The following is a 71051-nucleotide window of genomic DNA, read 5'->3' on the forward strand; positions in this document are numbered from 1 at the left end:
TGCTGGGACTTCCCTTTTGTGTGTTGCCACACATCATGACCTTTCCTCCAAGGTTATCAGTGGCTGTCCTGCTTATCCCAACATATCTCTAATGTAGGTTAGGTAGACACTAGGTCAGTCACTTATAAGGTGACTTGCCCAGGATTGTCCAATTATCTTCATGGCTCAACAGAAATTTCAACCCACACCTCCCTGGTCCACATCCTATATTCTTTCCACACCAGCTCTCACCAGTGAGAAAAGAATGGAAGTATTCACACCTCTCTAAAATGCATTAACCATTAATTCACTGGTCTTTGGTCAATGTTGCTTAGACAAACCAGAGTGATATGCAACTAAGCGAGACTCAGAGCAGAGTCACTGAAAGGGGTGAACATGACAGTTAGGTCCATTAATTTCAGCTGATCTACTCCAAGTAAAGTTTAACAGAATGCCACCCATAGTGATTGTCCTCAAATCTCTATCTCCACTTCTGGCTCCCAAAACTTGCTTGCTCTACCAAGCCACACTCCGGTCCTGCTGGTGACTTGGGTTTTGTAACCACAGTAAAACTTGCTGTGTAGGCAGGAGATGTATGTGTCATGCTGAGCAACAAACCAACTAACAAGGTAGACCTACAAAGAGGACTCAGAAAATACTGCTCCTTTTAGATAAATCAAACAAGTACTCTTTCATGAATTCCTGAGCTACCAAATGACTCAGCTTCACAAGGGGAGCTTGCAATTATCCTTGTTCACTAGACTATCCCAAGATCCAGCAACCAAAGACTCCTCTTTTCATCCCCTGCAGTTAAGCCCTCCATGTGAAACCCAGAGTCCCTTGTAAACCCAGAACAGAGCAAATACTACACACTCCCAATTAGACAACAACTTTGGCACAGAGAAAACAATAAAGCAAGATGCTAAGAACACCGTCTGTGAGTGCATGTGCATGTTTTTTGGCTATGCAGTGCAGTGTCAATGGAGGAGGAGGGAGACAATGTCACTCTATGGAAGTGACATCTTTGGAGCCAAGACAATAAGTCTTATATAGAAAAGGTCTGGGGGACAACATAAAATGGAACATGATGCAGTGGAGTCTGCAGAATAGTCATAAAGGAGTGTAGTAACATGGTGCTGACAGCAAAGGAGAAAGCACAGGGTCACTTCAGTAATGTACATTTCTGTTTCTAAGGATGCAGCCTAAACTCATTTTGAGCATCCTTTGGGATCTGCTGTCTGAGATGACCAGTAGCTGCTGGGGCCTGTGTGGTGACTCTAAAGCAGCGAAGAACTAGGATACCCTGTCTGGAGTAATAGTGATTTGGATGGTACAGTAGTGCTTACCAGAGGTGACGTGGTTGTGGGAGGGAGGCAGGTTCAAGACCTGTTACAATTTCTGCAACAGGGACCCTGTTTCCAGCATCCTAGAGTTCAGCAAGAAAGGGGAGCTTTTAAGGAACTTAGAAATCCTCACACCCTTTGTATAGAAGGGAGTCAATTGGCCCAAGAGGATGTGAGTCAGTCACTGGGGACTGGCTCCTAGGGTCACCCTAGGCCAGGGGTCAGCAACATTTTTCAACCGTGGGCAGGTCCACCGTCCCACAGACCATGTGGTGGGCCGGACTATATTTTGAAAAAAATATATGAACGAATTCCTATGCCCCACAAATAACCCAGAGATGCATTTTAAATAAAAGCACACATTCTACTCATGTAAAAACGCACTGGTTCCTGTACTGTCCATGGACCAGATTGAGAAGGTGATTGGGCCACATCCAGCCCCTGGGCCCTAGGTTGCAGACCCCTGCCCTAGAGAGATAGCGTGTGGGGAAAATATTTGAGTCATTTTGTTTGGTCCAAAGCTAAACATTTAGGAATAGTGAAAACCCAAGGTACTTCAGTGTCAGAATTGAGCTCAGGCCCTTACACTACAAAAACCTAAAGCAGTATAAAAGGTAAAGGTAAAGGGACCCTTAACCATTAGGTCCAGTCACGGACGACTCTGGGGTTGCAGTATACATATGATCATATAGACATCACTTTCCCCTTAAAATAACTGTGGATTGCCTGAAGATCATCGATGCTGTGCGTAGGAATGTAGTAGCATCGAGAGCCCACAAACATTTGGTCCACTATCTCAGTCCACACAATAAGAAGCCAACGAGGTGCAGCCCCTCTGCGGCGGGCGAGGCTCTCCAAAGCAGCCGGGGGGGGGGAGGGCGCGCGCAAGAGGGACTCCTCCGAGGTGAGGTGCTAAGGGGTCGCTTTCGCCCCAGAGGCCACTGGGGTGGGGAGGACACCGAAGGACGGGGCTCTGAAGACGCCCGCGAAAGGGAGGCCCTCGCTCGGCTCGGGGCGCCCCGAGAGGATGCTGGAAGCTGGTTGGGGAGGGGGAAGGTGCTCGCTCGGAGATTCCCTGACTTGGCGGCGGAGCTGCAGCCCGAGCCGAGCGGGCGGAGGCGGAGGAGGGGAGCGGAGCCAGGCAGCGCGCCTCCCTCTCCCGCCTCCCCGAGCCCGCGGCGCCCGGCAGCGGCTCCTGCAGCATGTTGGGCAGGGTGCGCTCCGCGATGGCGCAACTCGTCGGGGGCCTGGGGGGCGGAGGAAGCCCCTCGAGCCCGCCGCCCGCCTCGGCCTCCTCCGGCTCGGCGGCGCCAGCGCCTCCGCCCCCTCCGCCGCCCGCTGCCCCCGGGCCCAGCTCCGCCGCCGCCGCCCGGGAACCGCCCCGAAGCAGCTTCTCCAGACCGGCTTTCCTACAGCTCACGCCCGAGGAGCTTCTGCGGGCGGATGACCACACGGGCCGCGCCGTCCAGAGCCCCCGGGAGAGCCGCCGCCGCCTGCCTTGGAGCACCGGCTACGCCGAGTAGGAGAGGGCGAGCGAGAGGGAAGGGCAGGCGGGGAGAGGGCTGCTTCGCGGGACCGCTGGGAAGCATATCCCACCCAGAGATTACTATTTTTAAGTGGGGGTGCGTGCTTGTGGGTCTTGTAGATTTGTATGTCTGTCTCTCCCTCTCCGCCCTCCCCAATCTTGGGCGTGTAGCGGGTGGTAAAGTGTCTCCGAGCATGTTCAGACAACTTTGGGATTTAAAGATAAGGGCTTTCAGAGCCAAGGCGAGCTTACGGTCTATGGATGGTTCGCAAAGCGAGCCTCCAGCTACAGGGGCAGTCTACCACTGAGTACCTGTTGGTGAGCGCATGTTTTTTCTACCACAGTAGGGGCGCACGTGGTGCTTGCGGGCTTCCCGCATGCATCAAGATGGTCCTTGTGGAATACGGATCCAGCACCAGAGCCCCTCCTATAATCTAACCTTTAACGTCGAGGTAGATTCCAGCCTTTCTTAATCATTCTAGCCATAGCTCCCTTAGTATGAGGGTGTCGAGAAGGGAGGGTGTATTCACGTGTAGATGAGGTAACGCGATGAGACTCGGGCTCTGGCCTTTCCAATCCGCTGATCAATTGATCCTCAAACGCGAGCAACCTCACCCCACATCCCCCACCCTTGCGCCGTAGGTCTTCGCGCAGCTGCGCCGCTCACCCTCTTGCAAGTTAGCCTGGCGCGCCCCGCTCTCCGAGGAGTTGTGAGCTCAGGCGCGCGGTCAGGTGGAGAAGCCCCGTCGCGGAGCCAGTCAGCTGTCCAAGATGCTTAACTCACCTAGGACGGTCTGAAGATGCTCTGCGGCCGCTCATGGAGAAGGCGGGGCGGGGCTTTGGGGCTGGGAGTAGTTCTTTAAGCTAACCAAGCCTAGCAGGGTGCTCTGTGTCCGGTTTCGCAGAGGACAGTCTTCGTTTGGTGGGCAGTGAAGAAGAGAAGGAAGATACAGAGGAGAAGGGAGGGTGTTTGAAGTTGCCCATCACCAGGAGAGTAGACAGAGCAGGCATACAGGTTAGCTCCTCGCAATCTTCCCTGCTGTGCTTAAATTGTAGCAATTATTTTTAAAGTTTGCGTTTAGTCATATGCAACAACACATGCAAATTTTATGCAGTTTTTATCCAGTATGTTTCTTCTTTTTGGGTGATGTGCAGTAGGGAAAACGTGGAACACTGCCTGTGTATCTATTTTCCGCTTCTGCTGTTAAAGGCATATTGAGACTGTTACCTGTTTACATGCAACCTGATCCTTATGAGGAAGTGAGCTCAGCTGTGTACAGCAGAGCTTTCCAAACTGTGTGTCGCGACACATTAGTGTGTTGGCTGCAGTGTGTAAGTGTTGCACAAATTCTCCCACGCTCCTCCCAGGGCTGGAAAGGTGTTAGTTTCACCCCCGGCTTGCTAGTCAAACTGATTAACTGTGTTGTGAAATGATGCATGTTTAAAAAGTGTGTCGCCAACATGAAAAGTTTGGAAAGCTCTGGTGCACAGTGACATTTTTATGTTCTAGGAACTGTTCATAGGCTTGCTGTGGGAGAATCTGTCTCTCTTGAATGATTTACCTTAGGTGCAGCTGAGAGTCCCAGGAAAGGCTTGAGTTCTTTGCCGCCTTCTTTAAAGGTATGGTGGGCAGGTGTTGGATTAGTTGCTGGGAGAGGTCAGTGATGCTATCAGACTGAGTCTCCTAACCTTGTTTTCTTCAGAAAGTTTGTAAATGATCATTTTTTGCAACAACACCCACCCACCCAAATTTGTCATTACAAATGGACAGCTCCTGTCTTTTTCTTCAGCTTTGTTCATAATACTGTAAATACAATATGGGACAATATAGAGAAGATTAGTATAGCTTGTGAGGGAGGATGATCTTCGAATTCATGAAATATTCCAGATTTTGTCATATACAAAATGATTAAACACTGAAAATCAGGATCTCTCAGGGTCAAGCCAGCATGAGTTTAAAAATAAAACTCTCCATGTTCCACAGTCCCCATCGAATTACCATCCCCACTTTGCTGCTGTTAAAGGAAAAAGAGACATTTTAAATGCAGTCTTGCATTTAATGTTAACCCACTTTTGGCTCTCATGCACACCCACACAAGCAGTTCTCTTGTCCTTGCAGTTGGAAGAAAAAGCTTGAAAATATGGCTAAATGTATTTTTGGAGAGAATCCAGAACATACAAAAATAGCAAACTACTTTAACAGAAAATACACCCTCTGATGTCTGGGGCTTGTGTGGGTGAATTTTAAATTTTTATTCTCACTAAGATCACCACCCATTATTCTGAACAGGTTCCTGTGGATAGGAATTCAGCAGCTAAAGCTTTTATGGGGTATAGCGAGATGCAGTGTTTGGGGAAATTGGCATCTAGCTGGTGAAATACAGGAGTTTGGACAGACAAAGGTGCTCATGCCTGTTTTAGCTGGGTCTCTTTAAAAAACACCATATAATTCATCAGGTCTATATTACAAAACACTGAAACTGCATAAAAGAGAGCGTTTATTCCTTCCCTTTTTATTCTGTTTTTATTCATATGTACATTTCACATATCTACATAAAATTATAGTTTCGGTTTCCAGTAAGTTAAACGTTCCACTTTTCGTAAAAGTGGATGACTCCTTGCCGCTCTGTCCCTGACCTTAGCTGGCCTTTGTTTGGCAGGAAAACACATCTTAGTTATAAGAAGGTTACTAGGGCTCAGCCCTGAGATAATGATACAGGTTCTAAAAATAATTATCTAGATAGGGGGGGTGCCCTTTGCTGATCTGGTTTTCTTTTCTTTCTGATCTTTTTATTTAGGGAAGGAGAGACCTTGACCATTGTTGTCAATTGAACACTTGGATCTGTTTCCTCTGGAGAAGCTCCATTAAAATTACTGGTTACTCTCAAAGTTGCAGGTTGTGTTTATGCAGTGAATATTTACTTAGATAAATGCTGCTGAATTCAGTAGGGCTTATTCTCAACTAAGCATACATAGGATCTCAGCCTGAGGCGTAAGTGCACTTAACTGGAAGGCCGGATTGAAATCTGCTTCAAAATAAAAGTGTTTAAAACAGGGGTATTTGGCTGTAAATGGAAAAATATATTTGTAGCTGTGTGGAAACTGGGCGTTACTGTTTGCAGGATTTGAAACTTCCTAGATGAAAGTGGTATATAGATATAATAAATAACAACAACAACAACAACAACAACCATCTTCTAACAGTTGCACATACAGTGGTACCTCGGGTTAAAAACTTAATTCGTTCTGGAGGTCCGTTCTTAACCTGAAACTGTTCTTAACCTGAAGCACCACTTTAGCTAATGGGGCCTCCTGCTGCCGCCGCACCACCGGAGCACGATTTCTGTTCTCATCCTGAAGCAAAGTTCTTAACCCGAGGTACTATTTCTGGGTTAGCGGAGTCTGTAACCTGAAGCGTCTGTAACCTGAAGCGTATGTAACCTGAGGTACCACTGTAACTGTTGTACATCGCTTTGAGATGCCTCATGAGAAGCAATTCAGAAATAAAATAAATAAGAAGTAAACAAATAACCAGGACTGACTCAAGGCATTTTGCTGCTTGAGGCGGAGGGCAAGGTGGCACATCCCTCCATTCTATGCCCAAAACTGACCAGACTTCAACACTGGCAATGGGATAATGTTTTATAATGTCACACTGTTTTAATGTTGTTAGCCGCCCTGAGCCCGGCTTCGGCTGGGGAGGGCGGGATATAAATAAAATTTATTATTATTTATTATTATTATTCCTCCAGGGCACTTGAGGGCAGCAGGCTTGTTTAGGATGTGTGTGATAGGCCCAGGGAACATTTTGGTCTAATGTCAAACAGTGAGGAATAGCCAGAGTGTTCTGGAGGAATAGCTGGGTGTGGGAAGGCTGCCATTGCCGCCCACAGCACCTGCCATCTGGGATTAGTGCCTCTCTCTGCACATCACTGTCCAATGGTGCCATGGCCCTGCTCAAAATGAGCCACCATAATCCACTAATGCATGTTTGTTTTACGTACTTCCATCATGCATTGCTGGAGAATGTAGAAAGTTAAGGTTCTTTTAAGGGTAGAAATGTACCAAAGGACCACTTCATAGGTAACAAATTGTAAGAAACACAAATCTGGGTTTGATTCCCTCTTTCTTAAGAATCTTACCCATATAATGAACATGTTTGTTGCAGTTATGCTTTGTAGTTGCACATTTCTTTGTAATGTCTGAAGCTGTGAAAGCTGAGATAAAACTCAACACACTTGGGTGACATTATTTCTGAGGAGGAGTCTAGGTGTGCCATGTAAGCTGCAGTCTTAACTATGACTACTCAGAAGTACGTCCCATTGAATGCAGTAGGAGCTACTGGCAGGTTAGTGAGGTCAGGATTGCGGCTGTAGTCTTTATGGGATAACAGTAAGTTGAATCACATGATATGTACCAAATCACAGCACTGTCACATTTCAAGCAGCTTCTGCAGCAGTTTTTCTTGCCCTGGGATCAGGGAGAAATTTGATTCAGTTCGCAATTGGAGGACTTGCTTACGTAATTCCCGCTTTCCAAAACAAGACATAAACTGAAACACTCCTCTTTTGAAATTCGCACTTCTCCAAATTTTACTCTGTAAGTTTGTCAGCCAAGTAACGTGTACAAAAATATATATGCTAGTGCAACGTGTGCATAGAAATACATATATTAGTGAAAAATAACATACAAAAATGCATCATATTAGGAGAAACAGTTTTGCAAGATTTGATGTATTTGCCCATCCCTGCCCTTGACAGTGGCAAACAACAGGGAACCCCAGGGAAAGCTTTTCACAGCTTGGAAGTGATCTATCTCCATCTTCAGGAGTTCGCTGTCTTGCAGTGGGGCCTGTATCAGCTGGCCCTGCTCCTGCCATTGTGTTCCTGCCCCCCAACTCTCATTGAGGGAAGCTATCCAAATTCATGCAGTATCTCCGTGGACTGGTATCCTAATCACCTCACTGGTAGATAATTCCCCAATGTGTGGAGGCATGATGGTGGGGGCAAAGCCAGCCAGGATAGGCCCACTCTCCCCCTTACATAATTGAAAATAACTATTTTTGCCTGATGATTACAGCAGATCTGCAGGCCAGTTGAAAAGTTGACAACCCCACTAGTTGTATGTCATGGACAAGCAGATATATGACAAGTGAGCTGGATTTAGCCTGCAGGCAAAGAACACACCACCAGGATCTGTATGGTGATTCCTGGAGCAGGTTCTGTGTGCTCCACTTCCTTCTCATTTTCTGAGGTACTATATATCTTCCAACTCTTCTTTCTGCTTCCTGCCTTTTCAGAAAAGCTTCAGGAGAAGGAGGCATTGTCTTAAAATATATTTAAACAGACAGGCTATGGTCTGAAGGCACATGAAACACAGACAGAGCATCTTTGCTAAAACGGGGGACTGAACTATGTGGGACACCATGTATATTAGTTTGATGGCAGGATATAAATGTATGAAATACATGATTTTCTTAATTATTTATTTTTGCTTTCTGTGTGTGGCTGGGTATTTGCAGTTTAAAACGATGATAATCCTCCAGTTTGTTTGTACTTCCAGTTCTTTTATGTGTTTAAAAATACATTGTTGCTTCAGAGGCACGTGGAGGGTTTTGCTAACCACTTGGCTCTCTGGGAAAGTGTACGTGAGAGGAAGTTTGAGAGTTTTAAAGCTCTCAGACTCTGTTCAACCACACTCCTCAAACGTCAACCCATTTTTGCTCTGCAAACAGAATTTCTGCCTGCTCTTGTCCAGGGAACGTTTCCTGTTTCACATTTCTACAACTTCCTCCCACAAAGATGGGTTGTTCTTTTTTTTTTTTTTTTCAACTGACGTCAGTATTGCCCTCATTTCTGTAGCCAGCACAAGGAAAAACTGAGATATACCGCTTAACAACCAATGGGAAAGGTGAGGGATGAGGATGGTTGCCTTTGGTGGCAATCTCTTCTCTTTCACAGAGGGAGTAAACAACCAAGTGCTCTGAATTGATCTAAGGTTTCCAGAGTGCCTGCAGTAATAAAGAGCACTCAGGAAACATCAGCCCCCGATCAGAGCTCTTGGCTGCCTCCTTTTCCCATGGAGGAGGAAAGAAAACTGCTATCAACAGGTTCTGCCCAAATTGTTTCCCTCACTATTATTTTATTTTATATACTGGCCTTCATCAAAAGAGCTCAGGGAGGTTCACAAGGTAAAAATACAAGATAAAAGCACAAATAAGTAGTTGAAACAGAAGCAACAAAACAATAATATGTCCCCCCTCCCACAAACACATTTAAATGGCTGTAGAATTTTAATCAGCCAAAGGCCTGATCAAAGAGGAGTGTTCTTACCTGGCACCTAAAATATATATATAATGGAGGCACCAGACGAACCTCTCTGGGGAGAGTGTTCCAGGAACAGGGAGTCACTGCATAAAAGGCCCATTCTCCAGACTTCATGTGGAGGAGGCACACAAAGAAGGGCCTCAGATGATGAACGCAAAGTCCAGGACAGTATATATGGGGAGAGACGATCCTTCAGGTATTGTGATCCTGAGCCGTCACTAGACTCTGAGCTGTTTTTCTTTCCTCCAAGGACAATGCTGCCACTGATACTGCTACCAACATTTTTAGTGGCAGTGCTGGTGCATGGGCCACTAGAAATAGCGTAGTGGACCTGTTGATGCCCACAGGCCACCAGTTCAACAAGCACTAAAGAAACCAGCGAAGTGGGATAAGTGTACACACCACACAATGCCAGGGCCAGGTCTTAGGCAAGGAGGATTGCCCAGTCAGTAGACAGCATATTGTGCAATGTGTGAAGCTGTGACCACCAAATATGCCCTCTTTCAGATTGTCTTCCACTTTCCTGGAAGAATTGACATGACACTACGTCTTCAGCTTTATAAAAAAGCTCTTCTTTTTCTTCTGTGGTGACTACTTGTAGCTGAGTAAGATTGTCTTCCATGAACACAGTCTTAACAGTGAGTCCATAAGTGACTGTAGAGACCAATTCTGGATCAACACGTCCCTCCACAGTGGGGACACCGGTTTCTGGGCCAGAGTGGGTTTCCCAAACGTGTGTTCCTCTTAGCTCGTTTCTCCTTTTTGCACTGAGTTTGTGCTTCTTCAAAGTCCATGGCACCTTTGGTAAAGGCTGTTCTCCAGTTGGAGCGCTCGCAGGCCAGTGTTTCCCAGTTATCAGTGCTTATGTTACATTTTTTTATATTTGCTTTGAGAGCGCCTTGACGCATGGGAAAAGGAAGTTCACTAATCTAATCAAACACTGCCTGATTGAATCTTTCTTTCTGCCCAGGGTGATAAATGCTGGCAAGAGCCAACACAACGAGGATCAAGCGTGCTGTGAGGCAGTGTATGTGGAAAAGAGACGGGCTGTGAGGAATAACCCAGCCCCCAAGGAAACCTCTGGAGATCTAGAAGGGGTGAGCAACACAATGGTTAGATTTCCTTCTAAATGTTGGCTCTCAGTCCTATATCTACCTTCTCTATCCTGGTTTGAGGAGAGGAGAAAGTGATTCCAGTCACAGCTGATGTATTGATGTTTGGAACTTCAGAAGTTGAGATTTGTTCCATTCTCCCCTGGAGTATTTATTGTCAATGTTGCTGTAAAAGGAATGAGTGGCACATGAATTTTCCTCCATCGCCTTTTACGCACAGATCCTTCCCTCTGTTTCTCATCCTCGACTTGCATTGCAGTAGATCAGGAGTCCAGGAAGAGGATGTCCTCTAAGCCTCTAAATTTGCACACTGTGATTTTAAGTTAACCAGTGGTGCAGAAGGAGCTGAATGTTGCTTCAACAATTAAAGTTTATGGAATCGTGTAGTGTTACTGCCTTGTCTCTTTTGGCTTTTAACATGTGTTTTGTTTCCTTCGTCTCTTCGGGGCAATTCTCTCATATTTGATTTGATTTGTATCTCTCGTTCCCTGCAGGGCACCAAAGGCCTGACTTTTTACTACTGGGGCTTGTTTGATGGGCATGCTGGAAGCGGAGCTGCAGTCATGGCATCCAAGCTGCTTCACTTCCAGATCCGTGACCAACTCCGAGACTTGGTGGACATCTTGCAAGACTCATCCCTTCCTCCAATCTGCCTGGAAGATGGTCCCAGGACAGTTCTAGGAGAACCAAACAGGGTTCCTCTGGCTGAGGAAGATGCTGAGGTCCCAAACAATGCCCTGCCACGCTTCCATATGGAAAAGGCCGTTTCCCATGAGAGTTTGGTGGTGGGAGCTATTGAGAATGCATTCAAGCAGATGGTGAGTGTGCTGGGGAAAAACGGGGGGGGGGGGGTATGCCGGAGAAGAAGGTCTGATTCAATGCTATAAAAACATTTTAAAAGATTTTACTGGCCAGAAGTGGAGTGCAATAGATAGAAAACTGAGTTTGCACGTAGGAGATTCCAGGTAAATAATTCTACGTGACCTTGAAACTGACCAAGTGACCTTGGGTGAATTATTCACTCCCGAATTTTCCTAAATCTCAGATTTAAATTAGAAAAGTATAGCTCTGATACCCAGCTGGAATCATTTGAGGTCACAAATGAAAGAAACCTAAATTAATTGTTGTTGTTGTTGTTTTAAAAAAACATTTTTAATGAGCCCACACAGTGACAGACATGGCATGAAGTACAAGTTGGAGACAGTCCTGGGATCTGGGATGTGTTCCGTTCCTGCCTGGCTGTCCTCCATCCAGAATGTGGATTCACTTCCTTTTGCAGCCAAGATGCTGACAGGGCAACCCATGACTATTTTGGTCTGACAGGGTATTTGCTTACCCAGCTTTCAGATCATGAATCTGCTCTGCTTGGCTGTTCCTCTGCAGCTCAGCTTTGCGAAGTTCAGGCCCCCAGGCTCCATTGCTGCAGCACAGGAAGTAACATAGTCAGAAGCTGCATACACTATAAGCATATAATTTTTTATGGCTTCCCACATGACAAACTGGGTGTAGGTGTGGGGCCTGAGAAGTCGAATAGCAATCCCCAGACCTTCAGTGCACAGAGTAAATGTGCTGTTGCTACTGTTTCACCTCCACTTTTAAAATAAGTTAGCAATAGAAGCATGTAAATCTGCACTATAGAGATAATTTGTCCATCAGTGTTGTCTACATTGTCTGGTAGCAACTTTCCAGGGTTTCAGACGTGGTACATTCCGGGTCCTACCTAGAGATGCCAGGAATTGAACATGGGACCTTCAGCATGAAAAACAGATGTTCTATCAATGAGCTACAGCCCTTTCCCAAATGCCTTTAAAAATATTTACAAGTCTCTCCACCACATTCCTTTCTACCTTGCTGTAATAATTAATCATGTAAACACTATTGTTCCTTTTAATAGTCATTGTAAACAATACCTGCAGGATAGCTCAGTTGGTAGAGTATCAGACTCCTAATCTTAGGGTTATGGGTTCAAGCCCCGTGTAGGGTAAAAGGATTCCTGCATTGCAGGGGATCAGACTAGATGACTCTTGTGGTCCCTTACAATGCTACAGTTCTTTGATTCTAATAACGAGGAAGTGAATAGTGAATAGCCCTACTGAACTGATTGTGTGTGTGTTTGTGTGTGTGTGTGTGTATTCCCTGATCCTATCTTGGAGAAGTGCCCAGTGCATTCTGGGATTGATGTGTGGGCAGAAACTTCCTCAACAATGTTCACACACCATGATATTGTCATCTTGTGATGAGAAACCACCACACACAAACAAATTGCATCACTGGAACAGCACACAGTCCTTTGCAAGATTGCATATTAAAGCCATGCAAACTCAGATAAGGGAGCTACTTCAGGAGAAGATGGATGCACTTTTGCTGAAAAGCAAATATGTTCTGCCGGATTCCTAACTGCCGGTAACCTTGGGAGCAAAGCGAAGGGAAGTTTCTACAGATTTTTGTTGGGTTCATGGAGAAGGAGGAGGAGGAGGAGGACAGGTTTAACCCTCCCTCTTAATGTATTGCAGCCCCAATCTCATTCTTTTTCCTTTCTGTGGCAGCTTTTTTTTTTTTTTTTAAATGAATGTTAATTATTTGCATGCAGTTAAAATCCTCCTAGCTTGGTCTAAATTGGAAGAGGAAGGGAAGGACTAAAGGTCTAAAACAGCTTAGGAAAAATAGGCATTGATTGCCTTTAAAAGCAGATTAGGAGTTAATGTGGTTCCATTAGTAAAATAAGGAATGAGTCTGAGGGTTCTGCTGTTCTCCTTGACCCAAGAGGAAACCAAATGCTGTGAAGCCAATTTCAGAGATTTAGTAAGTTTAAAAGATAACCTCAAGTGAGTAGATCCATACACCAGAGTACAGTGGTGCCTCGCAAGACGAAATTAATCTGTTCCACGAGTCTCTTCGTCTTGCGGTTTTTTCGTCTTGCGAAGCACGGCTATTAGCGGCTTAGCGCTATTAGCGGTTTAGCGGCTATAAGCGGCTTAGCGGCTTAGAAAAAGGGGGGGAAGGGAAAATACTCGCAAGAACTCACAAGACATTTCGTCTTGCGAAGCAAGCCCATAGGGAAATTCGTCTTGCGAAGCACCTCAAAACTCTTTCGTCTAGCGAGTTTTTCGTATTGCGAGGCATTCATCTTGCGGGGCATCACTGTATAGAAATATCAGTATTATTATGTCAAGTATGTATTTATCTGCAAATGCTTCCCCATTCCTACCTAGGTAAGTGGGGATTGGAAAAATGTCTGCATTTTTTAAAGGGAAATGCTTCAATTTATACACGCCCTTTAGAACAGAAGCAATCCATGTCTATTTTGTTCTTGACTGAGGTTTATGCGCTTCCCAAGAAACATGTTGGAAGTGCAGGTACCTATGTGGGAAGTTATTTGCAAGAGCGACAAAGTGGTGAGTGGGTAAATAATGAATCACTCTCTGCTCCTGATCGCTGCTTCCCCCACATGGCTTTTCCACATCTTAAAACAGATCATTGGGCTTCCTACCACTGCATGCATTTACACCTTGTGTAACATTTCGACCCAATTGCAGAAAATCTTGTAAGGAGCAGCTTGTATTGGCAGGGCACTGGGAGCTACCGGAGCTTTGATGTTAAACCATTGAGGCAGCTTGAGTGATTGCTGTACAAGATAATCCTAATTCAGGGATGGAGGACCTGTGCTTGGGTTTTGTTGTTGGACCACATCAGCATGAGCTGCCAAGGCCAGTGGGATTTTGGAGTCCAACAACATCTGGAGAGCCAAAGGTTTCCCCATCTGTTACGTACTGAGTCGAATAGGATCCAAACTGCAGCAGTCTGATTGGTCCTAGAACAATAGGATCCAAAAGGCAGCAGTCTGATTGGTCCTAGAACAATAGGATTCAGAATGCAGCAGTCTGATTGGTCCTAGAACAATGCAGCAGTATGATTGGTTGGCAGGAGCCACCCAATCATGCTCCAGATTGAAGTGAATCCACAACCTGATTGGCTTACAGTAGAATTCCGGAATTAGCCAATCATGTGCAGCCCATTGTGTAAATAATGTATATAAAGCAGATACTTTGAGGGGACATTCATTCATTCCTCCTCACCACCATGAGCTGAATAAAGAGCATGAAATCACTTTGCGACTCTGAGTATATTTCACCATCCCTGTCCACCTTGATGTGTGTGCTTCCTGTCTTGTTGCGCTGCACCTCTCTTCAGAGAACTGCCTTCCACAAGTGAGTCTTTTCTTCTGTCTCCCCAGGACATTCAGATCGAGCAGGAACGGGTGGCTCGGCATGCAGCAGGAGGCTGCTGCGCCCTGGCTGCGGTTTATCTCCTGGGGAAGTTCTACGTGGCCAATGCAGGTGACAGTAGGTAGGAGAGAGACGAGGGTGGGAAAGGCTACTCTGCTGATTGCTGGGTCGTGGCAGCCCAAGCCATGTTACCAGGAGAAGAATAAGATTCCTTGACTGCCTAGTGGGAATGAACCGAAGTCTTTCCCAGTCATAGTTGCGAGTTGGTCATGGAATGGAATGTCCTCATGTAAGCAAGTGAGCTTGGAAAGGTCATATGAGAGCCCAGGAGAAATATGTCTTTCAGGAGTGTTAGAGAGAAAGCCACTTACCCAGCAAAGTCTAAGTAGATCTTGAAATATGTGCCCCTCCATGTGCTTGCCTACGCCCTATGGTGGAGGCAGTAAACCACCAGGGAGGTATACATAGGGTGACACTAGGAAAGGAATAATATTCCCTGGCCTTTACGTAGTCATTATCTGAGTTACCGAACCACTTTGATGCCAAAAGGTGTTTGCACAACCCCCACCAAGCACCTGCATTTTTTTAAAAAAAGATCATTTTGTTTTTCAAAAACTTAGCTTTTTAAAAATCATATATTGCCTGGTTGCTCCTATTAGTACCCAGCTGCTGATACTGTGAGGCCAAAGGTCCCATTTGGACCAGCCCATATCATTTTTTTAAAAAAAGATTGGCCACACCAACTTTTACACTTTGAGCACACCCATTTTCACAAGTTGCCCTCGAAGGATGGACCATGAGTCAATGAAGCCTCAGACTGGAAAAGGCTGTTCATCCTTTCTATGCATAATGGAGGTGGGGGAACAAAACTGGGACTGCCAGCCCGGCGTGTGCTCTGTCTTTTCAGCAGGTATAATAGCATTAGGTAGAGGGCTAACAAGTGTTTCCCCATTTTCCTCCCCACAGATGGAGGCTTTACTGTACAAGGGGAAGGGGGGAAGGGGTGCTGTGTCTTAGGCATGGAAAAATAAATGTTGATGACTTCCAAAAAAATGCTTTTACTGCTTGTCTCTTTACCTTGGCCTTGTAGCAGCAATTTTAAAATAAATCTCTCTTTGATAATCAGGACATTCATCTAGTACTAATGCCAAATATGAAAACAGCTATATTTCAATGAGTAACTGTTTTCTTTATTTTTAACCCAAACTCTTTAGTAAATGTTGAAAATAAATGAAAGTATTTTGAGCGTACCAGCATCTGGCAGATGCTTTTCATAGATTTAAAACAAAAAACTAGTATCTGATATTATTTGGCCAACCCCCCCCCCCAAACAGGATTGTTGAAATCCTGCTCAAAATGCCCTTCTTTCACCTTTGGGTTGCTGACACCCTTGTATCTCAGGTCTTATTGATTTTAGCATGCGAAGAGGGAAAGACAATATTAGAGGAGTCACCTCTCCCCGCCCCCTTTAAGGCCATGCTGTACCTTTTGTTTGGATTTTCTGAGTCTTTTTATAGTCTCCTTTCGATCCTAATCAGTATGAGGAATAGGCTTTAGTGTGCAACAACCATTATGTTATGTAGATTCCATCCTGATGAATGTGGGTGTGTTTTGAAACTGTTTTTGTCAATCTGTGGTCACTTTGGTAGGAAATTAGGTTAGAGAACAGGAAATCAGGAGGTTTGCTGATGGTACCTATAAACTGCAAGGAAGCCATTCTCAAAGTCATAACCAGCTTGGATGTATGGTGTTGGTGTGTGGGAGTGTAATCAGCGAGATATTGTATTGTAATCCAAGTGTGGAGTTCTCTGGGTATATCTACGTTACAAATTTTCATTGGCAGTATACCAGTTTAGTAGAATCCTAAGAATGCAGTTTGGAGAAGGTGATGATTCTCCAATAGAGATTCTTAGCTCTTCTTCCTTACTGAACTGTAGTTTAGGGAGAAAAGTCCCCATCATTCACAGGAAAAGGGTTCCATGAGTAGAATAGGCAGTGAGGCTGCATTTGTGGCCCTACTCCCAACACTGTGAGTATTCCCGGAACCAGCCCCAACATCTAGGCACTGGTGGGAATGTCTGAAGAGGAGGAGCCTATGTGCATAGAGTTCCATCTGCATAGGCTTCCACATGATCTGGAACCACAATTGTGTAGCACCCCCAATTTCATGGAGGCCAATGTGCACACATTTTCCCTTTCAGGGGCATGGAAAAGATACCATACAACATTGGGGCAGCGACAGCAGTAGATAATACATAAAGTAGGCTAAGGAATAGTTGCTAGGCCACTTTTAGACTATAGAGCAGTGTAGATGTCTCCAGTTAATCCATAGTTGATACAGTGTCCATGGTTACAATTGCTGTTAGTGATTCATTTCTAAACGTGGAATACCATTACTTTCTTGGTGTGTCATCTTTGACTTTTTTCTCATCAAATGTCTTTTTGTTGCCTTAAGAACCTTTGGAATATAGATGAATGAAAGTGAAACAAGGATGCCAATTAGAGCAAGGGCTCCCAAACAAGGGGAAATGATTGCAGGTTGTTGTTGTTGTTGTTGTTGTTGAGTTGGCAAGTATTGGTTTTGTTTTCCCCACTGAGTCTTCTGCTTGTTCTGTTCCTCATTCTGATTTCTCTGTCAGTCTTCTTTGTGGTTTTGCATGAAAAACAGAGATGCTACCCTCTGCTCTGTGCATGTTCAAAAAAACCCAAGCAGGAAACAATGAATGGATAAAAAGATAGGAAGGGCAAATTTGTTGGTAATGTGTCTGTGGCACATCCTCTCTATCACTGTTGCAGACAAATGCAAGTTTTTCATCAAACCAGAATAATTATTTAAATATGTCATAGTCCATTCTTTAGTGCAACAGAACCGGGATCCTGATGCAAGACTTAGACAAAATTAGAACTGCCACTTCCAGCAAACCTGGAGGCTTTGGGAGTTAAGCACAGTTGTTGCCTACCATTGCAATTCAGTTGAATTTTGTGTCTTCTTTTGTTCATAAAACCTTTTTTGTTTGAAAACAGCAGCACTTCTCTTGCTCAATGTCAGTATGTTAGCAATCAATAGTGTTGGCTGGAGTGAGAATTGTGCATATTCAAATTTATGTATTGAGCACTTTGTATCTTATGGTTTTGTTGATGGTTACCCATTATGTTGGCCATGCTTCTCTTCTCATTTTCACCCTCCATTCTTTCTGCTCTGTTTTCTAGATTGATTTTTCCTAATGCTCTGCTTCCTTTCATCATGTGTTTGTGTTATCCAATGTCCCACTGTTCAGGGCCGGCCCACCAATGAGACAAGGTGAGGCAACCACCTTGGGCAGCAGGATCCACAGGGGCAGTGGGCCTTGGAGAGCTAAATCAGCCAGGATGCCCCGCCAGGAACCTGCTGGACTTAGGCTATCATGCCAAGAACATCCCAGGCCTTCCAGTCAACTGGGGACTTCCGCCCCGGACTACAGACAAGCTCTGCAGAGCCTGCTGATTGGAGTTGTACTCCAAAATATCTGGAAGGCATCAGGTTCGGGAAGGCTCTAATCCATTTTACAGAGAGGTTTTTTTTGAAGTGGGAGACGAATCCCAAATACCTGTGCCTGCAACTTCCCGTACAGATAGAGAATTACTGGTACCGGGCTGAAATGTGACACTTGTGTTCAGATCTCTTCTCCATGGACCTCACTGAATGGCCTTGTGTAAGACAAGGCCTCTAGATTTAACCTTCCTTGCGAATAAGGAGCCACAGTAATCCTTAGAACACAGCAGGAATGAATTCTGCCTCTTTAGATTGAAAGGGGTGCAGCGAGCTAGAGGATTCTCTCCTCCTCCAATTGTGGTAGCGCAATTGACAGGAGGCTATCAGGGAGACTTTGACTGATAGGTCTCTGAGCTCCATGATGCAATGGCAAGTGCCTCATAAGATGGCATATTGGAAAGAGGAATCTGTGGGAGAGGGAGCCTCTTTAGGCTACTTAATGTGTGACAATGCATTGCATTTATCAACTGCCTAGACCATTTTCTCTTGCCACACTTCATGCTTATTCTTCTCCCCTAACCACCTGCACAGTAATCAACTTTCTGTATAGACAATAAGCATACGCAAAGTGGACCTTAGCTAATACTGCTGCTTCCCTTTGCCCGCGGATGTCCTTTCTGCTTTCCCTTCCTATACTGTCTCTTTCTCTCACATGCTCTCTAATGTCCTCATTCCATGTTTCATTGCAGGGCCATTATCATCCGTAATGGGGAAATCATTCCAATGTCCAGGGAGTTTACTCCAGAAACAGAGAGGCAAAGGCTGCAGTTTTTAGTAAGAATTAACTTTTTTTTTTCCCCTGTCTGATTTATTTTAACCCACTGCCCAACACTTAGCACTATCAACCAAACCCATCCAGGAATAAACGTGAGAAGGTATTTCAGTACGAACAATGTCTTCAAGTGCCCCTAATAGCTCACCAATAAATGCATGTCTAAACCTACATAATTATGTACATGTACATGTACAGCCTAACAAGGGACGCAGGTGGCGCTGTGGGTTAAAGCCTCAGCGCCTAGGACTTGCCGATCGAAAGGTCGGCGGTTCGAATCCCTGCGGCGGGGTGCGCTCCCGCTGCTCGGTCCCAGCGCCTGCCAACCTAGCAGTTCGAAAGCACCTCCAGGTGCAAGTAGATAAATAGGGACCGCTTACCAGCGGGAAGGTAAACGGCGTTTCTGTGTGCGGCTCTGGCTCGCCAGAGCAGCGATGTCACGCTGGCCACGTGACCCGGAAGTGTCTCCGGACAGCGCTGGCCCCTGGCCTCTTAAGTGAGATGGGCGCACAACCCCAGAGTCTGTCAAGACTGGCCCGTACGGGCAAGGGTACCTTTACCTTTACCTTTACAGCCTAACAAACCTCAAAATACTGTTTTGTAGTAACTGAAAATACTATTTTGTAGTACGAAATTATAAATGGAAATTTAATTTGAAAAACAGAATAGCAAAACATCATCCACTCAGGAACCAGTTTTGATAATGGAAGCTATACTGCAGTTATTGATGGAGGCGGGTATTAATTACCCTGCCTTGTGCTGAATATTCAGAACTCCAGTGCTTGGAGGTCAAGGACATTAAAAATAGTGCTAAAAATGAAAAGCAACCTGCATGAACAAGATTGATGTTTTTAACTGATCTGACAATAAACCTTTGGAGGTGGCGGATATTGTAGCTGATAAACATTCAGTCTCTTCCTTCCATATTTCCAGGCTCTCTTAGTGAAGGTACAATAAAGAGAGGACCCAACTAGATGTGGTGTTAATTGCGTCCATCCACATAACGTGTGTGTTTTCCATCCACTGCCATGGTGCTAAAGAAAATGCACCACAAACTGCTCTTTGCATCAGGAGGGAAGCAATGGAGACTTTCCCTCCAGAGCACATAGCAGCTTTGAGGGGCAGTTCCTCTTGGGACCATAGCAGGCAGGTGGTGGCGGTGAGGGTTAAACTCTTCCTGCTCACCGCTTGTGGTCATGCTGCTGCTCAGGCTTCCCTGTGGCTGCTGTTTTACTAATGTGTGTGTGAATTGCATTTATTTAACTAAAGTCATGCCCAGTTTGGTCCAGAGGCTCTGGTGCTGCTGGGCTCCTGCCTTTCTGCTTCCAAAATGCTCTTGAGCACTGCACAATGAAAAGTACCATTTTTTTGCTCTATAAGATGCACTTTTCCCCTCCTAAAAAGTAAGGGGAAATGTGTGTGCATCTTATGGAGTGAATGCAGGCTGCACGGCTATCCCAGAAGCCAGAACAGCGAGAGGAATCACTGTGCAGTGCTCCCTCTTGCTGTTCTAGCTTCTGGCTCAGCCCCTCTGTCCCTTCCCCCACCTCCTGCAAAAGCCCCCAAGAGGAGGGAGAAAAGCCTGCAAGCGCTGTACACACGCTCCACGCGGCTCATGAAAGGGAGCTCTGAGCAGAGCCTGGGATGCATACAGGCTCTGCTCAGTGCTCCCTTTGAAGAATATTTTCTTTCTTGCATTTCCCCTCTAAAAACTAGGTGCGTCTTATGGTCAGGAGCATCTTATGGAGCGAAAAATACGGTAATACAGGCTCTGCTCACTTCCACCCTTTCATTTTGCTCCCCCTGCTGACCCCCCGATTCTAGAGTCAGGCTTGCAAGGTAAGGTTCACCCCACACACACACACACACAGCTCTTTTCCCTAGAAGAGGAAGGAGCTGCCAGGGTTTTGTTAAAAGTATTTGCATATTGTATGAATTCTGCCCTAAGGCATAGGGGAGGAAAGAATCCCTGGGAAGCACAGTGAGAGTGTCCCAAAATGCAAGCAAGCAAGCAGAGGTGCTGCTGGCAATGCTTCCTGGCTCAGAGTGGACCTCCTTGGCAAGACACCAGGTGGAATCTTATCTGCTGTTCTATATCCAAACAGCTTCCATGTCTTGGAAGGGAGGAAATTGCACCGAGTAATGGATCCTCTTCACTGGCTGCGATAAAGAAACTGAGCACTCAGAAAACCAATCTTACACTTCCCCCGTGGGCTTGAGCCGTTTGCTTTGAGCCAAAGCCCTTTTATAGCTTAGCCCTTTTCTGTAAGTAGTGCTAGAGCAACAATCCTTTACACTGTGCCAGTGTGCTCTGAAATGCCCCACTTAAATCATTGCAAGAGGGAAACCTGATGTATATAATCTTCTGTAGTTTTGCTTTTGTACCATAAAAAATAGAATTTGTTCTGCCCATTTCCTCTTTTCTCTGGATTAGTTACACTCAAAATACACAAGGGGGTGAGTAAAGGGAGATTCACTGCATAATTTGCTGCCCGTTTGAGTCCTGGGCCCCATTCTTGCGAGGTTTACCAGGTATGCTGAATGCAGATACTGCCTTCTGAGCTTTTGTTGCTGGCTCTTTGGCTGAGGGTTTGCTTGTTGAGTAATGGCCTCTTTTTAAAGACGTTGGCAAGTCATGGAAATCACAGACCCAGCTCTGAAAATTAAACCCTGATTAGGGCAGCAGTGCCAGGAGGACAAAGAAAGCCCTTTTCCTTTGCAGGATGAAAAGGCAACCAATCTCAAAGCCACCTTTAATTTCCTCTGAATGTATGTGTGGAAGAGAATGAATTGCTGTAGCAGGAGCATCTAACCTGGTATCAAAATGGGATTCTGACATCTCCAGACATAGCATAGGATTCAGTCTGTATAGGATTTAGTCTATCAGGTTTCCCCCCCTGTTTGCACAGAAATAGGATAGATTGTCTAGGGTAATGGAAAATTATTGCCTGTTCAGCCAAACTTTGGTGCTTGCACACTCACTGAGATTGGTGCATTAGCCTCCCTTAAATATCTCTTAAATAATTTCAGCTTCTGTTTTCACTTCTGGATGTTTTTTGTGCCTGGAAGCTTTTTCTGCACAAGACTCAGTCTTGTTAATTCATGCTTCATCTAGCAATTAGGTAGCTGCTTCATAAAACAACTTCAACCAAATCCTTTGCAAGTCACAGAGGTCTAGTTGCTCTCTGCTGAGTGGTTTTTTATTAACCAAATGTGACTTTATAAGGCTTTTCAAAACATTTGTGGCTTGGGGGAGATCATTGTTAATTCTGCCATGAGCAGAAGATGCAAATGTGCCCTCAAGAGTCAACTGTAGTACTGAAAATAAAGTTTTGACTCCAAACAAGATGAGATATTAATCAAGACTGGGCCTTGTGTTTTTTTCTTTATTGTATAATAGCTGCAGGAATGGGGATCCAGATACGATATGTTGGGCAGAGTGGGGATTTAACCCATGGTCCTGATCTAGATTGCCTGCCCCTCGGAGCTGCTATTTGCTCAAGCAGTAAAACTGTCACTATTGCCAATTTCTAGGGCAAATAATTAAGCTGCTTAAAATTGTGGCTGATCTTTCAACGTGGCAGCACCTACACTTTTGAACTCCTTGCCTATTGACCCTCACAATACCGTTTTAGATGCCTACCAGAACTTTTTCATCTCAACAAGCCATCATTTCTGACCACTGGTCCTTTTAGCTAGGGATGATGGGAGTTGTAGTCCCAAAACATCTGGAGGGCCGAGTTTGCCTATGCCTGTCCTAGATGCTCCATCTGTGTGTGAGAGCAGGGATGGATAGGTGTGCGTTGGGGAGGAGGGGATGGCAGGATCTGCACTTTCAGATGTTCCCCAAATTACCTTCTCTGTAAGTGTAAGAGATTCAAGCATACAAACATATATCTGAAGGAAAGCATGTGGAACAAATCATAGAAGGGTTTGTGAATGCTCAGTGCGCCCCCATGAGGGTTCTTTGAGATCTAGGACTTACAGATTTCTGTTTTTGGGTGGAGAAGATCCAGGCAGTGCTCAATGCTGAACTTACTCTTCCTTTCCTCTTCCAGGGCTTTTTGAGGCCTGAGCTGCTGGGGAATGAGTTCACTCACCTCGAGTTCCCTCGAAGAATCCAACATAAGGAAGTGGGGAAAAAGATGCTGTACAGGGACCAAAACATGAATGGCTGGTAACTCTTTTCATCTGATCTAGATTACACTGATTGCCAGAATCAATCAGAAATGCAAGACGAAGGAACTCGGTGTTCTAGTGACAGCTAGTTACATCACCACTGCTCTACTCAGCTGGACTAGAAAAGTCTCTACTTCTCCTTTTTTTCTTTTTGTCGTTTTACTAAAGCTAGAGACCGACAATGAAGGCATTTTTTAAAAAGGGAGTTTATTTTGGTATTATAGAAGAGTATGATGTGCACACTCATATGGCTATTGCTTCTACTAAAGAATTTCTGCAGATTTTTGTATGGCTTAAGTAATCCTGCTTGGTCAAAGATAACAGTGGGAGAAAAGAATATATTTTGTGGGTGTTTGTACAAATGCATGCCTGTACACTCAGGGAAATTACCTAAGTGAAATGGTTCTGACCTGTTTGTTGCTTGTTTGCTTGGCATTGGGAAGAGGATATTCAGTTGTGCTTTTCACAGCAGCCAGAGCTCAGTGGTAGAGCATATGCTTTGCATGCAAAAGGTCCCAGATTTAATCCCCAGCATCGCCTGGTAGGGCTGAGACAGTCTGTTGTCCGAAACCCTGGAGAGCTGTTGCCACGCAATAGCAACAGTACTGAGCTTGATGGACCAGCGGTCTTACTAGGGTAGCTTCCTATTCTAACTTTCATCTGCACTGCAACACATTTTGTGTGGTTTCTTTTTCTAACCAGGGCATATAAAAGGATAGAAGAAGATGACCTGAAGTTTCCACTTGTTTACGGAGAGGGTAAAAAGGTGAGGCACTGAGCGCATTTGAAAATCGTTGGAGAAGTGGAGAGAATTTTCATTAAACGAGCATGAGGATTCGGAGTAGACCTAATAATATAGGTTGAGGTATGCAATATTGGTATCAGAAGCACACTTTGGCTTTGACAGAGACGGCTCATTAGTAAGTCTGCACCGAACAATTTTTGTATGATACCTACCTGCTTGTTCCCCCACTCCATAGGACACAATGTATGTTATGTTTAAAAATTTTAAACCATCTTTCATCCTGATGGGTTCTAGGGTGAATACACAGCAATACAATATAATTCAGTGCCCTATAAAATAAGAGAAAGCATAAAAGCACTTCATACAACACTAAAAACAGAATAGCAACACATAATAAAACTAGAAAGCGAACAAAGCCCATAAAACCAATTTAAAGCAAGGAAACAAGGAATGTCTTGGCCTGGTGCTGAAAAGATTGCGGGAAAGTGTTCTGAAGTCAGGGCACCACCACAGAAATGGCCCTCTCTTTTGTACATGCATAGTTCATCAATTGATGACACCCAGGGAAAAGCTTAATCTGTAGATCTTAATGCATAGCCAGGCTGGTACGGGAGGAGGCATGTGGCATGCTCAAAAATTGAGTCATCTCTTTTAATTGAGATCTGTATTCTACTTTATGGCCAACTGCCTCTGATCCTTCTTTCCATACTTATGAACCTGGGACCTTCTGCATGCAAGGCAAGCCAGAGTGCTAGGACCCTATCTGAGCTGCACAGATGCTCATTATGTTTCTATCCTATTAAGAGACTTCCCCCCTTACTTTTCCTCCTAGGCTCGAATGATGGCAACTATTGGGGTGACACGGGGTTTGGGTGATCATGATCTCAAGGTGTACAGCTCCAACATCCACATCAAACCTTTCCTGTCCTGCACCCCAGAGGTGAGTTCATCAGAGCTAAGAGTCTACTTCCTGGAATTACAGCTGCTCAGTAACAGCATATTTTTATTTTTCATCAAATATTCCAAAACTCAAAGTTGTCAGGGGGATGTTCCTGGAGCTTTTTGATCACCCTTAGCTCTCCAAACCAGGTTTGGCTGCAGGCAAGGTGCTTCTTTCTGTCACACTCCATTCTGATTTGCAGGATTCTCTCTCTCTCTCTCTCTTTCTCTCTCTCTCTCTCTCTCTCACTCACACACACACACACACACACACACACACACACTCCACTCATGTGTCCAGCCTGTACAACACACACAGATCCACACAGGTGGTGCTCCTAATTCAGGCTTGAGCGTTTGGACTGTGGTCTTGTCCACCACCATCAATACAGTAGTCCCTTTAGGACACTGGAGGGAGAGCTCACAAGGGATGAGGTTCTGAGGCATAAATATTCTGGGGCTTTTGCATGTCTGTGTGTGTGTGTGTGTGTGTGTGTGAGAGAGAGAGAGAGAGAGAGAGAGAGAGAGAGAGAGAGAGAGAGCGCATTACAGAAAGGTTTGAAACAGTGGGTAAGATTGGTGTAGCTGCAGAAGACAAGAGCTAGGCTTCAAGACAAAAACAATTTATTTATATGCTGCCCATCTGACTGGGTTGCCCTGGCAACTCTGGGTGGCTTTCAACAAATAAAAACATCAAACATAATAAAACATCAAACATTTAAAACTTCCCTATACAGGGCTGCCTTAAGATGTCTTCTAAAAGCCAGATAGTTGTTTATTTCCTTGATATCTGATGGGAGGGTGTTCCACAGGGCGAGCACCACTACCGAGAAGGCCCTTAGCTTGGTTCCCTGTAACTTCACTTCTCACAATGAGGGAACCACCAGAAGACCCTCGGAGCTGGACCTCAGTGTCCAGGATAATTCTACTGGGTAGCTATAGTGCTGCTGTTCCAAGATTCCTGTGCACGCTTATGAATGAGGTGTCTAAGCGCAGAATTTTTCCTCACCTCTGGGGAGTGACAGGACTCAGAAAGTGCTTCTCCTTGAGGAAAATCACTTGCAGAGCCTCACCACCAGAGCAGTGAGGCTGCATTCCTTACGTTTTTCTGCAGGTTCGCATTTATGACCTCACACAGTATGAGCACTGCCCTGACGATGTGCTGGTGCTGGGCACAGATGGACTCTGGGATGTCACCAATGACCGAGAGGTTGCCAATGTGGTATTTGATGTCCTAATGGGCTATGAGCCCAATGACCCTTGCAGGTGAGTGGGGCAAGGTTTTGCACCTGTGTGCTGAGGAATACTTACACCAGAGTGGTTGAGCAGAGACTTTATTTCCTAAGATTCCGAGGTCCATTGTTTGCTCTCAGTCTGGGGTTGGTTTATTCCGTTACCTCTTTTCTATTCTGGGACATGAATGCTTTTTGTTTTTCTTACCTTCAAGTCCCCTGGTGGTGTTAGGTCTTAGGGGCAAAGTACGTGTTTGTTGTTCATGTGTGTCTGTGTAATGAAGCACCAATTTCTTGGAAATTAAAAGCAGCTTTAAGAGGTTGTAATTTTGAGTAGTAGATGTGGGGAGAAGGAGGGGTTTCTTAACCTTTTAAACTGGCAGCTGTTTTTCCATTCAAAATCCCATTTTTATGCTAGAGGTTCCTGCCCACTCTCTTGCTCAAAATTTCAGCTTCCCAAAATTTGCTTCTTTTTTTAAAGTTGGAACTTCATTACATACATTTGAATATAATCAACCAACCGTTTGCACTTCACTGTTTTTAAACATGGGTGGGGAACCTTTTCTGCCCAATGGGCCAGGTCCTTATATCCCCACCCACTGCCAGGCCAAATCTGAAAGGTGAGTGAGAGTGAATGACTGGCCTAAGATTTCCGAATTAGTTGCACAGTGAATGAAGTGGGATGAGATCATTATTGTGAACACCATTCACACTTAAAAGAAGTACAATTATTATTTTTTGAAATAACTGTGCTCTACCACGTCTCTTGCATTGTGGGTGTGCATTCTGATGGGCTGGTTCTGTTTCCCAGGTACACAATGGTGGCCCAGGAGTTAGTGGTGAGGTCCAGAGGGGTTCTGAAGGAACGTGGCTGGAGGCTGGCCAATGACAAGCTGGGCTCTGGAGATGATATCTCTGTCTTTGTTATTCCCCTTGGTGGTCCAGGAAACTACACCTGAACCTCAGGTCCCAGGGACACAGGGGTCATGATTCTAGACTTTACAAAGAAGAAGAAAAGCCGAGGGAAAGAACCATCTTGCAGCAGAACTGGAGGCTGTAGATTCTCTCTACACCTGGAACATTCATAATGCTGGAGTGTTTCGAAGAGGATTGGGGGTGGGGGAATGTATGACTGCACCTTGGGTCCTTCTCCCACTCTGTCTCAGCTTGCTGGGTTCCAGCTAGGGACACAAAGACATAGCCCCGGTCCACGCTTCTGTTAACGGCAAGAAAGTCAAGGCAGAGCCGTTCCTCTCAGGATTTACACCCATCGGCCCTGGAGACCTGTAGGAAATCTTGCATTCCGAGGGCTGCATTAAATTTGGGCTTTTGATCACATGGAAATGTCCTCTAAATTGGGTAGCAGCACTGGAGGCTCCCTGCAGCGTTTAGCCATTTTGTGTGTTCTTATTCCGCCTGTCCCGTGGTTGCAAAGGGGCAGCTGAATTTTGCTTTGTCAGATGCCAAGGACACCTCACCGTCACAACAGTTATGCCTAATTGCCTAGAACATCCCTTCCCTTCCCATCTTGCTAAAGGGAGAACCAAGCAAGAACAGCTGATTGGTTTGTTACCATTCCCCTGGCTTGCCATAAGGCAGCCCCTGAAGCTTTCACTCCAAACCACTTGTTGCGCAGTACAGGGGGATGCATCCATAAGGGTTTCTTACACTAATTATGGATATTGCTGTAACTCAGCCAAGTTGGTTGGTTCTTCATGAATGCATCTCTAAATGGCAATGAAGGAAAGGTGTGAAAATATTCCTGCTGTAGAAAATGTCCCTGGGGAAAATCAGCTGTGCCTCACTTTCACCAGATGGGGGTGCACTTAGAAGAACAGACAGGAAAAAAATGACTGTGATAAGACATCTCTAGTTGATTTAAACAACTGACCCTTAAATATCAAGATACAGAAATCTATTGCAGCATAGGGAGGTACCCCATCCCAGACTTACTCTACCTCTGAAGCCTGAAGCATTGAGTTCTTTGTTCAATGAATAAGAAGCCTTCAAAATTTGTGATGGGGAAGAAATGGATTCATTATTTTTTTCATGGAACTGTCATTTTCCACTAGCTGTGCTGTGCAAAAGCAAGACCATCCCTGGCCGGGGGAACTTGTACCTTAAATTTGCCCTTGTACTCTATTTAGCTGTGAGTTAACTGAGTTTTAAGAAGAAAATAATTTCAGGCTTCACGAAAATACCTGCCACCTCTTAAGCGCAGACAATATACAGTGGGACTTATTTCTGAGTAGACACGTGCAGGATCATTCTGTTGGGCTGCAGTCCTATGCACAATTACTTAGAAGTAAGCCCTTTGGAACTCAGCAGGACTTCTGAGTAAATGTGCTGTTACACAGTTTCTATTATGTAAAGGCAGATCCTGGAAGGTTGGATCTCTTTGTAGAGTGTGGCATTAGTACCTGAGAAAAGATTAAAGAACCAACTGAAAAACTGCAACTATTAAGTTGCCATCGTTAAGTAAAAGCTGGCTAAGGTTCTTTCTTGCTGGAAAGCATTTTGGTATTGCCTGATTGTCATGCTGTCACTTTGTGGTGATTGTGATGTGTACCAGTGAGAGATGAGTCAAGTGAACGCTTCTCTTGGGAACCAGAGAGGAGGGGTGGGTTTTTAATTCAAGAAGAAAAAGAAGAAAGTTGTATCGAGATCCACACTGTATGCTGAAGAATCATAGGGTTGGAAGAGACCATGAGGATCATCTAATTCAACCCTCAGCAGTGCAGGAAAATGCAGCTGTCTCTTACCAGGACTGAACCTGCAACCTTGGTGCTATCAGTACCACACTATAACCGACTGAGCTATCCAGCTGATATACCCTGCTTCAAGCATTCAACAGATTTGGCAAGGAATGTGTATATTTTGAAAGTATTAGTTGAGTACTAAAGCCCTCTTTACGCAGGTGGCACTGTGGTCTAAACCACTGAGCCTCTTCGCCTTGCTGATCAGAAGGTTGGGGTTCGAATCCCTGTGACTAAGTGAGCTCCCATTGCTCTGTCCCAGCTCCTGCCAACCTAGTAGTTCGAAACCACGCCAGTGCAAGTAGATAAATAGGTACCGCTTTGGTGGGAAGGTAAATGGCATTCCCGTGCACTCTGGCTTCCATCACAGAGTTACGTTGTGCCAGAAGCGGTTTAGTCATGCTGGCCACATGACCTGGAAAGCTGTCTGCAGACAAACGCCAGCTCCCTTGGCCTGAAAGTGAGATGAGCGCTGCACCCCATAGTCGCCTTTGACTAGACTTAACAGTCCAGGGGTCCTTTACCTTACTTCTTTACTTGTGCATAGAGGGCAAGCAAAGTGAATGGGGCTGTGGACCCATGTGTTTGGCTCCAAAACCCCACATTCATTTATTCTCCTATTATTCTTCCACTGCTGTGTTGAGCCCGATATCTACACCTATCTATTTAGATATATCTAAATCTTCTTTGTATGTGGGGGCTTCCCATGGAGTTGGAACTCTTGAGTGCTCAGGGTTCTAAATCATGTGAGGATCCTCCACACAGCAAATAGGTTAGAACAGCGATGTGGCCCTGTAGCCTAACATATCAGCGATGTGTTGTCTCGGCAGCCCAGGACCACCATACATACTGCCCAGGCTTGTGCCGCTAGGAGAGTTTGGTGATGCTACAACTTTGGTGATGCTAAAACAGTGGTTTGGCTTCCCCCTCGGAGGCACACGATTGTCTCTCAAGACAGATGAATACTAACAATGATTTTCTACACAATTCTCTACTGCGTGAAGAGGACCTGCTGATACTCACATACCGAGCTCTCAAATTTAGATAGGTGATCTCTATTACACACCTTTACACATTTTGATTATTGAGTGTACATCTAAGATTTCTTCGGATGTACACCTAAAAATGTGAGATTGAGCACCTAATACATGGAAAAGAGGTGCCTCCTCCAAATGGAGCTAACTGAGTGTACACATGGCAGCAAATTGAGATTTGTTGCTGTGTAATGAATGATGATTCCCTGTCTTCCTTCCCCCATCCCTCCCAACTGCTAAGTGAAAAGAGTTTTCTCAGGTCTTTCTTAAGCTAATCTGATTTTGTGCCAGCTGAAATGTACAAGATGTATATGCCTTTGGCTTCATCCCTGAGTAAATGCAAAGCAACCTATTCTCTTTGGAAAGGTTGCCATGCTACATGGTGGACTACAAGCTGCAAAAAGGAAGCTTGATTGATTTTCTGCCAACTCAAACAATATCCTCCAATCCCAATAAAATTCTGGGTGCAGATGCCATGTTGCAACCATGCTAATGTTATCTTAGTTGCTAATGGGACTGCTAATGCAACCACATTGCTGTCAGGGTTGGGTCAAAGTGTTCATTCAAGCAGCAGTTCTGACTGCAAAAGTGGTAATCTTTAGACTAACCTTCCCCAGCTCTGTGCCTCTCAGGTGTTGGACTACGACTCCTATCATCCCATACCATTTGCTAGGGCTGTTAGGGACTGTAGTCCAACAACATCTGGAGTGCACTAGGTTGGGGGAGGCTGCTCTAAAAACTTCATGGTAGCCAGTCTTGCCATCCTGCCCAACAGAGGGCAGCAGTGTTGTTTTCCCTCCAAATTGTTCTGCCTACAAGTCCTTTCAAAGGCCCTACTGTACTATCCAGTCCACATGTAATGATTAGTGGAAAACATACTGCCTGCAAGGGAGAGCCCTCTTGTTATTCCCCTTCTGCTGTTTCAGTATTTGCCCCAGTGGGTAATGAAGAGTGCATTCCCTCCCTGCAAAGGGGAAATTGCACAGGTGCTAAAGTGCCTGTGTTTCGAATCATATTCCAGAGAGGCCTTGCCAGTTTCACCTGGACAGCAAGTTCCACCTCAAGTCTCTTAAGCCTGAAAATACCTATTGTGAGATGCGGGCGTGAGGCAACTGGCAAGACACCAAACACAGAGGTCTTGAAATGAATCAATTTCTGCATCTGTATAAGTGCCTATGTTGTAGACAGAGATCTGGGTCAGAAAATGACACGGGTATTCTGACTGGGGTGGGTGTGGGGATCACAAGACACAAGCACTATTGTGGAACAACACATAAAGATGCTGTTATACAAATCCATCAGCAACTACTGAGTGCAGTCTGCACTCACTGATGGGATATAAATGAAGGTTGCTGAAAAATGCTGCCACTTGAATCATTGGTTAAATGTCAAAAGCATGAAGAAGGCTCCCCTACATCCTCCCCTGAGGAGTATCTAATGCAACCACACAGCCCCACTCTGAAGGTAAGTGGTGCCAGAGAAGGGGGAACTGCATTTCCCCCAGCAATAATACTGTATATTTATGGTTATATCTGAATGTTAGGTATGATATCCTTCCTGCCTCCCACAGATTCTGGAAGTAAGGTAGCTCTAGAAACATGGGTGCCCTGCAGATGTTTGACTACAGCCTCCATCCTCCTTGATGATGACTGGGGCTGATGGGAGTTGAACCACATCTGGAGAGCACTATGCTGGCTATCCTTGATCTAAAACCTGTGCAACAAATTGGCTACAGCTGTGCATTTGTGCTATAAACTATCATGATTTGTCTGGGGAAATCCTATGAAACATTGCCCTCAAGGGGGCTTTCTAAATTGAGAGCATGCATTGAAATCAATTAATGCTAATGATACTAAATTTAATCTCAAAGTGAGCTGTGATCGATGGCCAGCTGATGAGCTGTTTTTTGTTCCTATAATCTCCTTGGCAGAAGTTTTGCTAGCATCCCCATGGCATTTCAGCACCCAGTGCCAAGACTGTTCTTTCAAAACACTTCAGCTCAACAGAATGCCATGGAATGAGCAATCCAGTTCCACCGAATCCCTTCTGCTTGAAACAATTAGCCCAGATAAGAAAAAACCTATATAGTAGGAGAGTATTTCCATTCAGGGGTTGCGGAGAGCAGCCAAAAATGTTGGTTGCAAAGGCAAACAAACTGCTTGCAAATTTGCTGTGTCCTATCTCTGCTCTTGAAGGCAGCATGCCTCTGAATATCCGTCACTGGAAATCACAAGTGAAGAGTGCGCCGTGGCATTCAGGCTGGGCTTGTGAGTTTCCCATAGGACTCTACTGGCCTTTGGCCTGATCCAGCAGGGCTCTTCTTAAATTATAATTTTGCTAGATGGTAATGCTACACAGGGGAAGAAGGAATGTGACTCTGCCATCCTGTGTTTCAAAATCTGCAAAGGTTACAGTTTTAAATGTGCTTGAAAACCATATTTTTTTCAGAGCTGGAAGCTTGGTCCCATAACTCCCGATGTACAGTGACAAGTTATTACTGTAGTAGCTTCACCGTGAGGCAAAGGCGCTCTGCTCTGCAGTCCCAGGGACTTTTGGTTTTGCTGAAGCCAGAGTTGTCCACACTGTGATGAAGATTAAATATCTGCTGTTACCACCACAACCCCAGAGACCAGGCTTCCTCAGCCTCGGCCCTCCAGATGCTTTTGGCCTACAACTCCCTTGATCCCTAGCTAGCAGCACCAGTGGTCAGGGATGATGGGAACTGTAGTCTCAAGACATCTGGAGGGCCGAGGTTGAGGAAGGTTGCCTGAGACCAAGTGTCCAACCACTATCCACCATTGCCTAGTGGCAATTCTCACTACAGTGAGCTACTACTTGACTTACAAAAATGAATGCCTTGTTCTCCCCTGTTGGGACATCCAAATGTGAAGTATCTCAAAGCATTACTTGCTCTGTTTCAATGCTCATCTTGTCTCTAGATTCTAGAACCAGAAGTGCACACAGCAGCAGTGATGCTAGGAATATCGCAACAGTCCATGCTGTTGCTTTCAGTGAGGAGCTTGCGGCTGAGGCAAAAAAACCTGGATTTACTGTTTTCCTCAGCAACTTGAGGCCCAGTGGCCACAGTCATAGCTGGCATGCAGACCCTAGATGGATGCCTAAGGATGAATGCAGCTTACTTGACTCCAACCGTACAAATAAGTCCCACTGAGCTGAATGGGGCTTATTTCTGAATAGATCAGAATGTATTTCAGCAATTAATGTAAAAGAAAACAAAATATGGGGTACCCTGAGATGTGTGCCTTGCTGTATATATTTGACAAGGGATTTCTAGCACCGTTTCCTCTTTAGAGGAAGAAGCCTCTGGGGTATTTATTTCCACTCCTCATGCCTCAAGAGAAAAGCATGTCATCATTTTTTCCTAAGGCTGGTGAACATAATTGCTTTGCTAAATGTTAATAACAGCAACCTGTGAGAATGGAAATACATAAAATAGTGACTTGGGCGGTTGCCACCTTTTCCCAATATTTCTCCAGTGCTTTTGACAACTGCATGATGGGAGGAAGTCCAATGAATGTAGCTTTACCTATCGCGGCACATCCATGCCAGGGGAAACAACAGCACTGAATTTCAACCTCTCATGCACAGAACACGTGACAGAAAGAAAAGTGGGTCAATGTGAGTTCAAGTCTACAACTAGGACCTGCACTTCATTCAGTTAAAAGTTGTGAACTGGAGCAGAACATATGGGTTGGGAGAAAACCCCAATGAAATGAATGGTCATCTTTCCAAGCAAACCTGACTAGGATCAGGCCACAAGAATATAGGTGCCAAATCAATCATTTTGATGAACCTCTCTCCATTTCAGAAAGCTGCATTTCCATAAAATATATGTTTTACATTGTTTGACATGTAACCCAAATGCAGTAATTTAAAAACAAAAATTCAAAAGAATCATAAGTTTTCAAGAATCTTAAAACAGTCCTCCTGTTCAGTAGCTAGAAAACACCTATGCACGTTTACTCATTGGCAGAGGATTAGCCTAAATGACCTTTGAAGTCCCTTCCATTTTAAGGAGAGCCCACTGAATTCATCAGCACTGCCAAGTAAATGCTTATTAGGCTCTAATCCTGTGCACATTTACCTTGACAGAAACGCTGCTGAACACAGTGGGACTTTGAAGCAAACATGCATAGGATTGGGACTGGGCTGTTAGTTAATAGTTTTTGTTTGTTACTATGCTATGCATTTTTGTGTTTTTATATTGTAAACTGCCTTGTGGTCGGATAAAGAGTGGTATAGAAATTAAACAAACAAGCAAACAATAGTCCTGAGTGCTAGCAAGTTAGAACTGGTAAAGTGGCAAGGCAACATGATGGTAAAGGATGACAGGTCTCCTGTATCTTTTGGAAAGCTGTTTATCTTTTCACTATGTATTTGGACACCTCTTAAGATATCATAACCAATTTTTTTTTTGCAGAATGGTTCCTAGATCAAGAAGCAGCAAAAAGGGGATAGTTTGGAGGCTTGGTATCAGCCATATCCACAGCTCATGCTCTTCTCCAGCTGGAAGGCTGGATGAGTAATTCCCAACTGGTTACAATCAATAGCAAGATTAGAACACGATTCATTGTACTGAGCAGCCAGCATTTTAATTCTGCAGAGCCTCCCAGCTGGTACACAAAACACATCATCTGAGCATTAGATACAACAGATCTCCTTGTTGTGGTAGAAGGAGATGGGGACTCTTCTTCCCCTTAGGAGTTAAGGATGACAGAAGACAGATCCAAAAATGGAGCAAGGTTCAGGCTGAATATTAACAACGGACACAAGGGAGCAGCAGAACGATATATTGCCCCATTTTAAAAAATCAGGAGCTATCAAGTGTACACTGCAAACAAGTGTTGAGCATTGCATTTACTCTGCCCAGTGCTCACATGTGAGAGTTCATAGGAGGGTGCTAATCCTAAATATTTGGGAAAGGGAGGGGACTGGAGATTAGGCTGCAACCAAACATGAATCCAACTTCAGGCAAGGTGCAGAACATAATCATAAAGCACACCAGGAGTGGGGAACCTCCAGCCTGCTTGCCCAATTTGCCCCCCCCCCCCCCGCCACCACACCCACAAGTGATGGCAGGGGTGGGGCAGGTTAAGGACACAGCTACTAAGTAACAATCAGGAGCTTAAAGCGAGCAAAGATTTCAGCAGAAGAAAAAGAGAAGATGGAGGGGATTCCAGGGCAGCTTACAGATACTGGTAGTAAGACAGTCCCATCCACCAGGATAATATAACAGATGCAGCACAAACAGAAAAGAGAAAGGGAGGTAGGAAAAAAGAAAGCAGATTCAGACATTAGTTCCGAGTCCCTGAAGTGAGCATCTGGAAAGGTACCGTAAGTGTTTAAGGAGACGACAAGTTGCTGGCCTCTCAGCTGAGTCAATAGAGATGCCTTTGCAGTCTCCTCTATGGCCTGATGGAATGGTTGTTCCTAGATAATGTCAAGGAGATCCCCCCTCAAGATTCCAGTTTTGCACAGGCCTCTGATACTGGCTGGGAGCTGCTACCGGAATGAAAGGACACATTGCTTGCAGCACACACAATTCCTTTCCTTTCTATGGGAGCACCTCCTTTGGAGTACATGAAACTAAGAAAAAGCATTGGATGCTGAACGCTTTTGAAACATAAATGGTTTTGAGGTCTGGCTGGGTTGAAGCCAGAGGCCTGGAGGGTGCTTTCTTTCCTGCCTGAGTCATGGGAGTTTAAGTCTATAGCTGGAAGGAGGATAAGCTTTGTTTCCCTAAATCCCCGTGTGAAACAGAAAGAGAGCCTTTCATCCAGATTTAGTAGGTTGGTGCTGGGGTTGTTGCTGTGGGCCATGTGAGTGTGTGTGGTTAGCCTCACCCTCTAGTATTTCTTCCCTTGCTTTTTGTATTTTAAACACATTCACACTTTACTATTGAATTCTGGAGCTTCTCTGTTGGTTGTCTGGTGTTCAGTAAACTTTGATGTAGCCAATAAACCCAACAGCTGTGAGGTGAATTAGATGAACGCATGTGGGATTTGAGCACGGAGGTGAGGGAGGCCTCTGGCCCTCCAAACGTTGTTGCACTCCAACTCCCCTAATCCCTAACCTATAATTGGCCATGGCTGCTGGGGCTGATAGGAAGTGGAGTCCAGTAACATCTGGAGGACCATCCCTGGATTAGAACAGGTTGGCCAACTTGGTGTCCTCCAGATGTTTTGGACCCATCATCCTCAGCCACAGGGGATTTAGCGAGAGTTCCTTGTGTGTGCAAACAGGCACAGTGGAAGTATTTAAAAGACATCACCATGTGAAAGACTTCTGGGAAAAGATTTATAATGAATTGAAAAAAATGTTGAAATATACATTCATTAAGAAACCAGAGGCCTTTTTTCTTGGAATAACAGGTCTGGAACAGCCCCAGAAAGATGTTAAATTATTTTTGTATGCCACAACTGCTGCTCGAATTTTATTAGCTAGAATTGGAAAACACAAGAAGTACCAACAGTGGAAGATTGGCAGATGAAGATGATGGACTTTTCAGAGCCAGCCGACCTGACTGGAAGAGTTCGCAACCAGAAGGAGGGGGATTACCAAGAAGAATGGAATAAAATATGTTAAATTAATTTAATTGGAAAAGCTTGCAAATACCAGATAGACTTAGGATTTAAATATGTAAGGTGATGAATCAATATGCTTAAAGTTGAATTGTAAAGAAAGAAAGATATTAAGGGATTAAGTTAATTTTTTTAAGAATTTAGGTTTTGGAAAACCGTTAAAATGATATACACTGAAATTCAACCAGGGGGGTATGAGGAAGTCACTCAACAATGTTATTAAGATTGGTTTAATTACAATTGAGATGTTTGTTTGTTTGTTTATTTGTTTGTCTGTTTAAATTTTTTTTATGGGAAATTAATAAAATTTTTGAAAAAAATAAAAGACATCACCATGCACCCTGGTCCCCCAGTTTCCAGACTTGATGTCTTTCTCTCCCCCCCCCCCCCCCGCTCTTGGCCCATTTGCCTGAACTCCAGTGAAGCCTTAATCATTTTGGCAATCAGCTACCAGGCCATGTTCCAAGATCTTTCCTAAACAACTCAGGACAAGGTTACCTGAAAGTCCACCAGCCCTTTATACAGACCTAGAAGATAATTTGTATCAAGTCTTCCTCAACCTGGTGCCCTCTGGACATTTGGGACTACAGCTCCCCTCTGTGACTGGGTCTGATGGGAGTTGGTAGTTTGAAACATCCAAAGGGCACCAGGTTGAGGCTGATTTAGATCACCTTCTACGGCAACCTACACTGCCATAGGGCGGTGACCCAAAACTTCTGTTGTTGCTCCTCTGCTGTGGAACGCCCTTTTCTCTGCATACACAAAGGAGCAAAAACCAGCCACTTCAGAGAAAGACCCATCATATTGTCCAGGCTTTCCCTGACCCATAAGACCAGACTGTGTTTATCTTAATGAATTCCGGTTTTTATATGCTTTTTATAGTAGAGTTTTGTGGCTGCATTTTTGTTTTCATGGTAGTGTTAACTTTTATATTGCACACTGCTCCAAGGTGTTTTTGTTTTTTGAAGCAGTGCATTATAGAAATGTTCGAAACAAACCACTTTTTTCACACCGGTCAGCTGCCCCTGCTGTAGAAGTCTCTCGCTTACACCAACCCACACGCTCTTCTGTCCATCCGTTGCTGCTCGTGCAGGGCTCCTAGCGGTGTCCTCCCCACCCACCCCTCACCCCGGGCCCCGACCTACCCACACGCCTCCCTCCCATCATGTGCCCAAACGCTGACTCAGCCGTGGCTTGGCCTCCCGAAGCATGTGCGCCGCGCCTCCCACGTCCACTGGGGGCGCAAAGCCACCATCCGGCGGGAACTGGGCTTCCAGCGACTCCATGGGCGTAGCCGGGGGGGGGCAGCTGCCCCCCTAATCAAGTCTATAAATAAAAATACTTAACTGACCAATGGCATTGCAGATAACTCAGTTCTGCCTCCCCCCCCCCCCAATAAATCCTAGCTACGCCCATGCGCGGCTCCCAGGGACTTCCAGTGGCGTAGCGTGGGTTTTGCAGGGGGGGGGTGCAGCCGCACCGGGCGCAACATCTGGGGGTTAGGGTTAGGGGGCGCAAATCCACGCGTTAGGGGGTGCAAATTACTTGCCTTGCCCCGGGTGCTGACAACCCACGCTACGCCACTGGGGACTTCTCACCAGCTGCGGAACTGAAGGGCGGCCCTCCCGCCAGCAGTGGTTCACTTCTCCCCAAGAAGCGTCGCGCCGAGGCCCCTGCCCCGCTTGGGATCCACGTCCCCTCTCGAGTCCGCTATTACTCTAGAGATCATGGGGTGGGGAAGCGCGCTCTGCGTACGCTCAGAGGAGCCGAGCTTCCGCGCGCCCTGATGCTCTGGCAACAGCGACCCCTCGAGAAGGCGCCCAGACGCGGCCCCGGGCGGCGCGACCCTCTCCCGGCGGCCCCTCCCCGAGGCGGGCCGGGAGGCGGCCTCAGCGGCTGTGTCAGCCCCACCAAGCGAGCCCGGTCCCGCCTCTCCGCTCCCCGAAGGTTGGCGCTTAGTCAGGACGGACCGAGAGGCCAGGGAGCGCGGCGGCCGGAGCCCGACTCCGCTTTAAGGTAGCTGGCAAGGCGAGGAGGGAAGATCGGGATTGGTTTGGCGGCCCGGCCCGGAGTGCCTTTCTCCTAGGTTACTGAGCGTGACCCTAAAGTAGCCTGGCTTGGATAGGAGTGGAGCTGAGGGGGAAATGCACGGTAGGAGTTGGCGGGGCTGGAGGAAGCGAGAGGGGCGCGCGTAAGAAAGCAGGGTGGGGTAGCAGGTTTTGGGAGTGCGGTATGTATCTCTCCATATCTGTAGATATATACATGGGGCAGGTTCAAGTCAGCCCTTGGAAGGAACCCAACCCCAATCGTTAGGCATGCTTACTCAAAAGTAGACCCCTCTGTTGAATGGGGTTTCGTTTCGCGGGGTGCGGGGGAGAGCGTCGTCGTCGCGAGCAAGTCCCACTGAGTTCGATGAGACTTACTCCTTAATAACCGCGGCTAGCCTTGTAGCCTTAGTCATCCTTTAAATCTCTGCCGTGGTATTTGCTATCAGGGTGGTTAGCAGAGGTGGAGTGGAGCAAGTGAGGGTTGCCTAGTTATTTCAGGTTAATGCAGGATCTGAATGCACGTGGGTGTGATACTATGTCATTTGCATGGGGGAGGAGGGCACATGCAGTTTCAGTGTACAGGATCCAGTGAGCAATGGAGAGAACTGGGGGCAGCTGTTGGGATTTTTTTCCTTTGTGGGTTGGAAGGTGTGAAGTGACCTAGGCATGTGCATGTGCAGTTGAGAGGCAATTTATTTGAAAGTAACTTTAACAGATGAAACACATTTCTGATTCCCACAGAATCTTAAAAACAGTGGTGAGATGGACTGAACACCTTGTGTGCCACCCCCATTCCCAAATGCCAGGAGGAGTAAAAAGGCTTCTTCATTAGAAAGCCTACTTTCAAAAGCAATGGAAAGCAACACGAGTCTCTTGCTGGAGACCATTAAGCCATATAGGGGCCACCCCAGAAAAGGCTCTGCTTGTACTACCTCGCCTCACCTCACTTGCTAAGTATAAGGCAAAAATTGTGAAGTTATTTTTTGATCTCTAAAGGCAAGGTGAGCCTAACTGGGAGCTGTTCTCTGCTCTGGCCTTGAAAGTGAAGCCTAAATACCTTTTCCTTGTCAGTAAGTCACATTAATCTTTGCATGCTGTAAGGCACTTTTTTGTTTGTTTGTTACTACTAAACAGATTTAGGCGTTGAACCCTGGCTCTGATAATTCCATTTGATTGGTTGCTATTTTAATTCCATTATTTTGTCATGTTCCCAGAATGTTGTTTTAAAATGTGAATCCTGTTCATCTTTCCTCGAGTTCAGTAGGTGAAGAATTTCTCTTCACTGATTTGGACAGGAATTGGGATGGGTTGAATCTGTTGGGAGGAAGTTGGAAAAGCACAACTGCTAGTGAGTAACTGAGGATGGGTGGGAGCTCTGATAAGCAAAAAAAAAGGTGAACAGTGGGTCAAGGAAGAAAAGTAGCACATTTTCTAACTGCTCCCTGCTTTTTGTGTTAATATATACTCACCAATGGATGATTTTTTAAAAGGGTGCTTAATGGGAACAGCATATTCATATATGGAGAATTTGGTTTGAACCAAACAGGCACTGTGATTATTTCTTTTTCACCCCTGCTCCTCATTCCCTGTTTGCTGCATACCTTTCTGTGTGGCTGTTGCACTTCCTTGTTTGAGGATTCCTGTGAAACTTGCTTGCCATGTGATGTGGACAGTGATTCCCTGTGTCCTTTAAATGCTTGCTTAGCTCACTTTCAGACATTTATATTGGGGTGGGAAGGAGGTTGTGCTAATAGGAGCAAGAAAGCATTCCAGAACCATGACTGAACAGTGCCTGCCCCCCCCCTCTCTCTCTCTCTCTCTCTCTCTCTCTCTCTCTCACCCTCTCTCTCCCCATCCTCCCTCCCTCTCCTTGGAATTTGGCAGCCAAGTCCTTTCATTGCAAACCAGGCTCCCTAAATCCTGCCCCAGCCTTTCAGAAAACACCTACTGAAAATGACAGTAGCATTGTCACGTTGCTTCACAGGGATACTTGTGACTGGCAGATGCTTTTGTGTCTGTTGTGGGATTCCAGCATATCTGTTAGTTAATGGATAAAAGACAGCTTTGCACTCTGGAGTAAGGGATATATATGTATATATATGTATATATATGACATCATTAAATAGGTAACTTGTTTAAGTCTATAATTTTCTCTGTTTGAATACAGTATTATTAGAAGGGTCTGATGCAAGAAGCATCTTGTACGTAGCTTCAAAAAGGGGGTTCCAATAGTTTTTAAAACTATGGGTCATTCTTGCCAGCAGACTTTGGACATGCAAACCACCAGGGAAGTTTTGCTGGGCAAGCACTATTGAAACTACTTTGAACTGCATAAATAAATTCTTGTTCAACTCCTATTCACTTCTAGGGGATTGTGCTGTGAAAGAGAGATTAGAAAGCTCTTTATTGAAGCTGCTTCCAAACTGGCAGAACTTTGTGCTTCCCAATCATAGCTCTATGTGTAATTGTTGTTAACGCTCTATGCTTCAGGGAATACGGAGGATAACACTTTGTGTGCATCCCACTATGTTCCATCTGTATGAGTGCGTGTGACATAACAGTTTGAGTAGGGAAGCAGCAACTCTGAGCATGCTTTTAAAAAAAATTGAATCAATTTTAATTTGTGCTAAAGCACTTTTTATTTAGGCATCGTCATTGTGTGCTTTCTTTGAATTGTTTTAAAGATACTCTAAAGTATTTGCAAAAGAAAAAAAAATAACATGGTGCTAAAATAGCACTGACTGAAGGGCTTATTTAATTTAAGTGCTTCTGCATGAACCTTTTAAAAAATTTTTTAAGACAAAAAGGCATTTTAATGCAAAAGAAAAAGTTGATTTAGGGCCCAGTCCTATGGATCCCTGGGAAGATATAGACCAGGGGTCAGCAAATGTTTTCAGCAGGGGATTGGTCCACTGTTCCTCAGACCTTGTGGGGGGCCAGGCTGTATTTGGGGGGGGGGGATTGATGCAAGAGCACCACAAACCCCGGTGGCTGCTTACCTTTGTCTTGCCAGCAGCAGGGGCTGGCATCGGCAGAGGGACGATGAGCAGTGCACGAAAGAGCTCCGGAGAGGGGCTGCTTAAAATGGCGCTGCTGCTGTTGCTGGCACCAACAAAGTCCAGCCCTCTTCCTCCTCTAGGCATGGCGGGGAGAAGCCAGGTGGAGGGAGGGAGGAGGCGCCGCCACTGCCGTGTGTGAGGGAGAGGGAAAGAAAGTGTTTGCTGGCGATCCACGTGGCAATGCCCGGACCATCCGTGGGCCTGATCCAGAAGGCAATTGGACCTGATCTGCCCATGGGCCTTAGTTTGCCTACCCATGATTTAGACAAACCATGAGCTGTAACCAAGGTTTATTCTTGGGTATACAGCTCTGTTTGTCTGGAGGAAACAAACCACGAGCCCAGGTTTGGATGGCATGCTAATCCAAATCATAACTCTCAGCAGCAGAGGGAATAGGGAAGGAGTGACTGTGTTCTCTCCAGGAACCCTTAGATTTGTGTTTTGCCATGATTTGGTTTAGTGTTATATGGAAACTATCTCTCTGGTAGATCCTCCATAGAAAGTGTATTGACAAAGCATGACTATTCTACCTGTTGTGAAAGTATCCTTGAACACAACTTTCTATACTTACCTAATGAATCTGCATTGAAATTTGGGGAAGTGCAGAATTAAGAGTGTTCCTTTCCCAAAAGGAATAAATATTGTTGCTTCTTGTTGTAGAGAAATTTAAAGAAACATGATATTGGGTAAATATTGAATGACTGTCAGGCCAATAACAGTAAAGCACTCCACTTGAAACTCAGAATTATGCATTTGCTTTAAGTGGGAGACATACATTTTAAATAAATTGCCAAGTTCACTTCTAGGACTTGAGTGTGTTCATTTGAAATGCAGATCATATATCTCCTGAGTGGAATCAGAAAATTGAGGTTTTTTTGCATGTTCCTTGATTGTGTGTGTGTGTGTATTTAAGCCCAGTGGTCAGATCCCCATGATACATTGAAAATGCTGTTATACCACTTTAACAGTTGGATAATCCAGGTAACTTTATTTTGTTAAGGTTGCTGGAAATTGTACGTCTGTGACTTAACAAACTACAGTTCCTACGGCTATTGCAAGGAGACCATGATTGCTAAATAAGAGTGTGCCTTAAATGTATGATGTGGATATGACAAATGTTTCCCAAAATAGCAGTTTGCTTATCTGAATCTTGGAGGAATCACTATTTCGAAGGCTAAATTAAGTCTCTCAACTTTTTTCCCCACCCACCCACAGCAGTGTGTCCTCTTGCATTCTGTACAGCAATCCCTTCAGTTTGTTCATAGGGAGGTGTCTATCATTGCAGTCCAGTGGACAGTGTCAAGCCGGAATGGGTTAACAGAGCTTAGGCTGCATTTAGTCAGACAGATATCGTAACAGAGGCAACCCTTCTTTCCAAAGATTTCATCACATCTCAACAGAGGACTGGATCTAGAAAGATAAAAACCATTGCAAACCTGGCGAGGGAGGAATTTATTGTTTTCTGGATCTGACATTCAGATCTGTTTATGTGAAGCTTAGGCGACAAGTGAAATACTCAGTAGCATCGCCGCCTTGCCAAAAGGAATGAATGTGGGCATTGTCTTAATTGAAAGAGAAATTATTCCATAATCTTGACTGGAGTGTAAATCTGGGAGGAAAAAAGAGAGCGTTCATCTGAGTGTGTGTTTGTTTAACTTACTGTAGCTTGGCCTGCTACAAAAAAATTTACTTCTAAAAAGTACAGTATAGCATACAACAAAACAAATACTTACTCAAAGCAATCTGACTAGTTTGGCTGCTCTGAAAAGTTAACTTTGTCTCCAGTGTTGCTGTGACATTTGACAACAAGGTTCCTGCACTGTAAATCTGAAGTCGGAACTGTGAGGCACATGTGATTTACTAACACATGCCCTTTCAGGTTTATACCTTGAGCAAAACATGTAAAGTTTCGTGAATACTGATCCATCCCACTTCCTTTGCTGATTCACGTTTTAAACCTCCTTTTGGTAAGGGGTAATAATAATCTTTTGTGGATGCGCAGATGAGAATCGAGAATTCTTAACACAAACAAACAAACAAACAAAAACAAACAAACTTCATAAACTCAGCCCTGCATGGTAATGTGTTAGTCAAGACCCATCCAAACCATAATAGGGCCAACTTAAACATTTGGTAGAGACCTATGGCTGGGATCCTGTCTCTCTACTGAATGCCTGGAAAGGGTAGGTGCTTGCTCTTTCCCTCCAACCTATCGCTTTCATCTCCTCTCCCTCCCACTGCTGCTTTTCTGCTAGCCACAGCAAAACATGTACTGTATTTTTTGCTCTATAAGACTCACTTTTTCCCTCCTAAAAAGTAAGGGGAAATGTGTGTGTGTGTTATGGAGCGAATGCAGGCTGCGCAGCTATCCCAGAAGCTAGAACAGCAAGAGGGATTGCTGCTTTCGCTGTGCAGCGGATGATCCCTCTTGCTGTTCTGGCTTCTGAGATTCAGAATATTTTTTTTCTTGTTTTCCTCCTCCAAAAACTAGGTGCGTCTTGTGGTCTGGTGTGTCTTACAAAGCGAAAAATATGGTACTTGGGGGCCACAGCTAGAGAAAAGAGGGCAAATTGGGGCTCCAGCTTGTCCTGCCAGTTTCTCCTGGGAAAACCCAATCTTTTTCACTGAGTCCAGTGGGATTTTCCATGGAGTGATGCTTGATCTGATTCAGTGTTAAAGAGTGGGCTTTCCTGGGAAAAAGCAGCGGGGCAAACAGAAAACGTCTCTGCCCCATTCTTTCTAGGCACAGGACAAGCAGAAGTGTGGACGAGCCCTTAGAGTGGATAATGGCTGATTTGGAAGCAGGGAAGGGCTCCTTAACATTTTCTGCACCTGAACAATTCTTCAGTTGATGCATCTCCCAGGGAGTAAGATGAAGTGGGGTGCAGGAAGGTTTGAATCTTAAAGTTGGAAAGAGTGTGCTGGTGGTCATCTAGCCCAATGCAGGACATTACAAATCCCTGACAGGTGGCTTCACCACCAGTGAATCCCACCACTTCCCAAGGCAGACTGTTGCACAGTTGTTGGAGATTAAATAGCCGCCTTCTCTCCAAATCTCATTTTCTCTTTCTGCCAGTTCTTAGGTGAGAGACAAAGACTTGGATTCCCAGGGCCAGCTGTCCTGCCAAATGACTAGCTCGGCCCTTAAATCCCAATTCCCTTAGATCACTACTGTAGTTTTGAATTGTGTGCCATGGCACACTTGTGTACTTGTAAGAATTGTCTGCGCACCAGGAGCAAATACATAAATAAATTGAGAGCCTGGAGAAACCAGCTCAGGAGAGAGGAGATGCCAGATGCATCTATGCATGAATTGCTGATCTCTGGTCTTTTCCGCTTCTGTTTGGTTTTTGCTAGTTGGGTGAGTAATTCTGCTGCATTGCATGTGATGGTTAATCCTATCACTGCTGCTTCTGCAGCACAGCAGCCTGTCTCTTGCACCTTCATGTCAGGAGCAAGCTGTGCACCAGAATGTGGGTTGTGTGGATTTTCCTTCATGGGGGTGGGGGTGTTAAAGTCTAGCCCAAGGAAGAGAGGAACAGGGCACTTTCCTTGCCCAAATTCCATGTCTCCTTCCCTCATTTTTGGGGTGAAATTGTTTTTCAAAAAGGGTGTGGTGGTGACGGCTGCCTTTACTATACAGTACTTTAAATTGCCCTTTGCCCCAGTTTATTGTGAAAAAAGGTGACAGGTTAGAGCCATAGCTGGGGTGAAATAAAGCCTAGTGTCTCCCCTGTGACTAGTTACACATACAGGAGCATAGGATATTGGGCTCTTTAGAGCATAGGCAAATCCTATACATTTTTGTTTAGAATGCTTATAACACACGAGATGCTCTCAAAGCATCTTACAAGAGATTCTTACAATTATAACACATTCAAATCTAATGAGGAGCAGAAATCACATGACAGCATTTCCTGCCCTCCTCCTCACTTTGCCCTGGTGTTATAGTGCACAGTAGCTCCCACCAAAATCCTCTGAGGCAAGGAAGTGATGCTGAGTGGCTAGACCTTGCTCTGTATGTCATGGAATCTGAAGTATTGTTGTATTTTCTAACAGTAAATCTTTGGGGGTGTGAGAGTGAAGTGTACTTCTTGGTTTTAATTGAGCAAAAAGTGTTCCTCAGTTTCCAGACATTTATGAAATGCATTCAGATTTTTTCAAAACACGGGTTTTTATGGGGTAGATGGCACTTGCTTCCTCTGTTTGCTGCTTTTTCCTTGCAGAAATGACAGACTGAGTAGTCCCAAGAACTGCCGTAACAGGAAGGGTTTTCAGTCCCAGTAAGTGCATCACCTTTTACAAGGCTGCATCTCAAACTTTATGGGCTTTGATAAAGAACAGGCTAGTCAGTTTTGTACTTGTTTGAAAGCTCATGTCCGAATATATTTCCCAGTTCATCCTTTATGCCCCTGGTGCTATAAATGGTAGAAAGGAAATGTTCATGTTCAGGAAGTGTCTTTGTTTCTCTTGATGTGTGCTAAAATAAACTTTATAACATGAAGATGAACGAAGCATAAACTTCTCCACTTTGTTGCTTGGGCTTCAACATCACGTCCGCTGCTTGGTGTTTTGCAACAGGAGGCAAGGAGTTTTGTGTTTGATTCTGCTAAATGGAATTTGGCAGGACAGATTTTTAAAGGATAGACCTATCTAGTTCACTTGACCCAATGATGGTTGATCTGCTCCAGGCTTCTCAGTGTGTTTCCTAGCTAGCACAGGCATATACCTGATACCTGAAGCAGAGCCATAGCTGGGGGGGGGGGTGTAGCCAGGTTTTTTGCCCTGAGTGAAGTCTCCAGGGGTATTGAGGCTCCCAGCCTGTGTGCATGTGTACACAAGTGTGCATGGGGCAGGGAGGAGCAGGGAGTGTGCCAAACTGGGTAATTGACCTGGGTGGGGGGGGGGAGCCAGGTTTCACCCCTGCCTGAAGAAAAGATGTGGCACATTAATGGGAATGAATTTTATTGCATCATTTTACAATGTGAATGGCTTAAAAGCTACAGACTTTACTAAGGCTAGTGGAGGACAATGAAACAAAATATATACAACTTCCATAGGTTGTGATATGTCAACCATGTTCAAAAAGAAAAACTGTCTGCTCAGATAACTTTGGATTGATCTCTAAAATGTCACTCGATAACTTTCAAAATGTCTCTTCCATCTCTCATGTCATGCTGGAATTGCCTATTGCCACAGGAAGAGTATGTTTCCTGAACCTGTGTTTGCTGAGGTAACGGTGATGGTAGGGAGAATCAGTGGGTGTTTCCCCCCTTTTCTATCCACTTATTATTGTCCCTTGCAGATGCCCTTAGTTTCTCTTTTCTACAGTTGAACTGGTTTCTTGTCTCACATCCTTCAGTTTGGTAGGGGAGGGGAGAGGAGTTTGAAGCAGCTGCAGGGGTGCCAACTAGAATAAAATATTGGAGAGTCCAGGTAAGTCCCACCCCACATAATCAGTCACATGACACAGTGCACACACATTGTGTGAATGGCAATTCCCATCAGCTTTGGGGTGCCCCCTCAATTATTTTATTGGGGATGAAGACCCCTCGGCATCTAGGAGTTGGCTCCTATGAGCAGCCAGGCTTAGCAGGAGAGGGGGAGTGGCATTTGGACCTTAAGCTGCTTCTGTGTGGTGACCGGCAGTTGGGGCAACTTTCTCTACATGGGTATCTCACCCTAGATTCCCCACAGAAATCTTTGTTGATTTGTACAGAAACTAAGAGCGTTTTTGCTGAACTTGCATTTGACGTCAGGCTGAGTAGTTCAAAAGTAAGGAAACACTAAAAATGGAAAAGGAAAATCTAAAAGGAGAATGATACATGTTCTGTGTGGGAATTGATGTGTTGCGGTCTTGTACATGGCTACTCAGAAATAAACTCCATTGTGTTCAATGGGACTTTTCTCCCACAAAATCGGACTGAACAATATGTACATAGTCCCCTTTGATTTTGGTTGGAACGAATACCCATGCAAACACGGGCCACAGACTACTATCTTTTTGTGTATCGGGCAGCATTTTCTGCCCATTTACAAATGTACAGTTGCTTGCTTTGCCAAAAATCTCATCATCTGGATCAGATGTCAGGAAGCAGAGATCGATATAAAAGCTGTGGAAGATGCGCAGCGTAGTCTTCTGTGTCTGTTGCTTTTCTTGTCTGAGCCAGTTTGTCAAGCTTCTTGCTGACTGTATCTGAAATCCTAGATTGCAGTTCGATACCCAGTTCTTTTCTTCTTTTCCTTCCTTGTTCTAACTTGAAGTGCTCAGTGCATGCAGCTTCCATTACCTGCAGGTTTTTGTTGTTGTCTTCGGTCTCCTGGCTTGGCTTGGTCTGCTGTGTGTCACTGTTGGCTCCAGCTCTACAATCCGTTTACTGAATCAGCAAAGTTTACCTCTTGAGCATGTTCCTGTGTATTTTGTGCCTGCTCTGTAGAGATGCCTTGTTTGGTGCTTTCTCATTTACTTCTTTCAGCTCCCTGAGCAGAGGTCTCTTTTCATTCATGGATTTTTTGTGATGCTTCTGAAATTGCTTGTTTAAAATCCTTTTTTCAATGCAAAATTTCTAAGCCTGTTTAGAACTCTATGCAGTGACCAAGACAAAGGAGAAAGTTTCTTTTTATAATTTTCCTGTTAGATTTGCCAGGCAGCTTTTACACCACCCATCACCCTGGTTTTGGGCTCTGAGACTGATTTGGCAGCTCTGCTGATCTCAATTCCCTCCCTTTTCAAAAGCTGTTTGCCTAGTTCCGAATGATGTGCTCCCTTATGCAGCATTGTAAATTTTTCTCTATAAATAGAAGTGTAAGGATGTCGTCAGGCTGCAGTCCACATGAACTGCAACGTGGCAATCGCCTGAATGAGCAGGTAGGCAGCCCAGCTGAGTAGCCAGAACAAGCCAGAGCAGCTCTCTAGCAACTGTCCTTCTCTCTTGCCCCTCAAACTGACACCGCTATTTCGGCTTCAGCAATGCTGCAGGCAGAGAGAGGTGGCAGCAGAGCAGAATGGTTACTGGAGAGCTAGCCCAGCCTCTGCTGCCTGATCCTCTGTGACTCGCCTGTGCCAGGGTTTGGGCGAATTGTAAGGTGAGCAGGCCACAGTTTGGGTGAGATGTAAGGGTGAGTTTGGCAAGGTTTAAAGGGAGGGTGTTGGTGAGGTGTAAATGGGGAGGAGAGGGGGTTGGTAGGGAGTAGGCAGGTTTGTGAGTGAAATGAGCAGAAGCTTTGTTCCTTATCTGCTTGACCACTGGGTTTCCATGCTGGTAGAGGAAGAAGAGGCTTTGCTTCTTCCACGGATAATATGGAAACCAAGTAGGTTGGTAGAGGAGGAATGGAGCAGTCCATCTTTCCTCTACCAGCCTGCTCACTTGGCTGCATGAAATTCCTAGTCACCTGTGGCTACCAGGTAAGTCATTAGGTTGTCATCATAGTTTCTAACTAATATGGGTCATTGTTGATGTGTACACAGATTGCGCTGATTTGAGATAATTGTTATATTAAAAAGTGGATCAAAACTGTTGCCATCTTGGCCTGTTTAATAGGTGTGGTCTTCTGTGACAATGCCGGTGGGCTGAAAAGAAAAGGTGGCTGGCCAGATTATGCCTATGGGCTGGAGGTTCCCCACTGCTGGACTATAAGTGCAAAATGTATTGGTAGTAGATTATTACCCTTCTTAGGATAAACCAGCATTCCCATAGCAGCACAGAGTATATTGCACAGAGTTCTTCATCATGCTAAATGTTTAATCTTTCAAAGATTTCTTCCACTACTATGTTAGCAATGAAATAAACTGCAGGCAAGTGCTTAATCACATTCTCCACCACCGCTTGTCAAAAAAAGTCTTGCTTAAGGGTGTCTCCTACTCTTTGTGAACCTTGGTTGGTTTCTCTTACTGACCTGATGAACTCAACAAGTAGCTACTTGCATCACTGTCATGCATTAATGCTTCAGTGGGATGAGTAATCTTGCATTAAGTGTTTAATTATTGAGTGGAACCCTTTACAAGGCCATGTTGAGAAGCTCTTGATTTATAACTGGGGAAATATGGCTGGAATATAGAATGTGATATGTGTGTGTATATACACACACACATGTCAGTAAAAACTACTTTGTGGCACATTTCAGAGCAGCTATTATGAAATCATGCATTTAGGTACATTCTTAGGGTCAAACTAGATGCAATGGTAATTGTTTGAATGCAATTAATGTGAATATTTTAAAATGTCTGAACAGTTGTGAGTGTGTTTGAGCAGCAGGGGAGGCTTCACTTCCAATGTAAGGCTGAGAAGGGTTAAAAATTTCCTTTCCCTCTGCCCCAGCTGCTGTTTTATAAATTTTCAAAGGTGCACCTTAATGTCTAGACATTTTTTGCAGCATCATTTGAAACTCTGGTGAGTGAGCAAAAACAGAATTTCGCCAGTCGTAATTTTGAATTGAGAGCTGCATAATGCATGGCATATGAATAGGTGTGGTTTGCACAGCCTGGAATTCTTGGCTTTAGCAGCTGGCAAGTAAGTGGTAGGAGACTTTGATAAGAGAACAGATAAACTTTCACACTTTGCTACTGTGGTTGTGACTCTCCAGTGTGTTGGGTGGAATTCTTTTCTTTCCAGCGTGGCTTCCTGGTCCTTCAAATGAAGGTCTCTCCTTAAAATAACTTGCTGCTGGCTACTACCACTCTGGCAGGGGCTGATGGGAGTTGTTGTGCAATATATCTAGAGAGCACTAGGTTGGCGAAGAGTGTAGTCTACACCCTTCTCAAAGCACAGGGTGTGTTGTATGCAGATGGATTGCAATGCATGTCTCTCATAACTGGGCTCTTGACCTAGGTTGCATTCAGCCAGCTTTTTTGGTTTGTTTTGCAATTGCTGACCTTTTGTAAAATATGCAAAACCTTTTTTTTTTTTCCTGACCTACCTCCCCGAATATATAGTTCCAAGTAACAGGCATACTGAAAGCATTGACTGCTCTTTCCAAATTCTCCTTTCCGGTGTTGCAAGAGAATGCTTCACATTCCCAAATTCCCTTTGCCCTGTGTTTAAGATAAGGTCACAGCAAGGAAAACGGGGCCTGCACTAACAGATGAAATACAAACATAGGCTGCTTCCCTTCAATAATAATATTAAAAGGAACAAAAAGTCCCAATAATAGGGACCATCTTGACCTTAGAATGCCAGTTCCTCTGGCTTGTTTTGCTATATCTTACTTTTATTTCCCTTTCCTCAGTTTGGGTCACACCTCCAAATGTCTGGCACACAAGTTTAGAACACTGTGCTGCTTATGCGGCTAACTGTGATAGTTCAGAATTATTGTGATAATGTTGCAGGTTTTAATTGTTTTGAAACATGAACTGGTGTGTGGCGCAGAGGTTAAGAGGCTGAGGCGTAAACCAGGTTATCCTTGGTTCAGATTGTATTGAGCTCAGGGCACTGGGCATGGTCCTCCTCATCTTTAAGCTTTAACCCTGCAACACCCCCTGTGAGACAGGTGTGTGTGTGAGAGAGAGAGACTGCCCAAGGTCACCCAGAGAATTACACAGCAGGTCCTAGTGTGACACTCTTACCCTTACACAAAACAGCTCTCCTAGTTGCCTCCAGTATCATGAACTCCAGTAGGTCAGCTCAGGTATACAGTAACACTTTCTCTCAGACTCCATCTTAAATACACATTGATGGCAATACAGTGGTACCTTGGTTCTCAAACGCCTTGGTACTCAAACAACTTGGAACCCAAACATTGCAAACCCAGAAGTGTTCCAGTTTGTGAACTTTTTTCGGAAGCCGAATGTGCTCCGCTTTGAGTGTTACGCTTCCGATTTGAGTGTTACGCTGAGGTCTGTCTGTTTTTGCTATTTTTTTTTTGCGTTTTTGCGGCTTTTTTGTTTCATTTTTGTGACTGCGTGGAACCCAGTTCAGCTGCGGATTGATTGTGTGACTGCAGTACATTGCTTATTGGTTTCATTTTATGGATCAATGGTCTCATTAGATAGTAAAATTCATGTTAAATTGCTGTTTTAGGGGTTGTTTTTAAAAGTCTGGAACAGATTACCGGTAATCCATTTTGCATTACTTTCTATGGGAAAGCGCACCTTGCTTTTGGAATGCTTTGGTTTTGGAACAGACTTCTGGAACGGATTAAGTTTGAGAACCAACGTACCACTGTATTTGTTTGAAATGGCTTTAGGTGCCATTACTGAAAAAGCCCTTCCACGCATTGCTTGCTGCACCACAGAAGGTGGAGAGATGCTTTCAAGATGATATTAACAGCCAGGGTGGTTAATATTTCACATATCTTGAGGTAATAGCTGAGTGGCAGAGCACATCCTTTGCAGGTTCATTGACCCTCCATTATCACGTAGGGCTGGGTTTTGTGAAATCCCCCAAAGTTACTGCTAGATAACTGGCAATGCTGAGCCTATACTTAGAGCTTTCTCTGTTCCCAGGTCATTTTGGTGTTGTAGACCAAGCCAGGCACTTTGGAATTGTGCCCAAGAATGAACTGGTAGCTGCTCTATCTCTTTAAGCACTGTAAGGATGTACTGGGCTGTTGGAGTGTGATCTTATGTGTGCTTGCTTTGCTGATAAGTTTTTGGACCAGTTGAAGTTTCTGGACAGTCTTCAAAACGTTCCTTCATGTGAGTAGCATGCAAAGGGAGTCCATGTGTAAAAAGGGTGAACCCATTGCCTCTCCCAAACATGTATGCATTAGGTGTGGATTCCTGAGCTGGGATGTCCATACCTAATGTGCTGATGTCAGAGATGGGGTTGGGAGAAGCCACATTTGGGAGCAGGGCCAGCAGTACAGTCCTGCTGTTTCTTTCTTCATGTGGAACCCCTTGCACACATGAAGCGAGCTAATGCTTCACAGGGTTGTCTGTAACAGTTATTGAAATTTTGTACATGATGAAGTACTTTGTGTGCTGTAGAGTGCTATATGAAATGCTAAGTGTTGATAACATTATTCAGATCTACTGTTTAATGCTCCTTAAGTGTGTTGAAGATCAACATATTGTGTTTTCAGGATAGAAGGCAATGACAATTTAAGATATCAGCCTTGTAGAGTATCGTTATAATCTATCTTCAGTTATATATAACTGGGAATTTCTCTTTTGTAGATAAGGCCATCTCTTTATAAACAGAACCTAGGTAACAAAATCTCTAGGGGTAGAATTGTTCAAATTTGGCTTATCTCAAGGCTGGCTGGCATTTCACAATGCTTACAAGCGTACACAGTCAATTACAGTGTTGGAATCTGAGTTGGATTGTTTCCAGTTATCAACTTTGCAGCACTGAGTGAATGTGGCTTAGGCGCTCCTATATTAATCATTCCTGCTAGCAAACCCCAATCAATGTTCCTGAGTCCACTGCGATATGGGTGCCTTCTTCCATTTTTTAATAGATTCAACACAAAATGAATAAAACCTCTTTTTTTTCTGAAGCATGATTGGTTAATTGCTGTATAATTTTTCTGCCTGCCTTTGGGGTGTATAAAACCATGAATCAATCATGAATGAATATTTTCTTCCTAGTCATGGACTTGTGATCCCACTTATTTTTATTTTGCTCTGGTCCTTTCCAACTGGTATGTAGCCCTTGGAGAGGTGGGTAAGGGTGAATATGACCCCCCAAAAAAATAAATAAATAAATGTGTTAATGGTCTCTGGAGACACCAATGGAACTTTTTTCTATAGCAATTGTTGCATGTCCTGCAATATGATTATATTGTCACTGATAGCATGAGGACAATATTCTTGACTAAAGAATGCGATTGGGTTTGAAAACCCATCAGGAAGATGAGTTAAAATTTGCCCAGTTTTTCTTTGGTCAAGGTTCATGTCATTCCTGCACATGCTAACCTTTTGTTCCTTGATTTCTTCTTTCTCACTGTGCCATGCTTTTTTATTGGCCTCTAATTAGATGCATATTGCACTGTAGAACCCATATGCGATTAACTACATTTATTATACTCCATCTTTTGGCTGTGTCTGCTATTGGAGCAATCTGTCAGCAAGACAAATCTTTAGCTCTTCACCCAGTTTGTCTCTCCCTTCCCCCAACACCAGAAATGGGGCTATGGATGCGAGGGAACATATAAGTTATCAGTAACAAAGACATTTGTCTTCGACCTCTGGCCAATGTTTTATACCAAACCACCACAGAGATATGATTGCTGACAGCATCAAATAAACTTACATAGAGTTCATTTGAGATGACTCTTTGTTACCCCTTAAGCCACCCCATACTCCAGCTTGAACAGACTCATAAATTCCCAATCCTAGATTTGTGTGCTTCCCTTCTGGTTCAGTCCCATAGCTGCTCTGAAGGAGTAGTCTTATGAGTGTGCCAGTCAAAGGCCTCAGTATCTTGGCTGCAAGTATTGTTATAAATGCTAACCTAAGGTTCCCAGACGTCCCCGTTTCCCAGGGACAGTCCCCATACAAAATCCATTGAAGTTGAAAAGTGTCCCTGGATTCATTGAAAAAAATCTGGTAACCTTATGCTAACCAACAAAATGTTCAGACATGGTGGTTTCCCTTAGCAACCCAAGGGTGCTTCCCACATTCCATGCGTGCAAAAAATTAGCAGCAAGAGACCTTCAAATACAACTTGCTTCACATGCACTATGGATCATGAGCTAAGGAAAAAGAGGATAGCAAATCAGTGCCCCTATATCACTATGGGGGGATAGGAAGGCCTAGTTCTGTTCTATATGTACCTTAAAGGTGCCAGGAAGATAGCAGCTCATTTTAGCAGTCGTAAGTAATTAATAAAGTTTATATGGCTGCCCATATCTGCATACAATGGTACCTCGGGTTACATACGCTTCAGGTTACAGACTCCGCTAACCCAGGAATAGTATCTCGGGTTAAGAACTTTGCTTCAGGATGAGAACAGAAATCGTGCTCCGGCAGCGTGGCGGCAGTGGGAGGCCCCTTTAGCTAAAGTGGTGCTTCAGGTTAAGAACAGTTTCAGGTTAATTATTAAGTACGTAACCAAATTAAGTACGTAACCAAAGGTACCACTGTATACGGTTGGGTGGGTTGGATTGTAAAAAAGTGGGGTCAAACAAAATGAAGGAAAGGAAGGAGATCTTTGTAATGTTCGCATGTGCACAAGATGAGCATGGCTGGAAGCACAAGGCTCGAGCACTTCAGCACCCCACTTCTCCCACACCAGATCTTGAGGGAGACTGCCAGCACCCTGTTTCTATAATGCAGAATTCCTAACTGCAGGCTGTGCTTACTTAAACACACACTTCAAAGCCGCTAGATGACATCCTCTGTAGCTAAGGGGTGAGGAGAGAGACATGCCTCTTGCCTGCTTTCAATTATTGCCTAGTCATTCCGGACAGTGATTTAACAATGAGTTCCTATGGCAACATATCGCCTATATTTGCCAGACCTGTCCAATCCCCCTCCACCCCAAGCAACAAAAGGTAACCTCACAGTGTCAAGATGTATTCTGTTTGGCGCTCTCCCGCTTACCCTCCAAAAGGCAAGTTAAAACATTTTTGTCATTGCATCTACATTAGCTGTTTGATATGGTGTTTCATTGCTTATATATATATAGATTTGGCACATCACCTTTTTAAAATGAATATTTTAGTAGGTCAACTATTCTAAACATCTTACCCCTTCCTATACCTCTAAAATTAGTAGAATAAAAGAATTGTAGAGTTGGAAGAATCCCCACCCCAGGGGTCATCTAGTCCAATCCCTTGTAGGAAGCACAACTAAAGAATCCCTGGCACATGGCCATCCAACCTCTGCTTTAAAACCTCCAATAATTTGGATCACTGAAGATTCATATTTGAGTCCCAAGGGTAGTCATAGATTCTCTGCTGTAGCCACGGCCATGTCCATAATTTTCCTTCGTATGCCTGCATTACAACGGACTACTGGTTTTTATGAGTTTTTAAGAAGGCTTTATGTTGTGTGCTCCAAACTGTGCTTTTATTATTTTTATTATTGTAAAGACCAGTGGTTAAGCAATAAAGTTGCTTGCATTTTTAAACCATAAAATGTAAATAACCACCTTGAAAGGCCAGCTGAGGACAAATGAAATGAGGTTTATAAAACACTTTGCTCAATAAAAGTGTTATATGGATGACAAATGTCAGACCCATCTCTGGCATAATTTCTTGCAGTAGGCTGGATGAAAAGGAATGATATTCAATTCTCCACATTTAACTGGCAGTATCTTAAGAGCAATGATCCCCTCTGTTTTATCCACTGACTGCAGGCTGAATGTGATGAATAAAATATTTAGCTCCTGTTGGCTTTGTCTCTGAGAACAAGCTGCTTATCAATATGGACATGCTCTGACTTTTTCAAGTCTTCCCTCTTTTAGCCAACCGTAACACTTGGAAGTCTCCTCCTTCCATTCAATGTTTATGGGTTCAAAGTAGTCAGGTGAAGTGTTGTGAATAGTACCTGCATCTGTTTCCCACCATTGCACCTCAGACGACTTCGTGAGATTTGGGAGGGGAGTATTCATGTTTGTATAGTTGTCTACATTCTAATTCTCCCCACCACATACAGAAGCATGTATTTATGTGTGTACAGTGGTACCTCGGGTTACATACGCTTCAGGTTACATACGCTTCAGGTTACAGATTCCACTAACCCTGAAATAGTGCTTCAGGTTAAGAACTTTGCTTCAGGATGAGAACAGAAATCATGCAGTGGCGGCGCAGTGGCAGCAGGAGGCCCCATTAGCTAAAGTGGTGCTTCAGGTTAAGAACAGTTTCAGGTTAAGAACGGACCTCCGGAACGAATTAAGTACTTAACCTGAAGTACTACTTCATGTATGTATGTATGTTTTAAAAAAGGACACAAGAGATTGTCCTAATTTGAAGCACATCAGTTAAAGTAAAGCCTGTTATGCAAGAATTATGGCAAAATGCTGTTATTTAAAACAAACACATAAAGTTCTGGTCTTTCCCGAGATCTTAGCAGAGGTTTTGTGTGTGTGTTTTGAACCCTAGAACAACTTGTATTGAATTGATTTGTCAAGGCAAAATAGCATAAAGGCAGATATTAATATGCTGTACTGTGAAAGCAACATTACAGATCTATCCAGTCATGATACAGTAGATAACATGAATCAGGGCCAAGGTATGAAATAGGGTGTTACATAATCTAGGAATATCTCTGCTTGGAGGTACTTTATTTGGGTTTATGATATATTTATGAAAATTTGTATACCACTTGATTGTAGGAAAGCCATCTTGTGGTGGAGAGTTCCATTGTCTGGTTCTGTGCTGTGTGCCTCTTTTTGCTTGTCTTGAATCTCTCACCACTGAGCTTCATTGATTGACCCCAGGTTCTAGTATTAGGAGAGAGGGGAGAACAAAATGTCTATCTCTATGTGCTTTTTCCACATGATGCTTGCTTGGCTCACCCAACACCTATGCTCTAGTCAGTGTTTCATCACCAGGTGAAGATCTTTCTATTTTATCTGGCTCTTAAACCTTTTTGGCTTCAGTGTCGATTTTATGACTCGATATTATCACACATTTTAAAACTTTCAGAATTATGGTATTGCTGTGAGTTTTTGTTAGGTTGCTTTTATCCTCTGGCTGCTGGTTTTATGTTCTTAGATTTTATGGTTATTGGTTTCGTTTTTTATTTTTATATGCATTTGTTTTTCCTTTATTGGAAGCCATCCAGAAAACATTTTGTTGTTGGGGAAAATATAAATGCAGTTAGTAAACTTAGAACATATATATAAATGTCAAGCGTATCCTACTCCTGTCTTTAAAAACAAACAAACAAAAAACAAGACAACTAAAAAGCCTCAAATGTAACCTTTCCCACTCCCCAGGAATTCATTCTAGCCCCAGATCATCTCTTGTCCTTTTCTGATTCTATAGCACCCTTTTTGAGATAAAGGACAACCAGAAATGTACACAATATTCCAAGTGTGGTGTCACCATAGATTTGTATAAAGGCATTCCATTCTTAAGGAAATCAGCCTGAGTGCTCACTGGAAGGACAGATCGTGAAGCTGAGGCTCCGATACTTTGACCACCTCATGAGAACAGAAGACTCCCTGGAAAAGACCCTGATGTTGGGAAAGATGGAGGGCACAAGGACAGATGGTTGAAGAGTGTTCTCGAAGCTACCAGCATGAGTTTGACCAAACTGCGGGAGGCAGTGGAAGACAGGAATGATTGGTGTGCCCTGGTCCATGGGGTCACGAAGAGTTGGACACGACTAAACGACTAAACAACAACAACAACATTACGGCTCTTCCTTGGATGCCTTCCCTATAAAGAGCAGTGTGCAACAGGGCTGTGTTCTTGCCCCAACTCTCTTGGGCATATTCTTCTCCCTGTTACTCTCCTATGCCTTCAGCTTGACTGAAGATGATGTGTACATCCATTGATGGAATGATGGGGGTCTGTTGAACCAGGCAATGTCTCCATTCCAAGACAAAATTGTGACAGGTTCCTACCCAAGAAATATTGTTTGTAAATGACACACACACACAAAGAACCTGGAGACAGTCAGGTTGTATATCCATAGCAGTGACCAGAGGAGGAGGAATGACTGCTGGGAGGAGCACAGAGAGAAGAAATACCATGGCACATCTGCATCAGCACAACTGGATGCCTTCATCTGCCCCAGCTGCAACAAAACATGTCTCTCCCATATCGGTTTCTACAGCCACAGCAGGCGCTGTAGTGGTCCAACAGTTTGACTTCACCCCTGAAGGCGCACTCTTCCACTGTATCCTGAGACAGACAGATGCCAACCAACAATTACAGTATTAGCAGTTTCATGACTGGGGAGCTGGAGAAATGTCTCAGATAGTTGAATACTAGATTCAGGTTTAGTTTTATTTTTTAAACAACCTAGAATTGGGTGTGTTTCCCCCCTTCATGTGGGTTGATGCTTGTGCCTTTGTGTAGATTATTACCTCTAGACTGCATAGTCTTGCGTTAGGGCTTGTGACATCTACACATCAGGCAGGGTTTGTTCCAAATTAGCAAGTCTTATGACAAGGCATTCACTCCTGACATATTCTGTGTCTGCTGGCTGAATCAAGGTTTTAATTCTGAAGAATTGGGGACTCTAGAAAGGCTTAAATTCAGCCCTGTTAACACTCCATCCTCTTTTTACTGTCAGAATGCTAAACAGCACAGTCGTCTTAACCCCAGAGATTATCAAAGTTATACACTGCTGCCCCTGAGAAGTCTGGCAGCTGAGAAAGGAGTGCAATACTGCATGTATTCTGGAGGTCTAGGTTTATGGCAAAATGTCCCAGATGCAACCTTCTTGATAGTAAGCTTGGCTTCAGGCAGAGGAGGAGGAATGCTTATTGCTCATCTGCTGAACAAATGGATGAGGACTTCATCTTGCTTTTTGAAGCTGAAACTAATTAGTTAATCTATTTATGACACAAGTCTTGATTATACTTGGTGCTTTCCCCTGTCTTGTGGGAGTTTCTGTTGGGGTTTGTGTGTGTAATTGCCAGGGGAGTACACTGGCTTCTGTTGCAAGAGTGTTCAATCCAGCAGACAAATCCAGACAAATCGAGCACTATAGTTCTTTGAACTTCAAATGCCGAGCCTCTGAAACATTCATATCCCAGGTGTTTTCGCCTTTTTTAACCTGATTTTTCATTACATGGCAGGTGTTCTGCTGCATCACTGATCTCCCTTCTGTTTACAGGTGCCTAATTTAGACACCTGTGTGATTTTCTTGATTTGTAAGGCATGAGTGCGGGCAAAACTTTGTACAGGACTTCCAGCCTTCAGAATGACTTCTGGCTATCCTTGTGCTCGGAGCCCACACCAACTCTATCTTGGAGCATTGCTTATATATGCAGGGTGAAATGTTGCTAGAGGAGATCTGGCTGCAGCTTCCTGTGCTGTGAATGTGCTTACACACATCCCTTGGAATTCCCCATGGAATCCCTTTGTTGGCTCTGCTCCAAGCAGCAAAGTTCTCCTCTTTTCTCCCCCCCCCCCCACTCCCCAGCACAGTCCACCAGTGCCTTTAGCATAATACCCTAAAATCCAATAGGTGCAGATTTGGGGTTGAAACTACATATTAGAGCACCCCCTCCCCCAAAAAACCTCATCAGTGAGGGCAGCTTCAAAAATTTGAAGCTGGGGAAGGGAAGGGCAGTAATATTCAGACTGTTTGTCCAGAAAAGGCAGTGATACATGTTATAAGTCATAAGGATAATTGTTTTTCCTTGCTTGCACAATATTGCCATCTAAATATTTCAGCTGGACCTTTCTCAAGTAAGTATAAATGCTTATTCATGTTGAGTGTTGTTTCTGTTGCATCACTGTGCTCTCCAGGCACACTTTATGGTTTCTAAAATAACTTCCGCTGGATTGAAACCCGCAGAAAGTCTGGTGTGCAGTGACATTTTTGTGGTTTTTGTAGCTAATCTATACATCTGTTCTGAAATGTAGCCCAGCCATGTTCTTGCAAGTGAAGTCAGTGAGACAGTCAAAGAAAAGCGTGGCTTATTTGAATTGTGAGGTGATCGGGAAAGTATAAAATGAACTTCCTTAGGCTGTATGGTAGCAGGAGGGATTTTCAGGCAAGAAGGAGTTATGAGCTATCCAGTAGCATAAGGGTGAGCAGGCTTGGGGTTTGTCCAATCTGCTTTGGGTTTTTATTAGAGCCTTAAGATCTACCCATCAGAGCTAAGTTCAAAAGACAAACAGTTAGAATTAAAGAACAAGGTGCCTCTGAGTACATTCTAAGCTGAGGAATTTGCCTCCAGTATTGGAACAGAATTGAGGCCGCCAACCCATCACATGAAAGTCCATTCCTGGCTAGTAGCTTATCTTTATTTTAGCAGCCTAACTTGGGTAGAAAAGTTGTTTTGCTGTTGCTTATCATTAAACAACGGGGAGTCAGAAACATTTGCCAATACCCTGCTAATCACCAAGAAATTTACCAGTAGATCCCAAACTATTTTTTGCCCACCCCTGTTGCAGGATTCCAGCGTCTTCGTGAACTGTGTTTCATATCTAGCCGTCTTCCTCTTTCTGCAGGCATGGCAGCGATTCGGAAAAAGCTGGTGATTGTTGGAGATGGTGCTTGCGGGAAGACCTGCCTGCTGATTGTGTTCAGTAAGGACCAATTCCCAGAAGTCTATGTGCCAACCGTCTTCGAAAACTACATTGCTGACATTGAAGTAGATGGGAAACAGGTAACTCTCTCTGCTAGCAGGTGCACCTTTGAGCGTACATATGCTTTTAACCCCAACTAAATATCACATCAGTTTCTGTTGCAGTTCATCCCTGAGTGCTGAACTTAATGCTGCTCCTTCTGACACCAATCCCTTTAAAATGTTCTTGCCCACCTCTGTCACCTGTTGCCAAAACCCTGATTTCATCCTATTCATCCACACTCCCGCCTCAAGTTAGGTTTTCCCTTTGGATCAAGCTGTGTACTGTCCATATCATAAATACTCAATAAAGGTTTACAGTAACTTCAGTAGAACTGTTCTAAAGTGGTATCAATGTCATGCTGTTATCTCTGTGAGCCTGCACATCTTGTAACTGACCATCCCACGTTGGTCAGGAGGGATGTTGCTGTGAGCTTGACCTGGCGTCTCCTGACAGCTTCATGATCATCTGACACCGTTTGGTGGCACCCTTGAGGGTAGCGCTGCAGTCCTATAAAACACACTGGATAATGGCCATAATCAATTCCTGGGCTCAGGCAGTTTAATTAGGGTAGATGTTGTGCCAGGTTGCCTTTAAAGCTGCCTGTTAACCAAGATGTACTATGGGGAGAGAAAGAAAAAAGGGTCTGTGGTCCTGTTTGCTTTGATTTCTTATCCAGAGTGGTATTGATGCTGCTGCTCACTGATATAAACTTCCTTCTGTCTCTCCAGGTGGAGCTGGCCCTTTGGGACACGGCTGGGCAGGAAGACTATGACAGGCTACGGCCCCTCTCTTATCCAGACACAGATGTTATCCTCATGTGCTTTTCAATTGATAGTCCAGACAGCTTAGGTAAGGCTATGGCACTCTAGGCTTGAGGTAAGAGGCCATGAGGACACAGGGCATGTGATATACTGCCCATTTGGTGGCTCATGGTCACACCCACAGGATACAAGGGAACTCTGTGGGCGGGTGGGTTGGGAAAGCTGAAACACCTAATTTAGCTTTCAAAGTAGTGATTCTTCCAGTTCCTGCAGGATTCAGATAAGCAATGGCTATTTTGGGAAACATTGGTCACATTCATACCAGATATTTAAAGCACACTTTAAGGATCATAGCTTCCTGCAAAGAATCATAGGAACTGTAGTTTATTAAGGGTGCTTAGAGTTGTTAGGAGGTCATTTGCAGAGCTACATTTCCCAGCACCCTTAAACTACAGTTTCCACAACTGTTGCTGTGGTCTAAGAATGTTAAGGGAAGTGCCATAGCTCAATGTAGAGCACATTTTTTTAATAATAATATTTATTAAAGTTTCAAAAAAAATTACAAAAATGATAAAAGGAAAAGGAAACAAAAAATACAAAATACAGAAAAAGTAAAAAAGCAATTAAAAACATTTCAATCTTTCCATGTCTTGTCTTTCATTTACTTATTTCTCTGACCTCCTCACACCTCCCTCTTTTGTATTCTAGTTCAATAGTTGTTTCAGCAAGTCCTTACCCTTTTTGCATTTATCGTAGAGCACATTTTTTTGAGTAGGTGACTGTAAGTTTAATTTCTGGCATCTTCAGTTAAAATGGTCAGTGGCAGTAGATGGAAAAGACATTGCTGGAGAGCCAGCAGACATTGAGCAAGATCAGTGGTGGGGAACCCCTGGCCTGTCTCCCCACCCCCCATGAAAGACCTGGATTCGAGTTTGGATCTCTGTAGAACAAACAAGGAAGAACAGAGGTTATACTGGCTGATTCATGTGTTAATAATTTTGTTGAAATTGTCGCTGGTTTTATTTTATATTGTTTGAGGTACCCCACCTTGTTTGATCATGGACAAGTTAAAAATGAGATAAGTAGGTAATAAATAAAGGCCTACTGGTCTATACATGAAAGCAGCTGCCTTGCCCTGTTATCCAGGGGCTTTTCAAATGTTTGGCTGCTTGCAATATTTTTCTCACTTGAAAAAGGGGAAACCTTATTCCAGTAACCACTGCTTTCAAATGCACAATCGAGAATCAGGAGCACTATTTCTAACTAGGAATTTATTCAAAGGACTTTATGGACCGCAGTATTGTCACAATTTAACAGATAACACTTTGCCTCTAAAACTCCAGGTAATGACACTTTTAAACAGCCTCTACACATAGATATGTGTACGGATTTGGCAGATGATGCAGGATATAACCAGCAAGGCCCATGTTAGAGCAGTTCTGTGTTAAACAGCATCTTGTTGGCTGGAGGATGATGATAGGATCCTGCCTCTGCATTTGAGGGCAAACAGTTAACTGGGCCTTACACAACTACTAAACTGTGTTGACTCCTTGGGCATCTGCTAGCACTATAGACTTAATAATGATGACAGTATTTGTCATAGCTGGATTCTGCAGGGAAGTGTGTGTGCTGGGAAATGCTTTGAACTTTTCTGCACAGCTCCTTCTGTGTGGTGTTCTGTCTCTCTGAAACTGATCTTTGCCCACGTCTCCAGGGATTTTTTGCTGTGGCTCTGGGATTTATGTGAGGAGAGCTTTCCCATATTCCCAGTCACTTTATTTCTTTCATTGGCATAGGGAGTTCAGTGTTCCCTTTCAGCTGCTACAGGGTGTGGTAGGGAGAGCAGGCTCTCAGCCATGCGCTGGCCAGGGCTCTGGAAATAGGACTCTCATTGTATCCAGTCTTGCTTTTGGCAACGAACTGGATCTGGGGATGGCCTGTTTTGAAGAGGTCTCAAACAGCTTCCTTTTTAAGTGCCATGGGATTATTATACCTGTGAATCTGTCCTTCATTGGGAGGAGGGCTTTTATTTCATGGCCTGACCTGGTTCATGAGAATGTGATTGGCCTTTCTAGAAAACATCCCAGAGAAATGGACACCTGAAGTGAAACACTTCTGCCCTAATGTGCCCATCATCCTTGTGGGGAACAAGAAGGACTTGCGGAATGATGATCACACCCGCAGGGAACTGGCAAAGATGAAACAGGTAGGAGGAGCCTGTTGTATTTTTTTTAAAAAAAAGCTTGTTGAGTTTTTGTAGCAAGAAATAATTCACTTGCTTTACATAATGTTGTGTAATGTTGTCATTGTGATGTTTCTGGGAAGGATTTATACCAGCAGCCACTGTTGCCACAGCTTGGAGAACTCTTCATACCGGAATTACTGATGGCTGCTGCTATGCAGTAAAGTGCTCTTGGGGAGAATCTATATCCCTCCTATCCTTTTCTAAACAGCAAGTCATCCAATACCCCTTAAAATGGGTGAGATAACTGAAGATTTCCGGATAAAACAAGTGCCTTTTGTGTATTCTGAAACTCTGTAACTAGGGAGCATTATTCCAAGCAGGATCACGTGAGAAATCTTCAAAAGTAAATAAAAAACTTAAAAGTGTGTAAAAAAAGAAGAATTAGATAGTTAACGCAATTAAATAGTATACATGGATCTGTGCTCTACTCCATACAATGTGTGAGGCAATATGCATCTTATTTAAAATATTACACTGAAGTATTAGGTGAAACTTGTAAATGCTTTGGGATTTTTCACACAATAAATTTAGGGAATCACTTTTCTTTCTGGGTGATCAGAATATTATTTCAAAACTAGAATGATTTGTCAGTACTTGAATTGTTATACTAACTTCACCCGCCCCCGCCCCCAAGTTTCCCATCTCATATTATAATGGCGATTAAGAGAACAAAATGTCTTGTGAATAATCGTTTGCTCTTTAGTGGAGCACTCCTAGAAAGATGTTGGGTTGCTTTTAGGAGGTTGATGCAAGCGTCTTGATTCTGGAATATTATGTATGGATTTAGTTGAGTTTCTACGTTGCAGGGTGTTGGGACTAGATGACCCTCAGGGTAGCTTCCAACTCTACAACTCTGATACTACCACCTTTCATTATGATTTCATGTTACCTTATTTCTTGATATTGCAGCCATATACTCTAAATCTTTGGTCCACCTGGAAGATAGTGCCCTTCTCCAATAGTGCTCTTAATCAGTTCTGACATTCCTCATAATTCTTGGGAGGATATTCAGGGCTTTTACAAGAAAGTCCATGGGAAGTTGCTCCCACTTCCACTTTCCCCAACACAGTAACCATTGCAGAAGGGGAGGACTGGTGGTGAATCTGCCTCTGAGCAGGGTCAGTAAGATCTCTTCCAGGCAGAGAATGTATTGGCAGTTAAAACTCACATAGCTCACTGCTATTGAGCGTTATCAAACATTCAGCTGTACAGAGGTACCTCAGGTTACATATGCTTCAGGTTACAGACTCCGCTAACCCAGAAATAGTACCTCGGGTTAAGAACTTTGCTTCAGGATGAGAACAGAAATCGTGCTCTGGCAGTACGGCAGCAGCGGGAGACCCCATTAGCTAAGGTAGTACCTCAGGTTAAGAACAATTTCAGGTTAAGAACGGACCTCCGGAACGAATTAAGTACTTAACCCTGGTCAGAGCCTGGTTTGGGAGGGACTCCCTGATTTTTTCAGTAGGACCACAAGCCTAGCACCAGGGTAAGACAGAGACACCATAAAGGTAGATGGCAGAGATTGCAGATTGATGATGTGGCAGTGTCCTGCAGGGTGTAGCATGGAATAGTGGTCCAGAGGAGATCTGATCACTGCAGAAGCCCATAGGAAGGATGCTAAGATCTGCTTCAAGTGTTGTGTGAATGGGGGTCCACATATAGAAAGCGCCAATGGGGCCACAGCACTGGCCCTGCCCCTGCCCCAGAATTTGAACTGCCCAGCCCTCTGGCCTTCCAAACACTGAGTATTTATCTGAGCATGGAAAAGGTCTTGCTGACACTTTCTATACATGGACCGTCCTCTCCCCCCCCCCCCGCCCAATTCATCTGAGAATGCCCTTTCAGTCTTGCCAGAATGGCCACCCATATTTCTGCGAGGAGCTGTGCTGCTTTTCTCGGCCAGGATAGGGTGTTACACCTGTACTAACTCAAGTTCTTCCTTAAATCGAGCCTTGCAGAGGTTACATTAATTTGGATTGCGTTTTTTTCTTTGTCTTCGCAAGGAGCCAGTGAAACCAGAGGAAGGGAGAGACATGGCAAACAGGATCAATGCTTTTGGTTACCTTGAGTGCTCAGCCAAGACGAAGGACGGCGTGCGAGAAGTGTTCGAAATGGCAACTCGAGCCGCCTTGCAAGTCAGGAAGAACAAAAAGCGCAAAGGTTGCCCCCTCCTGTAAAAGGGGTGCATTGGCAGATGATGTGACTGTGCTGTCTGAAGTGTATCTTTCCCTTTCCATGCACCCCACAGATGGGGTCAAGGTGGAGAGGTGGAGCTATTAGCTCTATCTAGAATAAAAAATTTAACATGCTGGCTATGTCCTTCATCCCTCTGCACAGTAAAACTTCCTGGGACGCACAATATAGGAATCTACATGGTCTCTTCCTGTGTTGCATGCCCAGGCTGCCTTTTCCAGCTCTCTCAAGGGCCAGAGGTGTCTTTCTGAATCCTCCTTATAAACAATGTCCTTTTTGTATTGGGCAGGCAGTGTACTTGAACTAACTCTGTATTGTTCTTTGCTCCCATTTTATACTAATCCTACTCTTCAGTGCTTTGTACAGATTCACCAGTGCTTACCCTTGTGTCTTCCTGTTCTTACAAATTATGGAAGCTAAATTTCTGAATATTGCAATCTGAGAATGTGGAGCCTGCCTCTGGTTTACAAATGAATGCACTGGCTTCTCTCCACAAATGTGCTAAAGCAAGCGGGGTAAGTCTTGCCAAAATGGCCTCCTGTATTCGCATTAAGGAGCTGCGCTCTGTAGTGGTAAGAAATAATCTTTGCTTCTCTTTGGAGCAGCAGTGCCTTGTGTTTTTGGCAATACTGTATTCTCACTTCATTAAATTAATTCAAACTTGAGCTCGACTCTTTTGTTGTGGATGCTATATGGCTGTCCATCTGCACACTGAACTGTATGAAGCTGTGTTAATTCTGCTGAGCATCACTAGGGCAGTCAACCTGTGTTGGAAGTTTCTCAGCTGAACTTCCGGGTTGGCGCCGAACTTCTGGGTTGGCACCTCCGGCAATGGCTGAATTCCTCTGATCGGGAGGAATTTGCCTCGTGGAAATCTGGGTCTGGCCGCCACGGCGAAGGTGGAGACCCACTAGAAATCACAGGCGGGTGAAACCTGTAAACGTGGGATTCGGCTGGCACCTTTTGCGCCTCCCCTACTCGTGGGGAAACCCAGTTTCGGGGATCCGGAGCGATGTGGGGTGAGCGGCGCGGTGCTTCAAATTGACTGCTTCTTCCACGGAGCGAAGCTGCATAGCTGTTGCCGGAGTGCGCTGACTTTTTCCTGTGGACAATTTGATCTTAAAGCAACTACCCATGAGTAGAGCGGAGAATTGGATTTTTAAACATCTTAATTTGGTGTCGAAACGGGGAGGTCTAAAACAGGAAGTCCACCTTCCCCTTTTGTAAATAGATTGAAGCAATGAGGGTGCAAGCTGAAGCCGCAGAAAGCCTATTGTAAAGGACTAAATTTCCATCGGTAAAAAATACTAAACCCCCCTTGGTGGCAGGAGAAGAGGGGGGAAAGTTTTGGACTGAGTATACCTGCAGGAGAGAGCAAACAGTTAAAATACCACCGCTCCGATCCTGGAAACGGGCTGCCAACAGGACTGACGTGTTCTGGAAGGCTCATTGACCGTGATTAGAATGTTCACTGGCAGTTAGTCAAATAAGGAATACATTGTTTCCACTGTCTCCGTCTTCGTTTAAAAAGGAGTAAAAGTAACAGAAAATTGAAACTAACTTTATTGTTTGAATTGAGTTTAAAAGGACTAATACAAATAGAAACTGTTTCCCTCTAGAGGAAGCCTTTGAAACTGTTACAAGAGTTGAGCTGGGGGGATTTCCAGCTGCAAGATAAAAAGCTGTGAGATTCTGGGGACCTTGAATCGGTTGAGAATGTCGACAGAAGAGGCCTTAGTGGTTTTATTATGTAAGATAAGTGACTCACTGGAACAGCTTCACAAAAAGGTGGATGTGGTAACTACCAAAATCGATAATTTGGGACAAAAAGTGAACACAAATACAGAAACTATTCAGAAATTGATACAGGAATCTACTTTGACATGGCAAACTGTGGAGAAGGCTAGGGAGAAAGTTACTGCCATTGAACCTAAAGTAACACAGTTGGAGAGAGAGAGAGTCCCAGCCTTACAGATGCAATTTGATGACCATAAGTTGATGCCTGCTATGATTGAATCTAAAGAAAATCAGATTTTGAGGATCAGAGCCCTACCTGAACTCGAGAAGGAAAGTTTGATAGATTTCCCCACACAGGAATTTGATGATTTTTGGGACCGGGACTTGGGTCAAGAAGAGATTAAAACTGTGAGGGCCTTTGGACTTGGAAGAGGAGGGAAAAAAGAGAAGAACAAAATAAGAGACTGTTGGAACTACCAGAAGAACTTAGAAGAACAACAGTTAAGAGTGGAAATTTTGAAAGCCGTTCTGAGATACCTTTTGGATTTTAGATTTAACTATGGAGATTTGGTTGCCCTGTCGAGAAGGAATAAAATCATCTTTAGGTGGGAGTTTCCCCGAGATTTACTCTTTAGCTTCAAAGGAAGGAAAATAAAAATAAGATCAGTGGAAGACAAAGTAAAGTTCAAGTATAAATATGAAGAAGACTCGCAGAAGGGACTTGGAAAAGAGTTAAGAGCATTGGACAGAAGATCACCAGGTTGATGGACTATATGGAATTGGCGGATATGACTGGCAGAATCCGAGACCAGGGAGAAGAGTTGGTGGAAGAAGACTGGAAAAGTTTAAAGACTATTTATAAAAATATTGTAAAATTAGTGAGTGTTAGAAAAATGTTGGAAAGGAGTTATATGGCTTTAGTAGAGATGTTATAAGGAATTAAGTACAAATAGATTATTAGAGTATTAAAGGGAAAATAAGGTTAAAATATGTTAAGACAATTATATATTAAAGGGGAAAAATAAGGTTAGAATATGTTAGGATAAATTACAGGACAGAAAACAGAGGAAGGTGGAAAGGAATTGCTGAAACAGTTAATTAAAGTGGAATACAAAAAGGGAGGTGTGAGGAGGTTGTTGAAACAAGGGAATGAAAGACAAGATAATGAAATTATTGGATGTGTTTTAAATTGTGTTTATTTTGTTTTGTTAATTTAATATTATGGTGTTGGTGTTGTGTGGTGTTTTTGTTTTTGTATTGTATTGTATTGTTTTGTTTAACTCTTTTTTTTCTTTTGTAGTCTTTAAAATGTTAATAAATATTATTTTTTAAAAAATGAAGTTTCTCAGCTGCTTCATTGTATCTGTCTTGTTACCTTCTTCCTCACAATTCCATAAAGTGTAGCAACTCAGCTCCTTATCTTTGGGCAAATCTATTAATACAAGGGTATTGGTGGGTTTTGGGATGCAGGTGGCACTGTGGGTTAAACCACAGAGCCTAGGACTTGCCATTCAGAAGGTCAGCAGTTCAAATCCTGCAACGGGGTGAGCTCCCGTTGTTCAGTCCCTGCTCCTGCTAACCTAGCAGTTCAAAAGCACGTCAAAGTGCAGGTAAATAGGTACCGCTCCGGCAGGACAGTAAACGGCATTTCCATGTGTTGCTCTGGTTTGCCAGAAGTGGCTTAGTCATGCAGGCCACATGACCCGGAAGCTGTATGCCGGCTCCCTCGGCCAATAAAGAGAGATGAGTGCCACAACCCCAGAGTCGGCCACGACTGGACCTAATGGTCAGGGGTCCCTTTACCTTTATTGGTGGGTATTAGGTCTTAGAATGGTGGGACGCAGGTGGCGCTGTGGGTTAAAGCCTCAGCGCCTAGGACTTGCCGATCGAAAGGTCGGCGGTTCGAATCCCTGCGGCGGGGTGCGCTCCCGCTGCTCGGTCCCAGCGCCTGCCAACCTAGCAGTTCGAAAGCACCTCCGGGTGCAAGTAGATAAATAGGGACCGCTTACCAGCGGGAAGGTAAACGGCATTTCCGTGTGTGGCTCTGGCTTGCCAGAGCAGCGATGTCACGCTGGCCACGTGACCCGGAAGTGTCTCCGGACAGCGCTGGCCCCTGGCCTCTTAAGTGAGATGGGCGCACAACCCCAGAGTCTGTCAAGACTGGCCCGTACGGGCAGGGGTACCTTTACCTTTACCTTTAGGTCTTAGAATGATGAACTGCTTCGCTTCAGAGTCCAGATAGTTGGACTATTTTTTAAAAAAAGTAGGTGGAAAGCTAGCAGAGCAGAGGGGGAAGGTGTTCCATTTAAGCTCTTTTCCCAGTGCTGGGATAGGAGCAGTGTTAGAAACAGAGATATGAAAGCTTGGAGCTAAATGGCACCTTAAACAGAGGTTATAGGCGCAACAACAGAATGTCTAGGCGTGCTTTTTTAGTAACAAGAACACAAAGCTGAAAGTGAATGAACTGCAGTTAAAATATTATGTTCATTTTTCACATGGTCTAGTGCTTTCCCTTCCCACCCCCCTAATATTCTTAAGAGGGTCTCTTCTCCAGTCTTTCATAAGAGTAGTGGGGAGGCAGAAAAAGGTCCTCCTTTCCTTCCATTCTGCAGTTTTAATCTGAAATCTTTGAGCCCAGAGCTCAGAAACTGCTCACACTAATGAAATTCCCTTTCCCAAAATGTGCCTAGAACAATGGGAGTTTCAAACACTGGATAGGAGATTGCCCAGGACTCCCATGTGTACCACCTGCCATTGGGGAAAAAGGGAGGCTAGTAACTTACTACACTTTCTAAACATGTAAAGACATTTTAAAAATTAAAAGCTATCAGTCCTGTGATCTGACACCATGGGCCAGCCTATTCTGATAGTGGCGGGCGGACAACTCTTTTATCACCTCACCTCACTACAACTGCTTTGTTTCTCATGTAGACGGACCTTGTGCATTCCTTTCAGAGTGAATGATTCTGTGGTTCACAGGTAAGAAGGGAGGAGCAAGGAGCACATAACAATAAGAATGACGCATTGGTGGGAACATGGAAATGGGTTTTTCCCCCCCTAATGCAAAAGGTGAGAAAGTTGGCAGGGTTATCCTACTTTAACGGCTTTGTCCCCCTGGCCTCCTAACCCCTACTGCTAAATAAAACAGTGGCCAGATTCCTTTTGCAGATAGAAAAAGCAGGCTCTGGGGAGATGATGTGGGAGAAACGATTGATTTTATACATGTCACTCAGAACTCAAGTGCATTTTATACCTCTTGTCATGGGACAGGAACTTCATTAGCAACCCTCAAATACTATTGAGCCTGTAACTGTAGATGGTGCCATCTGGTGGATGAATTTTGTGTTGCTTGAGAACAGCAATGGCATTCTCTTAATATATATATTTTTTAATCCCAATCAGAGAGAATTCATATAGAAGGCACTAGACTTTATATTTTTAAAATACGATTTTCCTAACTAATTGAAAACTCCTCATGGGTTCTCTTGCCGTAACACAATAGGCTTCCAAAATCCATTGCTGTGGAACAAGCAATGCATTACTGCCTTTTAAAATGCCTT

General features: G+C 44.3%; 2 protein-coding genes across 6 annotated transcripts; both read left to right on the top strand.

The window, feature by feature from the left end:
* The first annotated feature begins 2312 nt into the window (after positions 1-2312).
* PPM1J (protein phosphatase, Mg2+/Mn2+ dependent 1J) lies at positions 2313-28394 on the top strand. 3 transcript variants are annotated; one of them, XR_013839638.1, is made up of 11 exons: positions 2313-2841; positions 10144-10270; positions 10780-11103; positions 14520-14632; positions 18733-18817; positions 22874-22992; positions 23697-23760; positions 24572-24679; positions 25793-25944; positions 26722-28253; positions 28284-28394. XR_013839638.1 is itself a non-coding variant. In XM_079979484.1 (10 exons), the coding sequence occupies exons 1-10, from the start codon at positions 2525-2527 to the stop codon at positions 26867-26869; spliced, it is 1557 nt and encodes a 518-aa protein (XP_079835610.1). In that variant the 5' UTR covers positions 2313-2524; the 3' UTR covers positions 26870-28394. The 3 variants fall into 3 exon arrangements, 1 of the variants encoding a protein (XP_079835610.1); XR_013839639.1 differs by having other exon boundaries at positions 26722-27196; positions 27277-28394; XM_079979484.1 differs by having other exon boundaries at positions 26722-28394.
* A 9771-nt stretch (positions 28395-38165) lies between these two features.
* On the top strand, positions 38166-66419 carry RHOC (ras homolog family member C). 3 transcript variants are annotated; one of them, XM_079980032.1, is made up of 5 exons: positions 38166-38318; positions 60433-60590; positions 61281-61401; positions 63389-63519; positions 65565-66419. In XM_079980032.1, exons 2-5 carry the CDS (start codon positions 60435-60437, stop codon positions 65736-65738), a joined length of 582 nt encoding a protein of 193 aa, XP_079836158.1. In that variant the 5' UTR covers positions 38166-38318; positions 60433-60434; the 3' UTR covers positions 65739-66419. The 3 variants fall into 3 exon arrangements, with proteins under 3 accessions (XP_079836158.1, XP_079836159.1, XP_079836157.1); XM_079980033.1 differs by having other exon boundaries at positions 38227-38388; XM_079980031.1 differs by lacking the exon at positions 38166-38318 and adding an exon at positions 54811-54902.
* Positions 66420-71051: the final 4632 nt, after the last annotated feature.

This window comes from Podarcis cretensis (genome assembly GCF_951804945.1).
Source record: "Podarcis cretensis genome assembly, chromosome: 6".
Classification (NCBI taxonomy): domain Eukaryota; kingdom Metazoa; phylum Chordata; class Lepidosauria; order Squamata; family Lacertidae; genus Podarcis; species Podarcis cretensis.

Excerpts from the sequence above, each read along its gene's own strand:
- PPM1J (XM_079979484.1), top strand. The coding sequence starts at position 2,525 with ATGTTGGGCAGGGTGCGCTCCGCGATGGCGCAACTCGTCGGGGGCCTG. Across the intron at positions 10,271-10,779 it reads CCTCTGGAGATCTAGAAGGG|GGCACCAAAGGCCTGACTTT; the intron begins GTGAGCAACACA and ends CGTTCCCTGCAG. Across the intron at positions 14,633-18,732 it reads GCCAATGCAGGTGACAGTAG|GGCCATTATCATCCGTAATG; the intron begins GTAGGAGAGAGA and ends GTTTCATTGCAG.
- RHOC (XM_079980031.1), top strand. The coding sequence starts at position 54,863 with ATGTATTCTGTTTGGCGCTCTCCCGCTTACCCTCCAAAAG. Across the intron at positions 60,591-61,280 it reads TTGAAGTAGATGGGAAACAG|GTGGAGCTGGCCCTTTGGGA; the intron begins GTAACTCTCTCT and ends CTGTCTCTCCAG. Across the intron at positions 63,520-65,564 it reads AACTGGCAAAGATGAAACAG|GAGCCAGTGAAACCAGAGGA; the intron begins GTAGGAGGAGCC and ends TGTCTTCGCAAG.